The sequence below is a fragment of the Apium graveolens genome, chromosome 8, assembly GCF_009905375.1.
Source record: "Apium graveolens cultivar Ventura chromosome 8, ASM990537v1, whole genome shotgun sequence".
Classification (NCBI taxonomy): Eukaryota; Viridiplantae; Streptophyta; class Magnoliopsida; order Apiales; family Apiaceae; genus Apium; species Apium graveolens.
The window spans coordinates 9005360-9077448 of NC_133654.1; the positions used below are offsets into that span (position 1 = coordinate 9005360).

At 32.1% G+C, this 72089-nt stretch overlaps 1 protein-coding gene and 1 long non-coding RNA gene across 2 annotated transcripts; both read left to right on the forward strand.

Annotated features, from left to right (window-relative positions):
- Positions 1 to 15306: 15306 nt before the first annotated feature.
- On the forward strand, positions 15307 to 16636 carry LOC141676535 (uncharacterized). Its single transcript, XR_012557069.1, has 2 exons — positions 15307 to 15670; positions 16254 to 16636. It is a non-coding gene; the product is annotated as an uncharacterized LOC141676535 (long non-coding RNA).
- Positions 16637 to 42976: 26340 nt separating this feature from the next.
- LOC141678577 (F-box protein CPR1-like) lies at positions 42977 to 50145 on the forward strand. The gene is made up of 2 exons (XM_074484922.1): positions 42977 to 44280; positions 49863 to 50145. The coding sequence occupies exons 1-2, from the start codon at positions 43101 to 43103 to the stop codon at positions 49913 to 49915; spliced, it is 1233 nt and encodes a 410-aa protein (XP_074341023.1). The 5' UTR covers positions 42977 to 43100; the 3' UTR covers positions 49916 to 50145.
- The last annotated feature ends 21944 nt before the right edge of the window (positions 50146 to 72089 follow it).

Sequence of the window (72089 nt, forward strand, 5' to 3'; positions counted from 1 at the left end):
CTCTGATACCAACTTGTGACGCCCTCAATTTCGGGGTTAGGAAATGAGGACTCACACACCTCTAATCTAATAATTAAATAAGCATAAACCCTGATTAACTACTAACAAGATCAACAGGATAAAGTATGAGACAGGATTACAACTACCAATCACAAAATATAACTTACAAACCCAAAATATTAATAAATAATCAATATCGATTCCGGCTGGGAACCGACAGATAACCCATTATATCTTTAAACACCTCTTTCTAGGCGCGAGCTCACTCATAACAACCACTACCTGCTCTGGAAACCGGAAGCCCTCAACACGGTAGGGATCAGCAGGTACGCTCTTACGAGCAGTGCGCCTAAGCCTGGCCATCTTCTTGCTTAACTGCCATGGTTAGATTAAGACAAAATAAATAAGTATAAAACTCAGCAAGTAACTATATAGCAGTTCTACAATATTGAATCTCAATATACTTTGAACAAACTAGGGCATTCTACTTTAACTAATCTAGGTGGCAAGTTTCCTTTTTTTTTGGGATAAGGAAAGGTATCCGAAGAATAGTTGGGTTTTCAAGAAACAAGGCTCGAAACAGGACAAAAGCCGACATTCATCACAAATCATTATAGGATTAAAATAGCTCTTCCGATAGAGGAAAGCAACAGTATTTCAAGATATAGAATCAATCATATGATCAATAATTTTAAGGATCAGGGTTCTCGAGCTTTAAGCTCCACAATAACATAATCAACTCTTTTCAAAGCATTATAAACTATTTTCATTTCCAAACAAAATCAATTTACTGAATAAAAGTTTCAGTTCCGTTTAAATAATCATTTAGAACCCTTGATTGGATCACTTATCTTTCCATTTCATTATATACTGGTGATCAGCCCGTATCGACCTCCATTCCGGTCTTTAAGGTACCATTCGGCATAATTTCAGCCTTAAATTGGACTAGTCCCACTAGCCTCTTACCCTGACTGGACTAGTCCCACTAGCCTCTTACGTCTCAATCCAATCCATCAGGAATTTATTTGGAAAACCTTGAGTTGGAAAAACAAATAGGTTTTCTAAAATTCTTTTTTTTTATCATTACCAAGCATTTAAAATCATTCGGACTCTTTCAAATCGAAACTCATTCTTAATTTAGATTTTAAAGAAACAAGGTTCAGGGAGTGAATCAAAGGTATGCAAGGAACAATTCACAAGGATTCTGTATGAAGGACGATAAGGCACTAAATTTGAAGGATCAGTAATAACTTGGGGATCATTAGGGTGATCAAGAGAAACAGGGTAACATTAAACAGAGTTAACCAAGATAATTAAAGGTTCAATATGATTCATGGCATTATAAGGAACTTGAACAGAAAGGCAGATTATCAAAGGGTGAAATCAATAGGATTATCAATAACAAGTTATCAAGAACAAGGGTACTTCAAATCAATATCAGGGTTTCATAAAGCAAGGGTTTCATACTTTAACAGTTCAATACTCTACATGGTATGAACAACATTTCCTTTATAATCATTTACACAAGTAATCAGAGTTACTTGCCTGAAATTGCTTTCCTGAGGGTTGAACTACTGTCACCTAGTAAATCCTTTCCTTTCCTAGCCTGAATGCCCTCACGCTCCGAATCGAGAGAGATTGAAGAAAGCCGAGAGAGAGAGTGAGAGGGTTCTAGTGAGAGAATGAGAGAAAAGAGAGAAGAGAGAAATGATGTCACGGGAGCAAGAAGAAGAAACAAAAAGAAGGGAGTGAGGTTATATAGCACTCAAAAACAAGGGCACATTGGTAAACTTCTAATTCCTTTTTCATTCTTACTTGTCCATCTTTTTACTAAAATAAAACAAGGACTAAATATAAAATATATCTCTCTCGGGAAGTCAAGAATTATTGAAAATGATATTTTTAATGCGTAGGCCTCGAAATTAGCTTTTTATCCATTACCCATAATAAGAATTTGAGCGAACGGTTGATTTTATATGAATTTCGCAAACTTGCTTTAATAAATACATTTTCCTCATAAAATCGATTCAAAAATGCAAGGTCCAACAATTAAATTCACTTATTATTTTAAAAAGTCTCTAGGACCTTTACGAAGATAACAAAACAAATCCCATATTTTTATCCTTCTCGGATGATTTTATAAAAATGCGCGAAGGTTAATTAAACCTTTACTTAAATCACATAATTCCTTTAAAATTCATAAAATTGACACAGAACATATACTCATGCACACAGTCAAGCAATCACACGCATATAGTCACATAACGACTCAGGTCTGATCATAGAATATATCACTCTTTAATCTTTATCCTCTTTTACACGTACCGGGTCACGTTCATCATGACGGCCCGACGCTCAGCGTTTCGATTACGCTTCTCATTATCTTTGCCAATCAACACGTCTCTTAAGACGAAATACTTTATTCATTCACTTCACATATAATTCACATTTTATATTATTTAATTCCATATTAGGACGGGTTCCGTTCTACCTGTCGGCCCGACACCAAGCTTAACTTCTAAGCTGACTCTTTAAATTGGAATGTTTTTATCCACGATCCTTAACTCTAGTATACAGATAAGACAAATAATCACCACTTAATCTCATCACATAACACATACTTTACTTTCTTAATTACGAAGAAAAATTCTCGGTCGTTAAAGAGAGTCTTCTTCATCATGATAGTGGTATAACTAATGGGGGGAATCAACGAATTCCAGAGAAAAATGCAGTGGACGACGATAAAATTGAAGATAATGATGGTTAATCATTTTTTTTGTGAAATTTATATGTAAAGTTTTGTTGCTAGGATTTTGTTATAAATATATAGGAAAATTATCTAACGCCAACTTGGCTGCGATACACCGGCCGCAAAAAAATATTGCGGCAGGTGAGAGCCACCGTGATAAAAATTGTCGCTGGTGTATTCCATCCAACGATGACTGGGGATAAGTCTCTATATACAAATATATATATATATATATATATATAAATATATATATATGAAAATTTCTTAAAACCTTAGACCTTTTAAGTTACATAGTGTACACCTAAGTATCAATATATATTTACATAATACATATTATCTGTGATTAACACATCTCTTCTATCTCATCCTTTCCCTTCCCTCCAATTATAATTCAAATATATTATTATTTTGATAATAAGACACAATTATAAGTCATATTGTTGGAGTTCTTATGCAAAATCCACGTCTTAAATCATTAGGACAATATAGTGCAATATTGAGTTGAATATTTTATTTTCATAAATTATATAAAAGTAATGTAATATTTTAATCACACCCACATAATAAGTAAATACTTAACACACATTTATTTCAGAGGTAATCAGTCGGAATAAAGCTTCATCAACACCACGAAGAATCAGTAATTTCATTCTTCTTTATCTACTTTCTCCATCGTTATAACCCTCAATCTCAATATTTACATACACCAAGCAAATACATCCTTCTTGTCCACATACATGGTGATTACCCGAGCGGCACCATCCGTCCCTTCTAAGTCTTTAGTACATCCAACTATGCTCATATCCACGAACACACACACACTTACATAATTAATAATAGTTACAAAATCTTAATTACCCGTTTGATATACATACATTAACCGACAAATTGGTGGCTTCAAATAACCTCCTTTTTTAATTTGTCTTTAGATAGGGTCCAAATTGAACATTCAAACCTATAATTATATCAAATTGGTGACATTGGCCTTACTACTGAACTCATTGTGCTACTATTGACGACCAATTTCATATCCATTCACATGTGAAATTATTTCCTCCACATTGACTATGAACTCTAACAGAACAAAATCTGCATATGATACGTGTTGATTGTTGATATTTTGTTTATAGAACCAACTAAAATTATTAATAATGTATGATACTTTTTATATTTTTAATGTTTTAAAATATACTGCATTTAAAGAAGAAGAAATTATAAAGAAATTTGGGTTTTCTTTGGGAAAAGAAACTTGATTAAATAGGTTCAGTTATTTATTTGGAAAGAAAAATTTCGAAGTAAATGGCCTTCGCTATAATGTAAAATGAAATGTAAAGTATTTTCATTCTTAAAAACAATATTATAGAAATGATTAGATTTTTTATGCGTGCAATATAAGAGTTTAAGCTTTTTAAATTTCTCTAAATAAATATACACACCTATATTTTTGTTCCTCGTAGTAGTTTAGGAAGGATATTAATATTACAAGTTGTCATCCTTCTTAATTTATTGTGTCTGGTAGGAGCACCTCGTAACAAATTAGGGCAATATAAATCGTTGAAAAAGTGATCATATCAAGTCTTAAAGAAGATTGTATTTTATTTATTTTTTTCTAAAAGAGTTGTTATAACTATAGGTTTCCATCTGCACCCGTCAATTATTCTAACAACACAAACACATATATCTTTCAAAGGATATGAGTAAGTCACATGAATGACATATGCCTCTACCAGAACATGGAAAGACCTTTACCGGAACATTTGAAAGGTTAATTAACTCAAATACATAATCGTTTTAGAGATTTGTTAATAAAAAAAATAGTTTGGAGATGATCCAATTTATATTCCCTCTATATTATATTCTAGAAGAATGCAAAGTAATGTTTATAGTTGCTTTTGTCTCCTATACAAGTAATTCGCCTAATCTTCGTATTTCACGCACATTATGACATATGGCATTCTGGGTCAATTGTTTTCGTACTTTACTCATTGTAAATCTCATTTTATTCCATAGCATTAGTCAGTACTAGCCCTAGGGATCAGGGTGCCCTAGGAGAGATTCAAAAATGGTGCCCATGTTTTCTTACGTGTCTAAGATTTTTTACCCATCTATAATCCATAATTAAAAAAATATTGCAACTTGTATATTCAACAATATATTAGAAGTACCTGATGTTTTATCTTTTGAGTTCTAATTTTTCAGAACATCACAAATTCGATAAAATGCATCACGTAGGACGATCCGCTTAAGTCTATCTATTATTGTATATAATAGTTAATGCGCATGAAGTCTCATCTAGTACTTAATTTATCCTTCTATTTATCAATCAAGACATTCATACACGACTTAGTTGGTTCTAAATATATATAGATATATTTTATATATATCAAATTAATTATGTCTACTCATAGTTAATCGATTATATGTGGGAATCACAATGAAAGCATTCCATTACTATCAACCCAAAGAAATCAGTGGTAATAAAATACTTTGAATATTTTTCGGAACTATATTTGTATCAGGTTTCGTCCACTTTAATATTTGGTAGAACTTTCTCGAAATGAACTCAGAATATGTTTAGGCCATCCAAGATGAAATCTGTTTTACAGAGAATAATATTAATTCTTTAACTAAATAAGACAACTAATTAAGATGGATATGTTCCCCAACTCCAAGTTAATTTTTGAAATGCATCATATCATATTGTAATAATTGAATTACTATCTATAATTGGGCCTTATATATCTTAGTTCTCAAATAAATAAATTAATATTTTTAAATTAAACGGACGCCTCAAATATATTTATATATTGGTATATTTTGAATTGGTTTTGTATTCTTGATATAAAAATTTATACACAGACATACAAATACTTATATATATATATAGGGGCATGGTCAAATACAAACCAAATTTAAAATAAAAACTAGAAACTAATCTAAGCCATTAGATCAACCTAATCTAATGGCCCCCTAAGAGCAAGTCCAATAGTATGCTAACTCAATTCTTAAATATAATATAAAAAATAAGCTCTTAGTAAGTTAAGACATGAAAAAGTATATTTATCTCCAACAATACACCTTTAACTTGTTCCTTATAAAATATTTTACTATTAAAAGTATATTGAATTAATTAGAAAGAGATAGTGGTCCCCATAATATATTAGAAAATAATGGTTAGAGGATCCTTAAAAAAATGGTCCTAATTCTTAAAAATAAAGAGTGAATGGATTATTTTAGTGATTTAAGGAATCTCTAAAAGATTGTTGGAGCATACTTTTGGTCCTCATTCCTTAAATTCCTCTAAAAGCACATCACCCAACTACTCTGTACCCTCCCACACCCAATTTCAACTTTTCCCTTCCATTTTTTATTTGATTTTTCCCTTCAAACCGTAAGTTTTTTTTAAAATTCATTTTCCCAGTATTTCTCTACATCTCTCAACGATCGATTTGCATACCACATATGTTGTATTTCGTAGTAATTTGAAAAAAAAATTGGTTTTTAGTTTCAATTTTAAAATTGGTTTCTATTAGAGTAGCCCCATACATACATATATATATATATATATATATATATATATATATATATATATATATATATATATATATATATATATATATATATCGAGGAAACTTTTATGGTGACCACTTTTTCATTTGGGACCACGTATGTTCTGCAATCAAAACACTATAATATATATTATTTTATAACGTATATTTTACCAGCATCACTAACTCATTAAAATTGTTGAAGATCATTTAAGTTTAATAAGTAAAATGTGTATGTTATGCAAACTTAACGAATGTTCTACAAACTTAACATATTTTGTAGGATAAAATATTTTTGTAATGTTTTACATACAATACATATATGATATTCAAGATTTTGAATAAAATAATGATATTTGTAGAGCATGATTGACAAAATTAAAAGTTTTGCAATATTTTCATGCAATATTTTCTCCATAAAATTTAACTCTCTCTCCTTATACATACATATAGTACGAAAATTTTAGTGCCCTATTTGGGATGATCTTCGCCTCCAAAAGAGAAAAATGTTAACTCACAAGACAAAGATGATCAACGTAATATTCCTTGGTCTTATGCATTGGCGACCTTTACCGAGATGTGCATATGCACTATATACTGCGCCCAAAAGGATATATAGGTCACTATGTATGTATAGGTTGCAATCTATTTTTTTAATATATATATTTAAAAACCCAAAACCGAGCCCATAGGCCCATAACATAGCCCAAGTTCACATGTTTAATTAAGTTGATTTGAGGTACATGTGACTTTGAATATATATAATCAATTTATTTTATCATTCACTCATTCACTTATTGTTTTTCTCTCCTTTGTGTTGCTTTAGATTATACTATTACCATTTAATATTTTTAGTTTTTCTTGACCAATTTATTTATGATTAAGTAAATTATAAATATGTAATATAATGTATTGGTTTACACTGGTAATTTTTGAATAATCATTAGATATATAAGTTCTTATTTTAATTTTTAACAAACTTAAATTCATTGAAATAAAAGTAAAGCCGTGGGGATGCGCCCCTCCTAGATTAATACATGATTAGGTTCTAACTTCCAAACCTCTTAATATTTTTTTATATGTTTTGATTTCATATTTTTATTGGGTCCCAACATAATTTTTACACTAGGCCTAAAAAACCTCGTGACGGCCCATGAGTGTGAAATTCATTTGCAAAGTTATGTTTTCTTGGATTTTCTTATTAAATAAATAGCTATATATATTTCTTTATGGAAAAACAGGAACTAGAAAAAATTAATTTTATAGAAATTGCAGTGTGTTGCACGTGTTAAAATATCTAAATAATATAAGAGACATGTCTCTGTTCTTGACCTTGTTTCAGCTCTTGCAAAACCCTTCATTATAATGTTCTTCAAATATTTTCTAAGATGTTTAAATTTTATTTTAGCTGGGGTATTTTTTACTTAATAAGGTATTTACAAAATATGGCCATGTCCATTAGTTATTTATTAAAGACTAACTTTAAAATGTCTACATCAGTTTTATTATACCAGCTTATATCCATCCGTGTTATGCACCGATTTTTATTAATATTTTATTAGTATTTAAATTATATATATATATAAACAATTAATTTTAATTAATAATTTTTAACGAGCTGGCCTTCTTACTTATAGAATACATTAATTTGGTTTTTATATGATATAGGTCAATTACACTATTATTTTAATTTGATTTTAGTAATAATGTAAACATAAATAATAGAGTTAGGCCCATGTTTTAATTATAACAGGTTTGTAAATTAAAAATATAGTTAGGCATGTAATAATCTATACTATTATATAATAGACGAGATATTAAAAATTTGGTCGGTTTGGTCCTTCGTTAAATTACTTAACTACCCTCGCTTAATAATTGAAATACTTCACTTAATTAGCCTTATATTTTAAACATTTTCTAATTTTATTCTAATTTTAATTCATATTATTCTGATCAATTTATTAATTGAAGTCAATAAAGATGAAAAGAAGACGAGGTAATCAAATCACTCCTCTCATCTCTATGCTATGTTCACTTTTCATCGATTCTAAAAAATATCTTTCAATCTATGTTATATAATAATAACTGAAACATTAAAATTTTGGTCGATATAAAAATTCCGGTCAACAAATATTATATAAAAATTTGACCATCATGAAGATTTCAGATAACAAAATAATATATATTATTCGCTCGCGCTAAGAAAATTATACTATTGAATCACGTGAAAATAAAAATAAAAATACAAATGGTCATGCGGTAAAGAAAAATAATATGTACTATTCATCCCGGCTAAAATAAAATTATACTATTGATATGTACTCACGATAAAATAAAATAATATATATAATATTTATCTAGGATAAAATAAAATTATGCTATTGATCGGACTAAATAAGATTAAAAAACTAAATACAATTATTGGGATTTTGTCATATAATGGGTTTCAGGTTAAACTAAAATAATAAATACAAATGACGGGACTGAAAAACTTGTACTACTAAATCAACAGAACATACTGTATTTCAAAATTAAAAACAAAATATAAATTATTGATTGATATGATGACATCGGGTAAAATAAAATAATATAGGGTTAAATATCAAACTGGTGATTCATTACGTCCAAATAACTCGAGTAGGTCACTTACCACAAATTTGACATATAGTAATCATCAATTAAGCTTATTTTATCAGTCGGTCAGAGTCAAATAATTTACTTAACGGTCAAAGGTGTGACTCAGCTATGCAACCTGTGATTGGGTGAGTTGGAGCCTGTGGAGTACTTGTAACGGCTAAATACACAGATAGCATGTATGACAGAAAATTAGCATAACAACACAATCATCTTTCATTTCTCTAATTCTTCTAGATGTAGCTTCAATATGCGCCAGGTAGATCGATTTCACTGCCAACTGTTAGATTTAATCAAAACTTCTGTTATGTTTTAAGTCTTGTCCGAGTCCTCTAAATGTGATATACCAGTTTGTTATAGTTTATAAGTTCATGAGATTTTATAAGAGTGTTTTGAATACGTCTCAGCTAGGTGGTGTAGTGGAGTTTATTTAGGATTCATTTAATACTTGATTACTTAATTTTAGCTTAGATAGTTGGTGTTCTGTTTCAAAATATTATTTAGTTTGTCTTGTACTATTTTGGAAGAATAAGATCAACTTGAATACTTTGTTTTTCTCTCGTTTTACATTGTAAACAGACACACACACAAAGATATATATATATATATATATATATATATATATATATATATATGCCAAAGTATATGCTGAGGAAGGGAAGTATGGAGTCAAGCAAGAAGAAGACAATCAAAATAAAAGGAGGAGTTGGTCTAAGTTATCCGATGTTGGCATGAAGTAACTACACATCATGGGCAATAAAAAATCTAAGTTATCCCAAGAATTCAAAATTAAAGGTGGAAGGAGAATATATAAGATCGCATTGGTAGCTATTTATCAAGGAATACCCGAGGACATGCTTTTGTCTATAGCTGAAAAGACTACGGCGAAAGAAGCATGGGAAACCATTAAAACTATGTGCCTTGGTGCTGATCGGGTGAAGAAGGCAAAAGTACAGATATTGAAAGCTGATTTTGAGTCACTAAAGATGAAAGATACTAAGCATCTCGACGAGTTTTATATGAAACTAAACAGTTTGATGGCAAACATTCAAGCATTAGGTGAAGTGATTGAAGAAAGGTACATGGTAAAAAAGCTTTAGAGCAGTGCTAGAGGGGGGCAACTACTGTTTACTAAAGAGGATTGGTTGAGGAGATCAACCTCAAGGAATTGATATAATAGTGGTGACAATCGTGTGAGAGAAGTGCTAAGGAATGGACGAGATAAAAGCATGATAAGATATTTCAATTGTCTGGTGTATGGTCATTACGATGCGGACTGTCGAAAACCTAAACGTGAGAAGGAACAACGTTTGGAGGTAAACATGTCTCAGACAAAAGACGATGAGCCTGCACTCTTAATGATTGAGTGTGGAATGAAAAAGATATTTTTGAGTGAGGAGAAACTAAGACTAAGGTCGGTTTCTGGTGCTGAGAAGAAATATGGTTAATCAAAAGAGAGAGCAATCACATGACATGAGAAATATCAAAATTTAAAATTTTGGATAAGAAAGTAACCGGACAAGTTCGCTTTGGAGATGGATCAATAGTGAATATAAAGGGAAAAGGCTCAGTCATGTTTAAGTGCAAAAATGGTGAAGAAAGAATATTTCAAAGGGTATACTATATCCCAGACTTATGCGATAATATTTTGAGTCTTAGTCAGTATTCTGAAGAAGGAAATCTAGTGGTAATGCATTGTGAGTTCTTATGGGTATATGAAAAAATGGAAAATTATTTATAAAAGTTAAGAGAATGGGGAACAGATTGTATAAAGTGAACATTGAAAGCTGTGAACCAATATGCCTATTGTCCAGGACGGATGAAATAACATGGTTATGGCATTCACGCCTTCATCATGTTAATTTCCAAGCTATGAATGTAGGGTCAAGACTACATAGTTGAAGGATTGCCAAAAATATCCAACCTAGGGAGATATGCTCGGGATGTCTGAAGTCGAAGCAAACTAGGACAATCAAATTACAGAGCAGAACAAGTGTTGGATTTGATTCATGGAGATCTATGTGGGCCAATCTTGTGAGAGACTTCAAGTGGTAATAAATATTTTCTTCTACTTGTCGATGATTATAGCAGAGCTATGTAGGTGTATTTCTTGAAGACGAAGGACGAGGCTTTTAATGCATTTAAAAAATTTTGAACCCAGGTTGAGAGAGATCCAGATAAAAGGGTGAAAAATTTCCGCACAAATAGAGGAGGTGAGTTCTGCTCAAATAATTTTATTTCATATTGTGAAAATTTTGGCATATATCGACAGTTTAGAGCTTCATATACGCCAAAACAAAATGGCATAGTCGAGAGACGTAATCCTATAGTAATTGCTATAGAGATGAATTTCTTAAACAGTATGAATTTGCCTTCGTTTTTATGAGGAGAAGTACTTAGGCATTCAGTTTAAATATTGAATCGGCTGCCTATATGTGCTTTGTCAGATAAAACCCCTTACGAGGTCTGGACAGGGTTAAAGCCAAATCTGGAACACATCAAGGTGTTTGGGTGTGTGTGTCACATGAAAATGCATGTTTTTAGACAACTAGGTTGGAAGATCGTAGTAAAATTGTTGTTAACCTCGGGAATGATCCGGGAACAAAAGCTTATCGATTGTTTGATCCAATGTCCAGAAAAGTTTTTGTGAGTCACGATGTTTTCTTCTAAGAGACAAAGTCCCGGGAGTGGGAACATTTTGAAAAGCAAGGTACATATCAGTCAAATTAATTTACTGCTTCTGGTTTTGAATCTGGTGAAACTAACATAAGTGAAGAAGGAAAAAGTCAATTCACAATACAGAGTGATAAAACTAATTAAAGTTTTAGAGGCACAAGATCCAGTACGTTAAAGCTCATCAATTTCATCCCAAGACTAGAGTGTGAGGAGTTCTGCGGTTCTGGGCAAAGTAGTGAGCCAATAAACTTTAGATTAATCAGTGAAATATACGATGATACAGATGAAGTCGAAGCTGTAGATGAACTAATTCTTATGGGGGTGGATGAACCAATCAATTATAGTCAGAGTTGGAGGCAACTGAAAGAAATAGGACGTGAACATTGACACATTTACCACCAGAGATAAAGGTAATTGGTCTGAAATGGGTGTTTAAACTAAAAGAAGGATACTAAAGGAGAGATAGTGAAGCACAAAGCTTAAATTATAGCAAAAGGTTATGGTCAACAATATGGAGTTAATTTCAAACAGATTTTTGCACCAGTAACACGCTTAGAAACAGTGCGTCTTCTCCTGGCATTGTCATTAAAAAATGGGTGGCTGGTTCATTATCTAGACGTAAAGTCAACATTTCTAAACGCCGTCAACATTTCTAAACGGGAATTAGAGGAAGACGTCTAAGTGTCACAGCTCGAGGGTTTTGAAAAATCAAGGGAAGAGCATTTGGTTTAGAAGTTGTCAAAAGTATTGCACGGACTCTATCAAGCTCCTAGAGCTTCGTATTTGAAGCTAAGAAAGTGTCCGGAAAGCATGGGTTTGTCACGTTATCCTTATGAACATGCAGTTTACACGAAAAGACAGGGAGAAGAAGCATTGATAGTGGTAGTGTACGTCAATGATCTTCTGGTGATAGGTACAAGTGGAGATGTCATACATGACTTTAAGGAAAAAATGAACAAGCACTTTGAAATGAGTGATTTGGGAAAGATTTCTTATTATCTTGGCATAGAGGTTGATCAACAGAAAGGTTATGTTGAGCTCAAGTAAACATCGTATGCTAAGAAGGTTTTAGAAAAGGCTGGTACGAAAGATTGCAACCCAACAAATTTTCCAATGGAACCTAAGGTGTTGTGCACCAAGGATAAAAGTGGTGCGGCTATTGATTCTACTGAATATAAAAGCATTGTAGGAGGCCTCCATTATCTTGTTCATACACGATCGGATATAAATGCTGTGGGAATAATTACTGTGGGAATAATTAGTCGATCATAGAAAGGCCAACGGTGATGCACATGAATGCTGCTAGGAGAATAATGCGTTATATTAAAAGAACGTTAGGTTATGATTTGAGTTATTCAAAGGAAAGTGGAAAGAATATTTTAACAGGGTTCTCAGATGGGATATTATTCTACATGAATATGAGTGTGATAATTTGGGTCTCGCAGAAACAAAAGTGTGTTGCGCTATCGAGGTGAAGTTACTCATACTTATGTTGGACCAGTGGTGTTGTATCGACAACAAATCAGCTATTGACTTAGCTAAAATCCTGTTTTCCATGGGAGCTCTAAGCATATCAATATACATTATCACAGAAGCATTTTCAATTGTCAAGTTTGAGCGAATGCGTCAGTCTCCTGGTGTGAAGAACCTGAAGAAACGAGTTTAGATTAAGGGGGTATCTGTTGGATTTAATGAAAACTTGTGTTATGTTTTAAGTCTTGTCTGAGTCCTCTGAATGTGGTATACCAGTTTGTTAGGGTTTATAATCTTCATGAGATTTTGTAGGAGTGTTTTGAATAAGCTTAGGCTAGGTGGAGTACTAGAGTTTATTCAGGATTCATTCAGTACTTAATTCCTTATTTTTAGCTTAAATAAGTGGTGTTCTCTTTGGTAATATTATTTAATATGTGTTGTACTCTTTTGGAAGAATAAGATCAACTTGAATACTTTATTTTTATCTCGTTTTATATTGCAAACACATATCTACATATATTACTAAAACCACGGACTCCAGACGGTGTATAATTTCTTCACAAACACAACCACTAATGGTCGTGCTAAAGTTTAACGTTAATATTGACTAATTTTTAGTTTGACTCTAAAGGGCCTAATCAGTGATTATTATGAGTCAAATTTATAACCAGTGACCAACTTGAGTCATTTAACGGTAATGAGTCATCTAATTGATATTTAACAAATATAATAAATAATATTCATGCAGACTAAAATATAATATTTAATTGAGTTAATATGAAATTAAAGCTACTAAATCATAAAGACACTGTGCTTCCTTCTAAACTAGTAAATTTTAAAGAATGAATTATTATAAACATCTTTTAGTACTTCTAGTATAGTATATACATATCCTAGGGATGTCTTTTTTGTTTAGAACGGATAAAAAAACTCTTTATATTATGTAATATCTTACGTAAGTAGATAATTACTTTATTAACATTTTATATAAATATTTTATAAATATATAATTTTTCTATGAAATTATCTAAATATTTAATTCCAATATAGATATTGGCTCTTGTACTCAATTATCCCCCCGATATTTGAATGATTTTAAGATATAAAATAAGTGTGATTTGAAAAAGTATTTTTAATTTCACAAATCAATGAACAAAAAGAAACAATAAAAATATAGAAATTTTAAAAATGATCCTTACTATTATCGAAAAATATGACAAAATCACTTGCTTGTCACTTATTCGTAAAAGTAATATTTTCTCTGATTTTCAAGTCATTTGTTAATACTACACGCATTCACAATATATTTACCCTTATTAACATGGGTTTTTATGATTTTTTTTATTTCTTTAAAACTAATATTTTAATTTAAATAAAGTGTAATGTATAATTTTTTTCAAAAAAAAGTGTAATGTATAATTGTAGTTTTTAAAAATGTTTTTAAAATTTGATTTTTGAGTAATAGAAATGACCATATTTTGTGATATTTTTGGACTTTTTGGGTGATACTATGAACTATACCCAACAATAAAAAACACTAGTTGCAAACAGCCGTAAACATAATTTCTTTTTGTCCTTATTACCTAAAAACACTCATTTCTATCTCTACTGTTTTCACTCTTAATCTTCCCCATCTTCGTCCTTTTGAACCAAAATGTCCAGGGGGGCGTTATAATTCTTCTACTCGATTAATTGGTATGTGTAACGGTGTTGTTTTATTTTATGATCAATGTATTAAGGAAATCACATTTTGGAATCCAGCAATTCGCACATATATTGATGTGATTCTTCCTCGTGTTAGTATTCCTCAAGGTTCTTTTTATAATCATACATATAATAATCTGGGGTTTGGGTACGATCATATTAATGACGATTATAAAGTTGTAATGACTGTTCAGTGGTATCGTAGTACTCGATCTAATGGTGCGCAGAATGATAAGGAAGTTCATGTTTATAGTTTAAAATCAAATTCATGGAGAAGAATTGGGAATTTTCCTTATTCAGTAAATTGTGGACGATTACCTGCTACTTTTGCTAATGGTGCTTTGTTTTGGATGTGTTCTGAAGAAACTGTTGAGTCAAATCACGGAAAATATATTGCTGCCTTTGAGCTTGCAACCGAAGTATATAGAGTGGTACCAGCACTACCTGCGTATGATGATACAAGTTGCAATGTTGACAGTTATATTGGGTCCATGGAAGGTTTTCTTTGTGTTCAGTGTTATGTTTATCATCCAGAATGTGATGACGAGTTGGCGGAAATGGGAGACATATGGTTACTGCAAAGGGATGGAGAAGAGGATACTTGGACCAAGTTAGTTTCGTTTAATAGACCATCTACAGTTTACCAGCCATTGGCATTTTCGAAGAGCGGCAATCATTTACTTTTGGCAAGCCAAGAAAAGTTTTTGTGGTACGATCTTGTCAAGGAAGAAAGTACGAGAGGAATTCAGAATTAGGGGTCTGCCTCAATACTATGAGTCAGTTGCTTATATTGAGAGTCTTGTTCATCTTGACGGTGGTACAAGTGCTGAAGAGAATCAACTTATTCGAGAGAAAAAGGTGGCTGAAGATGACGAAAGTGATGAAGGTAATGCTGCTTAATCTTCTATGTGAAATTTAAATGCAAATTTATGTTGTTTGAATTTTGTTATTACATATATATGGTAAAATACAAGGAAAACAGTTTAAAAGACAATAATTAAATTTTAAGATGGGAAGTAATTCCCATATCAGAAGTTAGGCTTTGGCTCTCTCTGAAAGAAAAACAAGAAATACAATGTCTGAAATATAATATCAGAGTCATGCCTGTTCTTGAGCAAGTGTTTCAGCTAATGCCAAAACTTCCTAAACAAATATAATATAAGAGCCATGCCTGTTATTGAGAAATTGTTTCCGCTCTTGCCAAAACCTCCAAAACCTTCCTAATAATCTTCTTGACATATTTATAATCTGTTTGCATTTCTTTTTAACTGGGGGTATTTTACAAAATCATTGCATAAAAAGTATATTTAAGGCTGAGCTGTATAGTAGTCCTTTCATCATAGATATGTGTACTGTTTCCAGCTTCTGTTACATGTGGCTTAGGTTTTTCCTTGCATCTCCTGTTGGACAATGATATTTTGCATTAAATGGCAAGTATTAATTTAGAAATTTTCATGTTTTCGCCAAAGGTCTACGGCTGCTAAGTAGCATGGCTATGGAGATCCTTGAAGATGCAGTTTGAGTGGGCTAGTATGCTCCTGAAGGTTTTCTTTACAATTGTCAACTGTGTGCTAAGGCCTGTTTGTACTATGGATAATGATATGACTATGAGAGTTTGATGATTTTAATAATGTATTGTTTTGTAACAAATATCTGTATCATTGTTGTCCAGAATGTTTTGGTTTATGCCTGAGTTAGTCTAGATCATGTACATGGGTCTACAAATGTAGTATTGACCATAGAATCCATTAGGATGCTAAGTATATTTCTGTTTTGCAGAAACCTTAATAATCTAATACCCCCTCTATCATGGGTGAGAATATATTCAGGCAGTAATAAAATTAAATTTGCACGTCTTATCATCTTTTTATTATGACAAATATTAGAGCATATATAACTCAATTGTCTAAAATTTAATGATTTATATTTCATGCTATATTTCTTTACAAATTAATATACCTAATTAAGAAGAAACAATTTCTATATAAAATTAGTAATTGTAGATCATTTAGACCAAATTTCAAGCATTAATAGATCTACATTTCATGGTTAATTAGAGTAAATTTACCGAGTAAATTTAAGACGTATATGGGTGTATTTCTAGAGACCATTTTGCATATGGGTGGACTGGTAGGAATTTTATGCGGTGAACAGTTTACTTGAGATCAATTTCTCCCATTTGGTTTTCATTTGGCATGCTATACTTTACAAAAATTGTTTATACTTTAAACAATGTTCATAATGTTATTATTTATACTTAAAAAAAGAGTAATTGGCAGTTTGTAACCCACTTTTATTTTCATTTTTGCGATTTGGGTCTAGATTATTTTCTCTGTCAACATGCACCCCATAAAATTAATTTCGCTTCTATTTGCACCCCACTAACGACTTTCCATCCAAGATGACCGTTAACTTTAACGGAAGCGGGGGTATTTCAGTAAATTACTAATTAAAACATAAGAAAATAAGAGTAATTGGCACTTTGTAACCCATTTCTTTGGGCGTTTTTTCAATTCGGGTCTATATTATGTTTCCTTGCAAGTTGCACCTTAAACTTTGAATTTCGCTTTATTTTGCACCCCTTGAACGTTTTTAACTTTTATATCATGAGTAAAATCGGATATTTAGGGTCTCCAAGAACAAATCGCCGAATCCTTAGATTTCCCGGTCCAAACCAACAAATAAATACATGAATCGGTTGCAAATAACAAGCAAAAGATATCTGTAATATCGAATTTAATAAAAAATTCCCGGAAATTAAACTCCTAATTCGGAAAAAGAATCCTAGAATCGAGTTTAATTTTTATTTTAGCGGATACGGATCGGCATATTAAATATTCGATCCAGGATTCGATCCAATAAAAAAAATCCAATTATAAATGGAGCGAATATTTAATAGGCCGATCCATATTCGCTAAAATAAAAAATTAAACTCCATATATGATTCTTATTTCGAATTGGGGGTTTGATTTTCGGGCATTTTTCACGAAATTTGATATTACAGATAACTTTTGCTTGTTATTTGCAAATGGGGCTGAGCATTCGGTCGGTGCGGTCCAAAACCGGACCGAACCGAATAGACTGAAAAACCGAATTATCACTTTTTCTTGGACCAAACCGGACCGAAATTGTATTATGGACCGGACCGAACCGAAATAATTCGGTTTGGTCCGGTTTTGGACCGAACTAACTGAATTTTTTTTAAAAAATAAAATTGTAATAAAAATTTCAAACCTAAAAATATGAACTCTAAAATATAATTAAAGTAAAGTGATATGTAGAGTTCTACCGGTGTATAAACTGCCAATTACTCTAAAAAAAATTCAATTTCATGTTAAACGGTCCACTAACAACGGTGTCAATTGTTTGGATGGTTTTTGGTTCTTGTTTATCGAGGGTCATAATTGTTATATATATCCCATGTTACACACGTATTCAAAAAATAATGTCTATATCTATAATTTATAACATGTAACATAGGTAACAATTTTTATTGTCATATCTAAATGCAAAGTAATAAAAATTACTTTTACATCTCATCCAAGTGCAACATAACATGTACAGTAGCACGTGCTAAGGATTAAATATAGAGTATATAATATTCGGGGTACATAAAAAATATTATAAATGATAGCATAATTTTGTTGCGAAATAATTAGACACGCACACACGTGTAATCGAACTCCTGACCCAGGGTACTTGAAACAAAGAGAGTATGTTTATAAAAAAAATGTTTTGATGTACAATTTAAACAATGCAAGGAAAAAATATAATTGAGGATTAATTAATTATATAATAAACAATAATTTGATTGTTATTAAGTAATAATGTGCTACAAATATGTGTTTGTATCTCAATACATGAATAATTTTTTTAATTAGTTGAAACTTGAATTAAAGCCATAAGATGGTACAAGCAAGATGCTTTTCTTTAATTTCATAAATCTATACAAGAAAATCTGTTATTGAAAGATTAGATGACATAATTTGAAAATATCGTGATTTATAGCGAGGTGATACTAAGAGAGAGGAACAACCATTGCTCAATTTACAGATGGAATGAAGAAAAAACACTCACTTTGCAATATTTCTGGACTTACTAAGATGTTTTTAAGCGTTCTTTCAAGATGCACAAACAACACAAGACAAAGGTATGCAATTATGAGTTCTCAAACCAAGCTTTTGGTTCAAATTATTGAAGTGTCTCAAGAAAATCTCCTCTGGAGTAAAAGGTATTAGCTTATAAAATATCCAAAAAAAATAATACCTACATCTAGAGCTAGTCGAAGAAGTGTCACAGAAGCCTCAATAAAGTGTTTTAAATACCAAGGTTTTATTCACATAGCCTCTCATAGTCCCAACCATAAAGTCGTCATAGTTTTTGATAATGAAATAAAAGAAAAGAATACATGGAATAATAAAAATAACATATTCATTAACGTTAGTAATATTATCATTAGCATCAACTCACAGAAATTATAGATTTTCCCTCCCTTTATCTGAACTTGACTAGATTCTTGACGCCCAGAAGCATACGCATCTCTTCAAATTTTGCAGCAGTCAATGGCTTAGTTAATATATCGGCTCTTTGCTTCTCGTTCTTTACATACCTCACCACAATGTCTTCGCGTTCCACACAATCCCTTATGAAGTAAAACCTCATATCGATATAATTTCTCCTTCCATTGATGATTGGATTCTTGGTTAGGTCGATTACGGACTTGTTTTCCAAGAAGATTTCAATAGAATCTGGAACTACATTGACTACGTGTTTCAACAAGTTCTGCAGCCAAATACCTTGTGTAGCAGCCGTAACAGCCATAAACTCGTCCTCACACGAGGAGAGTGCTACGCACCTTTGTGAAAGGATATCTTTGATATATTATTTATTTTGGTATTTGTATGATTAAACATAAAATTAAGAACATAGATCCTCTCCATTAGGACATGAATTTAATTGATCCAAATCAAAGTCAAAAAGTCAAACTAGCAAAATCATATCTTTTAAATAGATAAAAGAGATATTCCAATTTTGTAAAATATCAAAACTATATCTTTATGGAATATATCTCTAAGGCAATATGATCAAAGAAGAAACATCAAGATATGATATTTCTTAGATCTGTGTTGCAACAGAGATATGACAACAAGCTCGAATAAGGAATATATCAGAAATATTCTTTAGAGATCTCGTGCTATATCAAAATTATTTAACTCTTCGCTCCAAAATATATCTCTACATATATCAAAAGAGTTTTTATTCAAAGTTTATAAATATTCATTGTTGGAATATCAATATCCAGTTCTGCAAATCAATTATGTATACTTACAGTATTTTTCTCCCGGTTCATAAAGTCAGCATTTTTCGGAGAAAGTTATTCAAGAAAACTAAAACACATTACCTATCATCCAAATATATTTTATATATTAGGAAATATATATTAAGTATTTATTCAAGTCAAAACCTTGGTCAAAAGATCCATCTCCTTCATTTCAAGACCAATGGTATTTTTACTCGGAAGAAAAGGCTGACAAAACCATTTTATTTTAGATAAAATACTTCCAGATGCTAGAATGACTTGAATTTGTTATAGATCATTTAAATGGTATTTTCTAAGTATGGAAAAAATTTCGTAGTATTCAGAGAATTTTTGTCCGGGCACAAAAATCGAGGTAGTTGGTCCCACAGTTGACCACATTTGACCTAGTTACCATTGAGTAAAGTTGACCAAAACTTGCAGAACATCATTTTATATTATTTAAGTATTTTTAATATTTTTTATGGTATTTATTTAGGAGTTTTTAAGGTGGTCATAATTAATGGTGTTTAATCCTTAAATTAAGTGATTAAATAATGATTAAAAGAAAAAGAAAAATATATATTTATTTAAATATATCCGCTGAAATTTTGAACCCATAAAGTTGTTTGTCTTATATGGCTATGTCAAAGAAACAAAACCTACTTTCCAAGTCATCAATCCATGTGACATACACCATCCACCATCCATTTTCCTCAAATCTCCACCATTCAATCCGCCCAACTTCTGCTATAAATAAACCCCCACCCCAACCCATTTTCTTCAAGCTAAAGAGCCACAAAGTTGCTGGGATTTTTTCAAGAAGTATTTCTCTTGATCTCTTTCAAATTCTATACACACACTTCTTCTCAAAAACCTTCTCTCTCTTCTATATACTTACATATATAAAAGGTTATTGAAACCCTAGTTTAGCTTCACCCAACCAAGCTTTATCCCACCAAGTGAGCTCATCCACTACCACTTTCCGGCCTCCCGAAGGGCTGCCCAAGTTTGACCAAAGTTCCAAAATCCGGCCGAACCTTCGGTGAATTTTTCCGGCGAACTTTTACGACCGTTCCTCAAAAGTGGTGACTTTTAGATTCTTATTTGAGTTACTTTTATTTGAGCTTTGTACTTAATTTCTCTACTTCATCTTAAGCTCTAATACAAGATCTCTTATAAAGAAAGTTCTCAAGGGTAAAGAGAACCAAGATACGAACTCGGAATTCGAATAAGTACTCGATCTTCAAAAAATCATTTCATCAAGAAGATCTATAACGATAAGTACTTAATATCCAAAAGTGAGATTTAAATTTGACACAAGTTCACGAGTTAGCCAATTACTTTCACACTTTTTAATTGGATCTTGGTTAACAAATATTCCTGCACATAAATAATTATGAAGCAAACTTTAAGCCCTTCTAACATCTTTAGTGTTCCGGGGGATTATAACTCGATCTATAAACTCTTCGTAATTTGTCAAATATCAAAACGGATTAAGTTCACGAGTTAGGCAATTACTTTCACACTCTTTAATTCGATATTGGCTAACAAATATCGTGCACATAAACTATTACGAAGCATAGTTTAATCCCTTCGAACGTCTTTAGTATTCCGGGCGATTATAACTCGATCTATAAATACTTCGTAATCATCTGTTATTTAAAGACGAATCAAATCCACGAGTTAGCCAATTAATTTCACGCTCTTTAATTGGATCTTGGATAACACATTTTGTGTATATAAACAATTACGAGACATATCATATAAGCCCCTTCTAACATCTTTTAGTGTTTCGTGGGGTTCTTATTCGATATATATAAACTACTCATAATTATTCATCTAAACTTCAAAAGCACGATCTTACGCCAATGACTTGCACTTCTTTTATTTGGATCTTGGCTAAGAATCATAAAACTTATACAAGTGCTTGAAGTTAAAAGTATACTTTGACCACATAAGTGTCAAAACATTAGTATACTAAAATCCTTAAGCCTACGAGCGTAAAGGATAAGTTACAATTCTGATATTGTAACTAAAGTATTTTTTCAGTTTATAAATACGTAATCGAAAGAAGAAGAATACTAAAGAAGTCATAAAGCTATAAGTGCTTTATATAAAAGACTTCTCATATTACTCCACAACTTTATTTTAAATCTATAAAGGAGTAATTATAAAAATACTTGGACTACCATTTATAATTTTACGTCAAGTATTCTTATTTAGTTTTAATATTCTTATTTAAATATTATACTATTTGTGGGCTAGTACGGTAACATACTAGTTCAAACCATATTTTCTATACTTGGTTTGTTTCGTAGATTGTCTTATTAGTTTTGTAGTGAGGTGAAGTGACGTGAGGTGATTTTCGTTCTAAGACCCGAGTCCTAGATGTACTAACGGGGAGTTAGTAGTCTTCGTACCGTGAAGAAGAGGAAAGACCCAAGACCGGATCACTTTGATCCAAGACCGACAAAAGCTAAGGATGCCAAGTCCACACAAAGGCTCTACAACAACTTTGAAGAAATAGCGGGCAGTTATTGTCTAAGATAAGTCATGTAGGTAATACAATTATTTTGAGGTGGTGACCCTTGTGTTATGCACCAAGACAAATATATGTAAAGGGTGTAAAGGCTTCTCTGCCTAATAAAGGAGCGAGTTTATTATAAGGGAAGAGTCCGGGAGAGGAGCTCGGGGACTGGAGTATGGGTGAGCGAATCTATTAGAGTTTGCGCCACCGCGAACCAGGATAAAATAACCATGTGGTATTTTCTTTCTTTGCACTTTATTCTTCCGCACATATAAACTGCATAACCACTCGGTAAACTTTTAAAAAGGGATCATTTATTTTAAAATGCCATAACAATTTTTAAATTGATAATTAAGCTATTCAACCCCCCTTCTAGCTTAAAATAGCCCTCTTACGGGACCTTACAATTGGTATCAGAGCAGTGCTTTTTAACGTGTTTGTTAAGTGATTTACAGATTTACAGGCACAACAAAAAGTGATCCGGAATGGCGTATATTAAACATGTTGGATGTCGTGAAGGTCTATCTAGCTCACGACCTCCTCTATTTGATGGCACCAACTTTGCAACATGGAAAACAAGTTTTCACATTTATGCTAGATTTTAAGGAGTCAAAGTTTGGATGGCTATCGAAGACGGTGTTCGCATTCCTACCAAAACTATAGATGACATCATCATTGAAAAGAAGGTTAGTGAATACAACTTAGATGAAGAAGCCACAATGAATATAGCCTCCAAGGCGGAAATGGTTCTCACAAGTGCACTTGCAGAAAAAGAATATAAAAGAGTAAATAATTGCAAGTCGGCACAAGAAATATAGAACAAACTAGTGGTAACCTATGAAGGAACCACTGATATAAAAGATTATCAAATGGATACATTGATCCAAGAAAATGAGAACTTTAAACTCCAAAAAGGAGAAAATATCATCGATATGGAAACAGGATTTACTCATATTATCGATGAGTTATCTGAACTTGGAAAGAATTATACTTAAAATGAAAATAATAGAAGAGTGCTCAAATCACTACCTCCTAGTTGGAAGGTTAAAGTCACTACTATAAAGGAGATGCACAACTTAAATGAGTATAAGATTGATAACCTATTCGGAAATCTTCGTGCTTACGAAGAAGATAATATTCCAGAAAAGGTTGCTCCATAAGTGGAGGATAAAAAGAAAAATATGGCCCTAAAGGCCATATTAATTGATCAAGATGAAAATGATCAAGAGTTAAATGAGGAACTCCAAAATCTCGATGAGAGTGAAATTGCTCTGCTAACGAGACAACTTTTTCGTGTGCTTCAAAGCAAAGCACAAAGATATGGAAAAGGCTTCATAAAATCAAATAATCAACAAAGAGTGTTTAACTCTAACGGACGGCCAAATTACTCACAAAATTATTCTTCCAACTATAAGAGTAATTATCCGTCAACGAGCTACAATAAAGCCAAAGGCAATCAAAATATAAATACCTATAGTAATGCCAATGCCTCTACAAACCATCCTGTTTACACTCCTCCAAAACTTAAAGATCCATCTCCGGAAGAAACACAAGATGTGTGTTTCGAGTGTAAATAACCCGATCATTATAAAAGAGAATGTCCCGAACTTTCAAAGGGACGAAGTCTCGTGGCCGAAAATGGTTGGGATCTAAGTGAAGATAAAGCAGCTCCGGAAGATAGTGAACAAGTGGTAAATCTATGCTTAATGGCTCTCAGAGATGAAACTACCTCAACATAAATCTCCTCTTCAAATCAAGAGGTTTGTCTTGCCGCGAAACAAGATATATGGTACCTTGATAGTAGATGTTCAAGACCTATGACCGGTAATAAGTCACTCTTGAACAACATTAAAAAGGTTACCGCGGAGAGCGTAACATTTGGTGATAGTAGTAAAGGAAACATTTTCGGCATCGGAGATATCAGAAATGGGAAAGTTAAAATTTCCGACATTTAATTGGTCATCGGTTAAAGTACAATTTTCTCTCCATTAGTCAATTATGCGAAAATGTTTACAAGGTAATTTTCTACACTACTCATTATTCTATATTAGATAAATTTGGAAAGTTGGTTCTTACTTGTCCCAGAATTAAAAATGTTTATACATGTGACATGAGCAAGCAAGTGAACGTGTGCCTAATCACTATAAATGATGATCCATGGCTATGGCATCGAGGATTACGACATGCCAACATGAAGTTGATAAAAAATATATCAACTAAAGACCATGTCCGAGGTATACCAAACTAAACTATCATAAAGATCATACTTCTGAAGCTTGCGAAATTGGTAAACAAATTCGAGCTTCTCAGAAAGCAAAGTTTATGGTATCTACCTCGAGACCTCTCGAGCTACTACATATGGATCTTATTGGTCCGGTTCCAATACAAAGTCTCGGAGGTTGCTCATATACGTTGGTAGTTGTGGATGATTATTTACGATTTACATGGACTGAATTTCTCAAAGCCAAAAGTGATGCTTTTAAATCATTCTCATCTTTATGTAAAAGGATTCGAAATCAACAAAATAAAACCATTGTCTATATAAGAACTGATCTTTGTAAAGAATTTGAGAATTCTAGTTTCACCAACTTTTGTGATGAACATGGCATCACACATAATTTTTCCGCTCCATACACTCCTCAATCCAACGTAGTAGTTGAACGGAAAAATAGAAAACTTCAAAAAATGGCTAGCACAATGCTAAATGAATATTGCTGACTTAAATATTTTTGGGACGAGGCTATGTCAACCACTTGCCATATTCTTAATCGGGTTTAGCTGCGACCTATAAAACAAAAGACTCTTTATGAGCTATATTTTGGCAAAACTCCGAAACTAAGCTACTTTCAAGTATTCGGAAGCAAATGCTTCATATTAAATTCAAAAGAGTACCTTACAAAGTTTGATCCTAAATCAAACAAAGGTATATTTCTTGGATACTCAAACTATAGTAAAGCTTACCGAGTGTTTAACCTTAAATCGCTTGTGGTTGAAGAATCTATGAATGTCGCTTTTGATGAAATTAAACCACCGGCGAAATATAAAGATCTTGCTGACCAAGAAAATGTTGAACAAGATGATATTGAAAAGGTCATTCGACAATTCGAAATTATGGATCTCGGGACTCCCGTACATAAAAATCCATTAGAATTGGACGAAGAGGAAGATGAACTTCCTCAAGAAATTCCCACTATAAAAAGTCATCCACTGGATAATGTGCTTGGAGACTTAAATAAGGGAGTTCCAATGCGGGCACAAGTTCAAAACATTGTGAATCATCTTAGCTTTCTATCTCAAATACAACCTAAGACCGCGAAAGAGGCTTTATTAGACGAGGATTGGATTTCTGCTATACAAGATGAATTGCTCCAATTTTCTTGTAGTAAAGTGTGGGAACTTGTCCCTAAGCCTCGTGACACTTCCGTAATTGGTACAAAGTGGGTATTTCGAAATAAATTAGACGAAAATGGAACGGTAGTTTGATATAAAGTAAGATTAGTCGCACAAGGATATACCCAAATTGAAGGCATTGACTTTGATGAAACAAATACACCGGTAGCAAGAATTGAATCAATTAATATGCTATTGGCTTATACTTATCATAAAAAATTTAAAGTCTATCAAATGGATATGAAATCTTCATTCTTAAACGGGATTTTGGAAGAGGAAGTTTATGTGAAACAACCTCCTGGATTTGAAGATGCAACACATCCCAACTATGTCTTTAAATTATATAAAGCTCTATATGGCTTAAAACAAGCCCCAAGAGCATGGTATGAAAGGTTGAGTAAGTTCCTTCTAGACAATAAATTTAAAATGGGAACGATAGATAAAACCTTATTTACGAGGAAAGAAAAGGATGATATATTGCTCGTAAAAATATACGTAGATGATATCATATTTGGTTCAACAAATGATGCACTATGTAAAGAATTCTCTAAAAATATGAGTAAAAACTTTGATGAGTATGATGGGAGAATTAAAATTCTTTTTGGGATTGCAAATAAGGCAATCTGATGAAGGCATCCATATCACTCAATCCATGTATTGTAAAGGGATGTTGAAAAAATTCGAAATGGATAATGTCAAACCCATCTCTACTCCTATGTCTACATCTGATAAATTAACGGAATATCCAGAAGGAATTCCCGCAGATACAAAGAAATATCGAGGAATGATCGGTAGCTTGCTCTATATAACTGCAAGTCGTCCCGATATTCAATATAGTGTTTGTAAGTGTGCTAGGTTTCAAGTAGCACCAAAAGAATCTCATTTATCTACGGTAAAAAGGATATTGAGATATCTTAAAGGAACCACTGATGTTGGTCTTTGGTATCCAAAGGGAATACCATTTGACTTAGTATGTTTTTCTAATTCAGACTATGTCGGGCATTTAGTTGACAGGAAAAGTACTAGTGGTACTTGTCAGTTTCTCGGTGGATGTTTAGTTTCTTGGTTTTCAAAGAAACAAAATTCCGTATCTATCTCAACAACCGAGGCTGAATATATAGCAGCTGCAAAGTGTTGTGCTCAAATACTGTGGATGAAGCAAACACTAGCTGACTATAATATAAAATTTGATGTGATCTCAATCTTATGTGATAATATGAGTGCTATTGACGTTAGCAAATATCCCGTATTACATTCAAGATCTAAACATATAAATGTGAGACATCATTTTTTACGTGATCATGTCAATAAAGGCGATATAAAAATGACTCATATTGATACTGAGATCAATCTCGCTGACATATTCACAAAACCATTAAATTCCGAAAGATTCACTAAATTCCGCTTTGATTAGGAATGTTGGAATCTGTGAAATAATGGTTTATAAAAAGAAAGTTATAAAGAAATCTCAACAATAAGGATATTTTCCCGATCAAGTTATTAAGTTTGTCTTAAACTCATATTCATCAATAAAGTAATTTATTGATCGGGTTAAGTTAACTTATATAGCCCAGATTAACCAAGAAAATAAACTTAATCGAGTGAATATTTATTATTTCATGAGATTTATAATCATTTAGAGGTCACTCTCATATAAATATTATAATTGTTTTAGTCATATACCTATTTTGATATTATATATATATATATATTTATTCACAGATATTAACTTACTGATATATATATATATATGTTATTTTTATCCTTCCAAAATAGATATTATATATATAAATAATTTCTGCAATATATGCAAAACAAATTTACAAAAAATATATATAAGGATAAAATAATCCGGCTATTTTTGAAAAATAGTTTTATAAAAGAATTACTTTTTATAAATTGGTTCTTTATTAACCATCCCAAATCTAATAAATATATGAGGCCCATATAGTTTTAATATATAAAAATATATCTATATCTTTTATATCAGCCCAGTAAAAAACCCAGCCCATATTTATTTTTTAGCCCAAATTACAAACCCTACAATCCTGGCCATTTATTCATAGATCAGATCAATCCTATCCGTTCAATTCCTAAAATATATATTCTAAACACTATTTCTATAGTACAGTTCCCTCAACTCAAACCCTAATCTATTTGTCTCTCTCTCACGCCGCTCTCATCGTCTCTCTCAGACTTGAAACCCTAGTTTCTTTTCCGATCAAAAACTCTTCTTTTCTGATAAAACTTAACTCAGTCGTACAAAGCAATGCTTATCTAATCATATATATTCATTGAATCTTTGATAGATTTTATGAATCAGTTTTGGGATTGGTTAAAATCAAATCAATTTTCGGTGATAAAAATCGACGATTTATATATAAATCGAACGAGAATCATCAAAACGAATATTAGATTAGATAATTTTAATACTTTTATGCTCATATTTTTGATTGATTCTAAAAACCCTAACATTTTTTTGAGTTTAATTACAGGAGAAGATAGAGAAAGATAAAATATGATGAAACGGATGGATAAAACAGGCTGCATGCGTCTTGGAGCTCACAAAACTCAGAGGTTGACTCAGTCCGCGACTGAGTCAACCAGGTAAGATCTGTCCACTTGGCTAAGTAACAGACATAGGTGAGAAATTGACCCTAATTTTATGTTTTGTACTGGTACTCAAAAACCCTAACTATTATACTGAGTTTCCTATGAACTTCTATGTTTGAATTAAAGTCTGAAGCTGTGTATACCCTATTTGGAGTTTAATCTATTTTGCTTAATCAAGAATAATCAAGTTATGAAAATTAATTGGTTTGAGCTATTGGTGAATTAGAGTACTCGATCAAAGTAAATTTGTTTTTTGACTAAGATTTATAATTATCTGTTGGATATAAAGTTCAGTCGAGAAGTTTTTGTTGATTGATCTGGATTGTATCTCTGTGATTGCTTAAAGTAATAATTTATGTATGATAATTACTTGGTTAATCTAGAATAATTAATCTCAGTACTTGAAGATTAATTTAAATTATGAATATAATCATTGATTGATCTTATGAGCTTGATAAGTTAATTTGTTAAAAACCTAATTATATAAGTATAAGTTGAAATCTGTTACTACTTATAAAATCAACTGAATATGCATGGTTGTATTTAAAATCTGTGATTGGAGTGAAGTATTGAGGTCTGTGTGAAATTGTTTGTTTAAATTAAAGTCTCTGTGAAATTGCTGGTTTAATTTATGGATTAAAAAAAAGGGAAATTTGGTATGAGCTTTACTGATAACAGCTGATTGTTAATGTGCTAAATAACCTTAGTCCAAAAGATTCAATGTCTTGGTTGATTTGATTTTAAATCCCTTGATGACTCTGTGTACTTCATGAATCCTTATTTTTTAATGATGAAATTACCTAGGTGTGTTAAAGAATGCTGTTGGATTGATATTTCAACACACCTATATGTGTTTGTGATCTGTGTGTTATTAAAAGTATACTACTTGATTTATTGATACAGCTAATGTGCATCATTTTTCTGTAGTACTTCAACTATGATCTGTCTTGGTTGATTTATCACATGTCTGTCTTAACAGTTCACTACTAGTACCTTCTTTTAAAAACAAATGGATATTCTTGTTCTCATTCTCTATCAAGTACAATATGCATAATCAAGATTACATTTGAACCTGGTCTGTCAATTCTTAAATGATAAAATCTGTGTGAACTGAACTTTGTATATGCTACAACTTGATTTTCTTATTTATTTGTTTGAACTAGACTATTTACATGTTAACTGTGATTGTCTTTGATAATCTCTTGACTGTTTGGCATGAGTCTGTTCAAAATCTACCTAATTAATCTAAGATTACTGAGATATTAATAAAGTAATAAGTCTGTATAAGTGTGTGCCCTAATTTATGTTAATAATAGCTCTTCTTATATTCAAAATTTATTAACATGTGTGCAAGTTGTCCTGATTGATGTCTTAAGCTGAATACATTGTATCTAGATAAGAAATATCTTGTTAATTCCAATCTCTACTTGTCTATTTGAAAGGTGTACTGAGTATGTGCATCATGCTTATATAATCTGTGAACTTGAGTGCAACACTGTTTACTATTCTATGCATTTATTTTTCTTGTGCAGTCATAAGAACTCAGATAAGGTATAATCAAGACTCATTTGTGTAATCTCATACAAATAAAAATAAAATAATACACTCACACGCAAGCCCTCACAATAAGGCCTGGTAGGGGATCCTTGAGCATCCATGTATCTGGATCACTGCTGTGATTAATGGCCACTTAGAAATCTTAGGTGGCATTTTATTCTAACTTACTGCATTTAAAGTGTTATATCTGATATAAATGATTTGAGTGTTGTATTGCCTTGAATGCTATTTGAATTAAATAAAAACTGATTGTGCATGGCCTGTTCTGTGTAATGTGCATGACATTCTCTTCGTTCCATCTCATTGATAACATAGTGTCTTAAAAAATAAATGTTACATTCTTTATTTACACTCAAATTTTTCAAAATATTAATTTTAGTTCAAAAAGTGACAATCTATCTGCATTAATCTTTTCTCAAAGCTGAACATTCTTAAATGCTTTGTTTGTCACTTGCTAAAGTTTATGTGGTAGAGTGAGCTGTTTTTCACCTTTATGTCACACATTCTCCCAAATCTGTATACTTTTTGTACTTCTAACAGTACTAAAACAATATTTTCTAGTACTATTTGCATATGTTAGCTCTCAAACTTCATACCTTAGCTGCATTATACACATATCTAGGATCTGGGATTATATGAACCATGCCTCTGCAAATCAACTCTTGGCCAACTGCATTTAATGAAAATCACTGTTCATGAACAGTAAAAGTTATTTTCCAGAAAATTATTTTTCTAACTAAAATTGAATTATGTGCCATGTGCATGCATATATACTTGTTTACACTTGTTGTATTCACACACAAACACAGTTTATTTGCATTACTCCACTTCACTTGCAACATGAACCCAAATGCCAATCCCTATTACCCCAAGCCCAGACCACTGATTGAAAATCCATATCTTCTTGAAGATTTGGAGAAAAATCAGTTTTACCATCACAAAACATCAGCCTTCAAAACTGTTCAATCTTCACATCCCAAACACTATCACAAAAGACATTTTCCACCTAGACAACTCATAAAGGGATACAAAAATCACACCATTCCTTTTTACCAAAGCAGAAAATTTCAGAATCCTCATTCCCCTAACCCTAGACCAACTAAGCCTTTCCAACCAAAAGTCTATATCAGGAAAACCAATCTCAGACAAGAACCAATCCCTAGCCCAAATATGAACAAACCAAAACCTCTACCTTCAAAACTAACTAACCCATCAAACTCCAAAAAGTTTCTTGAACTCATAAAAAATGTCCAACCTGGCACTTGTGTGGATGTTAAAGGTGAAGTAGAGTTCATCATTAGAAGGGCTAAATGGGATGGTTTAATGTATAATCTAGGAAAACAGTATTTCATTCATCTCATGGGGGAATTTTATTGCAACATGAACATAATTAAAGGGGTTGAGGGAATCTTGCATTTCACTACTACAGTGGATAGGAAAGTTATCTATGTATATAATAAGAATATCAATAGAGCACTGCATTTACCTCATCATCTTTGTGAGTTGCCATGTGAGGACATATTTTCTATGTTTGGGTTTAACAAGTCTGAATTTGAACTTATGGTAGGAATGTTTTGTAAGTCTGATATGCCTGATGGTCTCTGTGATGTCAACTGTGGTATTCACTTTAAAGACTTTACTAGCACTTTCCAACACCTTGCTCTCATCATTAGGTCTAATAATATGCCTAAACCTAATCAGAGAAAGTATTTTGACTTCTTTGATATGAAAATCATGCATATGCTTTTTAATAACAAAATCAATTTTAGTATCTCCTATATCATTCTCTTCAACATGATAAATGCTCATCTTGTTGATTATATGCCATATGGTATGTTAATTACTTGTTTCTTTGCAATCTGCAACATTCCAATGCCTGAAATCTTTGCAAATCTGGCTGATTCCCAAATCACCAATGACCAATTTAGGCCACAAGTGCCCCTGATGCACTGTGAACCTCAAGAAGTCACTCATGTTGTCATTCCTTAGTTCATCAGAGAGGAAGATGTCTTTCTCTCTAAATTTGAGTCTGTCAAGGCCATGTTTAATGAACTAAAACTGGAACTTAAGAGAGTAAAAACTGAAAATGATGGGGTTAAGTAAAAGGCAGGAGAACTAGAGGGTATCACTGCATCTTGCAAACATAGGATTGCATATTTAGAAAACCTAGATGCATCTACACTAGGAACAAATTGCATGTCTGACCAAGAAATTGCCATAATCCCCCGGAAAACTAAAGATGTTAGAAGGGATTAAACTATGCTTCGTAATAGTTTATGTGCATGATATTTGTTATCCAAGATCCAATTAAAGAGCGTGAAAGTAATTGACTAACTCGTGAACTTAATCTGTTTTGATATTTGACAAATTATGAAGAGTTTATAGATTGAGTTATAATTCCCCGGAACACTAAAGATGTTAGAAGGGATTAAACTTTGCTTTGTAATAATTTATATGCACAAATATTTGTTAGCCAAGATCCAATTAAAAAGAGTGAAAGTAATTGGCTAACTCATGAACTTGTGTCAAATTTAAATCTCACTTTTGGAGATTAAGTACTTATCTTTATATATCTTCTTGATGAAATAATTTTTTGAAGATCGAGTACTTATTCGAATTTCGAGTTCGAATCTTGGTTCTCTTTACCCTTGAGAACTTTCTTTATAAGAGATCTTGTATTAGAGCTTATGATAAAGTAGAGAAATTAAGTATAAAGCTCAAATAAAAGGAACTCAAATAAGAAGCTAAAAGTTACCACTTTTGAGGAACGGTCGGAAAAGTTCGCCTGAAAAATTCGCCGGAGGTTCGGCTGGATTTTGGTACTTGGGTCAAACTTGGGCAGCCCTTCGGGAGACCGGAAAGTGGTAGTGGATGAGCTCACTTAGTGGGATAAAGCTTGGTTAGGTGAATCTAAGCTTGGGTTTCAAAAACCTTGTATATATGTAAGTATATAGAAGAGAGAGAAGGTTTTTGAGAAGAAGTGAGTGTATACAATTTGAAAGAGATGAAGAGAAGTACTTCTTGAAAAAATTCGAGCAACTTTGTAGCTCTTTAGCCTAAAGAATATGGTTTGGGGTGAGGGTTTATTTATAGGAGAAGTTGGTGGATTGAATGGTGGAGATTTGAGGAAAATGGACGGTGGATGGTGTATGTCACATGGATTGATGACTTTGCAAGTAGGTTGTGTTTCTTTGACATAGCCATATAAGTCAAACAACTTTATGGGTTCAAAATCTCAGCTGATATATTTGAATAAATATATATCTTCCTTTTTCTTTTAATCATTGTTTAATCACTTAATTTTAAGATTAAACACCATTAATTACGACCACCGTAAAAATACTAAATAAATACCATAAAAATATGATAAATACTTAAATAATATAAAATGATGTCCAGCAAGTTTTGGTCAACTTTAGTCAATGGTAACTAGGTCAACTGTGGGACCAAATGCCTCGATTTTTGTGCCCAGACAAAAATTCTCTGAATGCTTAGAAAATACCATTTTAATGACCCAAACCAAATTTCAAGTCATTCTAGCATGTGGAAGTATTTTATCTAAAATAAAACTGTTCTGTCAGCCTTTTCTTCCGAGTAAAAATACCATTGGTCTTGAAATGAAGGAGATGGATCTTTTGACCAAAGTTTTGACTTGAATAAATACTTAAAATATATTTTCTAATATATAAAATATATTTGGATGATAGGAAATGTGTTTTAGTAGTTTTGAATAATTTTCTCCGAAAAATGCGAACTTCACGAACCGGGAGAAAATTACAATAAGTATACATAAATGATTTGCAGAACTGGATATTAATATTCCAACCATGAATATTAATAAACTTTGAATAAAAATTCTTTTGATATATGTAGAGATATTTTTTGGAGCGAAGAGTTAAATAATTTTGATATAGCATGAGATCTCTAAAGAATATTTGTGATATATTTCTTATTCGAGCTTGTTGCCATATCCCTGTTGCAACACAGTTTTAAAATATATCATATCTTGATGTTTATTTTTTGATCATATTGCCTTAGAGATATATTCCATAAAGCTATAGTTTTGATATTTTGCAAAAAATTGAATATCTTTTTTATCTATTTAAAAGACATGATTTTGCTAGTTTGACTTTGATTTGGATCAATTAAATTCATGTCCTAATGGAGAGGGTCTATGTGTTCTTAATTTTATGTTTAATCGTACAAATACGAAAATAAATAATATATCGAAGATATCCTTTCAATCTTCCCCTTTTTGATATTTGTTAAACAAACATAAAATTATCAGTATGTGCTTCCCCTTGGTGTATGCATGAATTTTTAAAAGGTATTTTCACATAAAATACTTAAAGCTCATTTCTTAAAAATACTGCAAAACACTTTGTTAGATATATCATAAAAATAGAAGCACAAATATAGATTGTTGTATATAAAAAAAGATATCAATATTCAAAAATCTTGAAAAATATTGAATATATATTGAACATTAGGGGTCTAATTTCTCTTCCCCTTTTGTTTGTTATATGCCAAAAAAAGTATATAAAGTTTTTTTTAAAAAAACTTTAACTTTAGAAAACTTGGCATTTTGATTAGAGATCTAGCAAGCCTAGGCTTATACTTTACTGTATTACCTTCTGTGTCCTTCTTAACTTTGTATACCCACTTCAAACTGACGGGTTTGCGTTCTGATGATAGTTTTATTAATCTCCAAGTTTTAGTCTTCTCAATAGCATCAATTTCAGCTATCATTTCTTTGTTCCATTCTTTGTTGTCTTTGGCTTCCTTGAATGTCTTTGGTTCTTCAACACCCAGCAGTAGCAGTTCATCCATGATCTCGATCTTCGGAGTCTCATCATAAATATCACTTATCAAATGAAATTTCCAGGGCTGGCTGGAATTACCAAATCACTTTAATATCCCGACTCGCTTGAATTTCCAGACGCTTGAAAGTCATATCCAGCATCCTCGTTTCCTTGGATCGAGCTCCTTGGTGTATGTGGCGACTCTGTTCACATATCTCTCTTCCCCAGTTCTTGCGTTTGAATTTACAAGAATAAATCTATGGACCATATTATCTTCTTGGACATCTTCATGGCCCCAGTCCCATCATTTTCCTTCTTCAAACACAATATCACGGCTTATATGTAACCTCCTGATAGTTGGGTTATAAAAACCTGTGAGCTTTTATTCTAGGTTCTTTTCTTATATAGACCATAGGCTCGCTTCTATCATCGAGTTTTCCTAGTCCCACCTTCTAAACCTTCATATGTGCCAAGCAACCATATACACGAATATGACCCAGTTTTGGCTTTAATCCTGTCCAGGCCTCATAAGGTGTCTTTCCCACCATAACTTTTTTTGGTAGTCTGTTTAATATGTATACTGAATGTCTCACGGGCTCTCCCCACATTGTTGCTGGAATACCTTTCTCTTCCAGTAAACTCCTGATCATTGTTACCACCGTCCTATTTCGCCTCTCTACAACTCAATTTTGTTATGGAGTATAAGGTGCGGTTAGATGCCTCTTTGTACCAGCGTTTGCACAGATTTCATTGAATTCTTTTGAGTTGAATTCTCTGCCTCTATCCGTCCTCAAGGTTTTAGTAGTGTTTTTTGCCTCCTTTTCTACAACTGCTTAAACATTTCGAGTGCCTGGTCCTTGTATTTTAACATATATACCCACATGGCACGACTATAATTATCGACTAACAGAAATATATATATGTTCCCAGCTGGAGTTGGCGGAGTAAACAGGCCACATAAATCGGCATTCATTAGTTCCATCTTTTCTTTTATCACGAACTCAGATTTGGATGGAAATAGCTTTCGTGCTTGTTTAGACAGTAGGATACCACTACAAGCTCCTTTAAGTTGCATCGATCTGGGAAAATCTTGGGCCATCTCTTTGCTAGACATCGTGTGCAATGCTTGAAAATTTACATATCCCAATCTCGAGTGCCAAAGCCAAGTTAGCTCCTCCGTTTTTTTCAACATACATACTGGATTATACTATTCAATTACTATCTTATATAATCTGTTTGCTGACCTCTGCACTTTCATTAAAATACTGCCACGACTATCATATACCTACAGGTTATCTCTATTTAGTACAACTTTATTTCCATTTTTAGACAATTGCCCAAGAGATATAATATTGTTATACAATGACGGAATGAAATAGACATACTTCAATTTTAGTTCATCTCCATTTTTTCACTTAAATACAATCGTACCTTTTCCTTCAATTTTAACGGTGGAGCCATCTCCAAAACGCACATTTCATGTCACGTTTTCATTTAACTCACTGAACTTCTCACGGTGTCCAGTCATATGATTACTGGAACCGTTATCCAGATACCACAAGTGGTTATCTGATTTTGTGCTTCTGTCTCGACTGATATCAGGAAAAACTTTTTCTTCATTCAATAGCACTGTTCCTCCTTCGTTCTGATCAGTTTCTAACAACAGAAGGGTGGGTTCATCATCTTCAAATTTTGTAAGGTTGGACTCCGGGGTCTGTTCTTTGTTCTTTTCTCTCTCCCTTCGTGGTTTCCTACATTCAGATGCGTAATGGCCATACACGTTACAGTTAAAATATATGACTGTACTTCTATCACTTAGTGCATTGATAACCTTGTTTGTCCATTCAATTCTGTTGAATTGTTCTTGACGACCTCTGCCATTTTTATTAAATCGAGGATTTCCTCTTCCTCTCCCACGGAAACCATATCCACCTCTCATCCTCTGAGTTTGAATATTTGTACCAATATACTTGGTTGTTCTCTTTGCCCAGTCTTCCTTTGTGAGCAGAAGCTGTCCTCAAATGCTTTTGCAACTTTATTTCATTCTTTCTTCGTGGGCATTGTGATGCCCAATTACTTCTTCAACTGTCATAGTCTTCATATCTCCAAATTACTCAAAGTTTGAGGCGATTTGAGGAAATTTGTCAGTGACTGCTCGCAAGATTTTCCTTACTACACTTATTTCTTCCACTTTTTCTCCAAGAACCCTTATGTTGGTCACAATTGCAATCAGTTTCATACAAAAATCATCCATCTGGTCAGTTTCTTTCATGACCCGAGATTCAAACTCTCCTTTCAATGTTTGCACTTTTGGCTTCATTACCCGCTCTTCACCCATACACAGTGTTTTGATCGCATCCCAGGCCTCTTTGGCCGTTTCCTTATTAGCAATGGTCAATAATATGTCCTCTGTCACGCCCTGATAAATCACAGCTAGGGCCATATGCACCGTTTTGTCCTCCACGGTTGTCTCGGAGCCAATCTGTTCAATCGCACCCCATACTCCTTGCGCCTTCATGAACACTTTCAGACCATGCTATATAGTTGTTTCGTATTACCATCGAATAGTATAGACCAACTACTCCTTCCTTCATTTTGGTCGTGTCAATTACGATCTTTGTGTTTTTGCGTTGAATTTTAGGCATAAAATTGCCTAAACTCCGTAGCTCTAATACCAGAATGTAGCGAATAAGATATATATATATATATATATATATATATATATATATATAAAACTAGTTTTGGAGAATATAAAGTCTGTATATTACAGCTCTCGGTCTTCTCCGAATGTTTACAAGCTTATATTGAAAAACGAGATTACATCATATGCTAGAAATCAGGAAAACAGATAACAATAAAATCAATCACAAAAATTACTTTCTACAATTTCTCCAATTTCTCCATGATAATTCAAGGCTTCCTAAATTATCTCCATTACTTGAGACTTATTCAACTTACCTATTTTATTTGTGTCGAGTTTAGATAAATACAAAAATAATTCCAACAGATTTTAGCATCAAAAGTCAGAACATGCACTACAAGAAAAAGGCTAAATTCGACAGAAAAAAATCGGTCGAATTTAGCTAAATTCAACCGCGCGCGGTTAAATTTACCTAATTTCGACCGATTTTGAATCGGTTGTAATAAAGGGAGTCGAATTTAGAAGTTCGGTCGTATTTAACTAAATTTGACCGTCTAATTATGACCGAATAATTACGACCGCTTAAATTCAACCGAATAAATTCGACCAAGGATGGTTAAATTTAAATTTTCGTCTAAAATTTGAAATTCCCACTCAAAAAATTGAATTTTCTGAAAAAATTGAAAGGTCCGCCCAAATCTTGAATTCAACCGTATATGACTGAAAATACAATTCTAAATTCAACCGTATTCGCTTGATTTCACAAACACCAATTTAAATAAAAATAAAAATTAAAATGATTATTAATCAGGAATCCAGTCTTCCGGTCTCGTGTTCCGGTACCCACAAACAAACGCCGACCAAGTTTGTTTTGGCCTCAAAATGAATTAGTTGCTTTGTTTTTCTGTCCATTTCTATACAACAATAACATACGCACAATCAAAACAATGACAAAAAACAGCCCAACAGTCAAAACAACAACAAACAACAGCCCAATCCCATACTTGAATCCAGCCAATTTCAAACGAAAACCGGCGACGACTTCGGCAAAACTCAATTTTTACTCGAATCTTAACTAAAAGTAATGATATCAAATTGTAATCAATAAAAATATAAGTGAGCCCACACTTTCCACAATAATGATATTAACTGTTAAATTCATAAGGAGCAAATTTGCCTAAATCAAGAGCTAAGTGGTGAGCTTGATGGAGAGAACACACGACACTTTATTACAAATTAAAATAGTCTATTTGTAGGTTACCCCTATGTTCTGTGACGGGGAATGATTAGTGAAGTGAGATAAAAACACACGGAAATATAAAGCTGGACCCTCTGTAGTCAGTTCTCACTGAAAGTCAGTGACTCAATAGCTAACCATTGAAGCCTGTAACATTAACAGGTAGAAAATGACCCCCATTAATGAGGCATCTTCGAGCTATTTTCCGGCGAAGATGAGGCGTTGCTGGTCCTGTGGGATGCCTTCTTTGTTTTGGATCTTCGCTTTTCCATTGTCGATTGTGTCGGCGGATTCGACCTTGAGTGTGATGGTTTTGCTGGTTAGGGTTTTTACAGAGATTTGCATTTTTGTGAGCGACGGTGAGAAATGAGAAACAGGGGAAACAAGAGGGTTTTGATTTATATGAGGGGAGGTGAGAGTTAGGGTTGGGCTTTTGTGTTTGGGCCCAAACAAAAAATGATCGGTTTAGTAATACAAGACTACCGAATATGATTATATCTTTAATGTTTTTTTTAATGTTTTTAATGTTTTTTGTCTTGGATCTTTAATGTTTTTTAAGGATTATATCTTGATTAATATGATATGAAATATTGTGTTAAGATTATTTTTAAGGTTTATAAATATTTTTTGACAAATCAAATTAAATTTATTATTTACGATTTAAAAAAAATATATATCTATATATATTAGTGATATAACCGTACAGATGTCAATATATATATATTAGTGATATAACCAAAATTTAAGAAAAAAAAAATTATTTGGTTTTCAATTTTAAAAGTCAAGCAAGAGTTTGACTAGTATAACTAACTAGTGTTTAGTCTTGAATTGATGTTTCGATTTTTTTAAAAATATTTTTCATCGATCTAACCGTATGGATGTCAAAAAATATATATTAGTGATACAATGAAAATTTGATATCAAAACAATTTTATTTGGTTCGCCAATTTTAAAAGTCAAGTATCAGTTTGACTAGTACAACTAATTAGTGTTTAGCCCTCAGTTGGAGTTTCGATTTTTTAAAAAATATTTTTCATCGATCCAACCATACGGATGTCAAAAGATATATATTAGTGATATAACCAAAGTTTCAAATTAAACCAATTTCATTTGGTTTACCATTTTAACAGTCAAACATCAGTTTAACTAGTACAACTAACTAGTGTTTGGTCCTGGATGGGTGTTTTCATTTTTTTAAAAATATTTTTCATCGATCCAACCATACATATGTCAATATATATATATATATATATATATATTAGTGATATAACCAAAGTTTCAGATCAAAATAATTTTATTTGGTTTTCCATTTTAAAAGTCAAACATTAGTTTGACTGGTACAACTAACAAGTGTTTAGTCCTGAATTGGTGTTTCAATTTTTTTAAAAACATTTTTCATCGATCCAAACGTACAAATGTCAATAGATATATATTAGTGATATAATAAAAGTTTCATATCAAAACATTTTTATTTGGTTTGCCAATTTTAAAAGTCAATTATGAGTTTGACTAGTACAACTAATTAGTGTTTAGTCCTGAGTTGGAGTTTTGATTTTTTTAAAAATATTTTTCATAGATCCAACCGTACGGATGTGAAAAGATATATATATATATATATATATATATATATATATATATACATATTAGTGATATAACCAAACTTTCAAGTTAAAATAATTTTATTTGGTTTGCCATTTTAACAATCAAACATCAGTTTAACTAGTACAGTTAACTAGTGTTTGGTCCTAGATGGGTGTTTTGATTTTTTAAAAATATTTTTCATCGATCCAACCGTACAGATGTCAATATATATATATATATGTATGTGTAAATATATTAGTGATATAACCAAAATTTCGGATCAAAACAATTTTATTTGGTTTTCCATTTTAAAAGTCAAACATTAGTTTGACAATTACAACTAACTAGTGTTTAGGCTTGAATTGGTGTTTCGATTTTTTTAAAAATATTTTTTATCGATCCTACCATATGGATGTCAATAGATATATAGTAGTGATATAACCAAACTTTCATATCAATATAATTTTATTTGGTTTGTCATTTTAACAGTCAAGTATGAGTTTGACTAGTACAACTATCCGGTGTTTAATTCTGAATTTGTGTTTCGATTTTTTAAAAAATATTTTTCATCGATGCAACTATGTGAATGTCAATATATATATATAAATAAATATATATATTAGTGATATAACCAAAGTTTCATATCGAATCTATAACCTGTAACTACATATTTAATCTATCTATCTATATTTTGTAGCGACTTAAGAAAATTTTCATTATCAGCTCACTAATATTTTTCTCAAAAAATTATAATGACTTTAATTTAAATTATAGACTTTATAATATAAAATTCAAAATACTATTATCACACACACATATACATATATATATATTATATATATATATATACTGTATCAAATATATTTGTACATGAAATAAATATTATAAATGCATAATTTTCCTAATAAAGATAAAATTAAAATAATTATTATAAGTTTTTAAGTTTTCAAAAATTATTATTTCAACTCAAAATGATCGCATTTATATTAACGGACAATGGTTATTTTATGTATTTCACTAAATTCAACCGAATATAGTGCAAATGAAATTTTCCCATTTTGCTCAAAATTTGAAAAAAGGAGGGAAATTTCCCGCCAAATCCAAAATTAATTTTTGATCGATTACGGTCGAATTTAGTCTACGAAAATAAATTTTATGAAGGGAAAATTCCCGCTCTTTTTTCCCATGTTATAAATTCGACCGAATTTTTTTTCGGTCGAATTTAACTCCTAATTACGACCGTTTTAATTTCGACCATTTTTTTTCAACCGCTGCAAGTTGAATTTATTTGTAAATACGACCGATTAAATACGACCATTTAAATTCGACCGAGGCCAGTCGAATTTAGCCGTGTCCAAAGGTTTCGACTGCAGGCGGTCGAATTAAGGCGCGGTCGAATTTAAATCAGTTGTATTTAACCCTGTTTTCTTGTAGTGATGGTAGTTAATAAGAGGAGAATTAAGCACTAGGGTTTGTAATTCAAATGTGATGATACCATAGCATCCAGCACTTACATTAAATTTTACCGCCTACATAAATATCAAAGTTACACCACTTCTAACAAATATAAAGAATGGGATTAATTACCCCTGCTCAAATTTTTTTTCCAATATTACTCTTAGAAAAATAGACATTAACATAACGTAGACCTTATCAAAATTGCAAGGAGAGGAAGAGTATGTATCAGAAGATTGTCCAACGTAATCTAGAATCCAAAACATTAACGAATACATAAGAAAAAGCTAGTTTAGAAACCTTAAATATATGGACAACAACAAATAAGATATTATGCAACTCTGAAAATACAAGTGATAACAATACACACACATTGATCAGTATTGAACAATACTAGCTCATAAAGGAAAAATTGTTTTGATACATGAAAAAATACATGTTTAATTAAAAAAAATATTGGTTAAAATGTATAGAAAAGAAATAAAATATGCACGATTTCAAAAGATCTATTTACCTCTCCAAACTGACCGATAACTTCTTATATGATCGAGTATGTTTACCTATGAAAAGAAATAAACTTCTAATTATATAAAATTTTAAAATATATTTAATAATATATATATAAATAAATTCCAGGTCAATTTTGCCCTAAATATGATAACTAAGTAGGGCCAGAGTATATTTTTACTATAAATTTTCCCCGATCAAACCTTATAAATGTCTTATTTCACCTCTACATTTCTATCTTCCCCACAATGCCATATTATTTTTTAAAAAATAATTTAGTTACAAAAATTTTATTATTATCATGATTTTTTTATTTTAGTCATATCAAACTTTACAAATAACGAAATATTTTAATATTATAAGTATCTATTTGATATGTTTTATTATTTCTTTTATATCAAATAATAATATAAATCTAATTTCTTCATTAAAAAATACAACAGTTATATAATTAAAAATTATTTTTAATTAATTTCAATAAATTCTCTTGAGCCACTGGTTTTTAATATAGTGCTATCTAATATCTAAATCATCCATAACTAATTTTTTTATCTAGTACGGTTTCTCTGTTTTCACAGTCAACCCTTTGTTTTCTCAAATTATATTTCTCAAGCTAGGTGTTTGACATATAATCCCTTCTTGTTCTAAACAGCGGCTAATAGACACATTTGTTTTCACTCAAGATCTTCCCCAATTAAACCCTAGAAATGTCTGATGAGATGTTTGCCCTCATTTTTGTCCATTTATCAGTGATCATTCTAATGGGGCTGCGCCCTGTTTGCAAAGCATTTCGTGATTTAATCGACAGTCAATATTTCACTTATATTCATCTTCGTCATTCCATGACAAATCGTTCAAATCGAATAATACTTTGCAGAAGTACGGATCCAGATCGCAGAAGTGTAGGCTTGTATTGTGTTGATATAGATACACTCCGTTGTTTTGTACCAAAATGTCCTCGGGGCCGTAATAATTCTTCTACTAAATTAATTGGTACGTGTAACGGTGTTGTTTTACTTTTTGATAGAGTTTTTGTTGAAATCACGTTTTGGAATCCAGCAATCCGGACATACATTGATGTCACTCTTCCTTGTGTTAGTCTTCCTCAAAGTTATTTTATTGATAATTATAGACCTACTCTCGGGTTTGGGTACGATCATGTCAATGCTGATTATAAAGTTGTAATGGTTGTGCACCCAGCTGGTGCTGGATCCAACAGTAAGAAGAATGATGAGGAAGTTCATATTTATAGTTTAAAATCAAATTCATGGAGAAGGATTGGGAATTTTCCTAGTTCTGTTAATTGTAGAGGAGATTCAGCTGTTTGTGTTAATGGGGCTTTGTATTGGAAATGTTTAGAAAAAACTGTTAATTCAAGAACTCGCCACATTATTGTTGCCTTTGATCTTGCAACCGAAGAGTATAGAGTGGTACCAACGCCGGTGTATGATCATCCGAGTTGGGATGTTGACATTTATATAGGATCCATAGAAGCTTCTCTTTGGGTGCAATGTTCTCTTTTTCATACTGATCCAGAAATTGTAGAAGATTTCGTGCAAATGGTTGACACATGGTTACTGGTGCCAAGGAATGGAGAAGAGGATACTTGGACCAAGTTAATATCGTTTAATCGACCATCTGAATTTTACCAGCCATTAGCATATTCTAAGAGTGGAAATCAATTACTGTTGGGAAGCGAAGAAATGTTTATGTGGTATGATCTGGTAAAGGAAGAAGTCCAAGAGGAATTCAAAATTAGGGGTCTGCCAGAAGAATATGTGTCAGAGGTTTTTGTTGAAAGTCTGGTTCATCTTCATGGTGGTGCAGGTGATGTAGAAAATCAACTTATACAGGAAAAGAAGGTGGAAGACGATGAAAGTGATCGAGGTATTATTGCTCAATCTTGTACTTCTTCTAAATTTATATGCAAAATCATATTTCTTAGATTTTGTTATATGACATATATGGATAGCAAAATATATAAGGGTAACTTAATCTTATGATTAGTTAATCAGAACTCATATATAATAATCACAACACATAGGTTGAGTATATATTGCAACTTTCATAAGCCAAACTCTTATATAATACTTGATTTGATATATGTTTTCCATTACATGTTTTATAAAATTTCTTAGTTTTGCTTTAGCAAGAAGGTTGTTATATGTACCTGTTACTGAATTACCATATAAACTTCATTATTAGTTATGCATACAGATTTTAATTAACGTTATTAAATAAATTAATGCGTTTAGCAAAAAAAAAATCAATCAACACATAATTGTTAAAAATAAATAATATATTTTTGACTATTAAAATAATAGAATTGTGTGGGAGTCTCTAGAATAATCTTGGTACATGTATTATTATTTTTCTATGTTCAATGTATCGGTGTAGGTACATGTAATCTCTAGATACATGTATCTTGGTCAAGTGTTGTCTATTGTAGCTAGTCTAAGAGTTATCTAGATCTTTCTATGGAGTCCTATATAAAGCCTTGTACCAAGTCATTTGTAATCAAGTAATTTTTCAAGTAATATATTTCTTCTCCTAAATTGTCTTGTGTGAGTTTGAGTGAGATCCTTTCTTCTAACAAAGTGGTATCAAGAGCCAAAGGTTCTACTTCTACTTGTCTTCAAAGAAGGCTTGTGTGGTGTAAAGAAGAAGGAGATCATGGCAAATGGAATGTCTCAATGGCAAATGCCAAAGTTCACCAAAGATAATAATGAGAATTGGTGCATTCGCATGAAGGCGATCCTTGGAGCAAATGATGTATCGGAAATTGTGGAGAAAGGATTGGAGGTGCCCGAAAATGAAGCAAATTTGAATCAAGTTCAAAAAGATCAACTTCAAGCCCAAAGAAAGAAGGATCAAAAGGCGATCATGATCATTCGTCAATGTTTGGATGATTCTATGTTACAAAAAGTGGCTTCCGCAACAACGTCAAAGAAAGTTTGGGATACTCTCAAATCTTCTTTTAGTGGTGATGCTAAATTAAAGAGAGTTCGGCTACAAACACTTTGTGGCGAGTTTGAGGCTTTGCGAATGAAGGAATCCGAATCAATCTCGGATTATTTTTCAAGGGTCTTGACCGTTGTCAATCAAATGAAAAGCAATGGAGAAGAGGTAAGTGATGTTCGTGTTATTGAAAAAGTTCTTCGTTCACTTGACTCTAAATTTGACTACAAAGTTGTGGCAATTGAGGAGGCTAAAGATATAGATGAAATGACTATTGATGAGCTTATGGGATCATTACAAGCCCATGAAGAAAAAATGTTAAAGAAGGAGCCAATTGAACAAGCCTTACAATCAAAGTTATCTTTTAAAGATAATAATGAAAGGTATATGAGGAGCCAAAGAGGTCTTGGACAAGGACGTGGAAGAGGATTTCTATATGGACAAGGAAGAGGTCGTGGCCAACAAAGGGAGGAAAGTCAAAAGTATGAAAGATTGTACGAGACAAGAAATTCAAGAGGCCGTGGAAGAGGAAGAGTTACACCAAGGTATGGCAAGTCAAATGTTAAATGCTATAATTGTCAAAAATTTGGTCATTATGCTTCCGAGTGTCACGCTTCAAAAAATCAAGTGGAGGAGAAAGCTAATTTTGTTGAAGATAAAGGCAATGTTGATGAGCCCACTTTGCTTCTACTGCATAAAGGAGAAGTAAATTGTGAAGATAATTTGTGGTATCTTGATAGCGGCGCAAGTTATCATATGTGTGGCAATAAAAATTTGTTCGTGGGTCTTGATGAGAAAGTGAATGGAAAAGTCACTTTTGGAGACTCTTCGGGAGTGCCCATCAAAGGCAAAGGTAACATCTTAATTCGCTTGAAAAATGGAAATCATAATTTTATTTCAAGTGTTTATTATGTGCCTAGCATGAAAAATAATATCTTGAGTTTGGGGCAACTAATGGAGAAAGGCTATACCATCACCATGAAAGATGGATTTCTCAATTTGAGAGATTCTAATGATAATTTAATTGCAAAGGTGTCTATGACCAAGAATCGTATGTTTATTCTCAAAATTCAAAATGATGTTGCAAAATGTCTTAAGGCTTGTATTGGAGATTCTTCTTGGCTTTGGCATCTTAGGTTTGGGTACTTGAACTTTGATGGACTAAATTCACTATCAAAGAAGCATATGGTGAATGGATTGCCTCACATCAACCTTCCAAACCAAATTTGTGAAAGATGTCTTTTCGGAAAACAATCAAGAAAGAGCTTTCCAAAGGAATCTATGTCAAGAGCAAATGAGCCACTTGAACTCATTCACTCCGATGTATGTGGGCCTTTTAATCCTCCATCTTTTAGTAAGAATCGCTATTTCTTGTTATTCATTGATGATTTTAGCCGCAAGACATGGGTGTACTTTCTTAAAGAGAAGTCTCAAGTTTTTGAATGCTTCAAAAAGTTCAAAGCCCAAGTTGAAAAAGAGACCAAGTATCAAATAAAAGCCATTCGTTCGGATCGAGGAGGTGAATTCAATTCAAAGGAGTTCTTGCAATTTTGTGAAGCTCATGGTATTAGACGACCCGCAACGGTTCCAAGATCACCGCAACAAAATGGAGTCGCCAAAAGAAAAAATAGGAGCATTCTTAACATGGCTCGAAGCATGCTAAAGAGCAAGAATATGCCTAAGGAATTTTGGGCCGAAGCGGTAGATTGTGCCGTCTACTTGTCAAATAGATGTCCCACGAGAAGTGTTAAAGACATAACTCCGCAACAAGCATGTAAAGGAAAGAGACCATCTATTGCTCACTTAAGAGTTTTTGGAAGCATAGCTTATGCACACGTCAATGATGAGCTAAGAACAAAGTTGGATTACAAGAGTGAAAAGTATTTGTTTGTTGGATATGATGCAAGAGCAAAGGGGTACAAACTTTACAACCCCATCAATGGAAAGATTGTTATTAGTCGAGATATTGTATTTGACGAAGAGGGCTCATGGGATTGGAGCAACACACAAGAAGATTATTATTTCTTCCCATTTGTTGATGAAGAAAGTGAAGAAAATATCACTCCTCCTACATCACCACGAGCAACAAGTGATGGACAAACTCCTTTATCTTTTTCAAGTGATGATGACGAGACACCACCAAGACATTATAGAAGTCTTGGAGAAATATACGATAAAACGGAAGAGGTTCCCGCTATTTCCGACTTAACACTTCTTTGTCTTCTAGCGGAAACTGAATCAACAAGCTTCAAAGAAGCCGTGCAAGATGAAAGGTGGAAGAAAGCAATGGACGACGAGATTGAGTCTATAAAGAAGAATGACACATGGGAGTTAGCAACACTTCCAAAAGGACAAAAAGCTATTGGTGTAAAGTGGATTTATAAGGTGAAGAAGAATGCCCAAGGTAAGGTGGAAAAATTTAAGGCAAGATTGGTGGCCAAAGGCTACAATCAAAGACATGGAGTTGATTATGATGAAGTTTTTGCCCTGGTTGCAAGAATGGAGACTATAAGGCTAATCATCTCATTAGCGGCTCAAAATGGATGGAAAAATTCATCAAATGGATGTGAAGTCCACTTTCTTGAATGGTGTTCTTGAAGAAACCGTGTATGTGGAGCAACCATTGGGATACATCATAAAAGGACAAGAAGGAAAAGTGTTAAAGTTAAAGAAGGCCTTGTACGGATTGAAACAAGGGCCGAGGGCTTGGAATAGTAGACTTGATAAATACTTTCAAGCTCAAGGATTTTACAAGTGTCCTCATGAACATGCTCTATATGCCAAGGTTGCTAAAAATGGAGAATTTCTTCTTGCGTGCTTGTATGTGGATGACTTAATATTCACGGGAAATAGTCCAAGAATGTTTGAGAAATTTAAACAAGACATGATAAGAGAATTTGAGATGACCGATATTGGGCTTATGTCATATTATCTTGGCATTGAAGTAAAGCAAATGGATGATGAAATACTAATATCACAAGGAAGCTATACAAGGGAGATTCTGAAGAAATTCAAGATGGAAAATTGTCAAGCCGTAAGCACCCCCATTGAATGTGGAACGAAGTTGTCAAAATTTGAAGAATGTCAGAAGGTGGATCCTACATATTTCAAAAGTCTTGTCGGAAGTTTGAGATATTTGACATGCACGAGGCCCGACATACTCTATAGTGTTGGACTTATTAGTCGCTATATGGAGGCTCCAACAACAACACACATGAAGGCGGCAAAGTGAATTCTTCGTTATCTCAAAGGCACAATGGATTATGGATTGTTGTATCATTACTCAAATGAGTTCAAACTTGTTGGTTATTGTGATAGTGATTGGGCCGGTGACATTGATGATCGAAAGAGTACCACCGGATATGTATTCTTTATTGGTGACACATCTTTTTCATGGAGTTCAAAGAAACAACTCTTTGTTACCCTGTCCACTTGTGAGGCGGAGTATATGGCGGCGTGTTCTTGTGTTTGTCAAGCTATATGGCTAAGGAGAGTTTTGGAAGAGCTCCACATGCCACAAAATGAGTCCACGGAAGTATTGGTTGATAACAAGTCGGCAATAGCTTTGGCCAAAAATCCGGTGTTTCATGAACGGAGCAAGCACATTGATACAAAATATCACTTTATTCGGGAATGCATCGAAAGGCGTGAAGTGGAGTTGAATTATGTGAAGTCCCAAGATCAAATTAGTGACATATTTACAAAGCCTCTCAAAAGTGACGCCTTCAACAAATTCCGAAGTCTACTTAGGATAGTCAAAATTAAGGGGGGATGTTAAAAATAAATAATATATTTTTGACTATTAAAATAATAGAATTGTGTGGGAGTCTCTAGAATAATCTTGGTACATGTATTAGTATTTTTCTATGTTCAATGTATTGGTGTATGTACATGTAATCTCTAGATACATGTATCTTGGTCAAGTGTTGTCTATTGGAGTCTAAGAGTTATCTAGATCTTTCTATGGAGTCCTATATAAAGCCTTGTACCAAGTCATTTGTAATCAAGTAATTTTTCAAGTAATACATTTCTTCTCCTAAATTGTCTTGTGTGAGTTTGAGTGAGATCCTTTCTTCCAACAATAATTTCCTACTAAAGTGTTCATGAATGTGTGCTTTTATATATGCATTCATTCATCAGATTTATGTTCCTTTTTGCATTCACTTAAATATTCAGTCTTTCTTCTATGCTTTTTCAGTTATTAAATTTTAATATTAAGGAGAATTAAAATCTTTATTCATTAGAGACAGTTCAAGAGTACAATTGATCATATGATTTTAATAAATCTTACTATAGAAAATTCACCTTAAAAATTTCCAATTCATTCACACTGTGTTCCTTTACTTTGAACCCAATGAAATAGCTAACAAGTTCATGTATTCGTTACTAAAGTTAAGCTTCTGGCCTTAGTTGTTTTTGCTGCAAGACTATTGTCATACAAGATTTACCTTATTAGAGGTTTTGCCATTTGTCAAGTATTAATTTACTAATTTTCATGTTATTTATCAAAGGTTTACAGCTGCTTAGTAGCATGGCTATGAAGATCCTTGAAGGTGCAGTTTGACCCTGCTAGCTATCCTCCTGAAGGTCTTTGTGCAAGTCAAGTACTGCACTATAATGCATGCCTGTTGTACTTTGGATTATGAAATGCTTTTTGATATTGGATAATTTTAGTTATTTGTGTTTGTTTGGAGTATTTGTAATTCCAGAATGTTTGGGGTCCTGGTTATTTAGTCAAAGATCATGTGCATGCTTCCAGAAAAGCTTGCTATACATTTCTGTTTTGCAGCCGACCTTAATAATCTGGTATTCTTCTTATTGGACAGAATATACTCAAATGTTAGTATATTCGAACTTGTACCTTAGAGCAGGTTTTCATTATTACAGGTTTAGAGCACACCACAAAGGTTAGAAATTTTAGATGTCTGGTACTTTATATTGTTTTAGGGTAACTATATATACATCATCCGGCAAAATTGATTTAACTCTCATCTATTATTGGAAAAATTTAAGAATAGTTCATATTTTTAAATATCTTTTGCATCTACTAATTAAATTAAAAACTGGTCATTCACAACTGTGGATACTCAAATTTGTAAATTTATCATTTTAGGTCTTAAATTTTTACTTTAATATATATATATCTTGCACAAATTTGAATATTTTTCTTACAATTTATTTAGTCCCACATCAATAATCTAAATTTTAGAAAATTTCTTTAGAATTATAAAATGTACCTCTACATGTAAAATATTTTTTTATAAGGATTAGTACACATGATCTCATAATAAATCATAATTTCTACTTGTAAATCATTTAATTTCACATTAAAAATACTAACAATCACATATATTTACATTTTTTTATTAAATTCTAGAGTTAATATTTTTCCACAAATTAAAATGTGTCACCCACGTGGGTAAGTTTTGGAAAGGAGTTTTGGTTATCTAGTATTACTCTAATTAATATACTAATACATATATATATATTTGAATTGATTAAGGTGAATCAAAATTTTTGGGAGTAAATTTTAATATAGAAAAAAGTTATCTAACGAGTTTAAAATTATTTTGGGATATAGATAAATTGTTAAAAAATTAAATATATTGATGATATTAGTATAAACATATAAAGGGTAAGATTCTTCATCAAAAATTATTTTTGGCATAGAAATATTTTTAACTTCTTGTTTTCTTTAACTTATTACGTGCAAGCCAGCATTTTTAGGGCTAGGTCAAGAGCCATTATATCTATTTGCTTATTTACAACATTTTTTCTATTTTAACTTGAAGCTTGTCCATAAATATTTTCTTTGATTCATTCCAACCAATTACCTAATTGATATATTTTGCTAAACTGGATTAAAAAAAATAATTTATGAAATTGTTGAGTTCTGAATTTGTTCAGCATGTTGCCTTAGTGAGTACAACTATGCATTGAAAATTAAGTAAAAGCAGCTTGTAAATTAAATTATTTGTCTCTAGCAGTTATACAGTAAAATTGACAGTAAGTAAATTTAAATGTTAAAATTGCATCAAGGAACTTTTTTTCACATTCACTTTCTTATATCACCATAAGAAAACACGACAAAACCGACCGTCAAAAACGGTCGGTTAAGAGGCAACACGGTCGGTTAAAATAGTCATAACCGACCACAGGGTATGGTCGGTTTTAGCCTGGTCGGTTATGACTTTTAGTCGGGTTTAACCCTCATAACCGACCAACATAGTGGTCGATTAAATGCCTGGGCATTTTATTCAAATATGGGGTCACTGTGTACACGTGGCAACACACGTGTTGCCACGTCACTGAGTCATAACCGACCGTAGGTGGTCAGTTATGTCTATTTTTAAAAAGTTGACTGGAACTCATAACCGACTGTGGTCAAAGTGTGCACATTGGTTGGTTTTATTTCAGAAGTTAACTTAAATGTTATAACCGACCACCCTTTAAAGGAGACGGTCGATTTTATGAAGAAGGTGGTCGGTTATGTCCCTTGATGGTCGGTTTTCTTGGTTTTGTAATGGTCAAAAGTGGTCGTAACCGACCGTAGGTGGTCGGTTATGTCTATTTTTAAAAAGTTGACTGGAACTCATAACCGACCGTGGTCAAAGTGTGCACATCGGTCGGTTTTATTTCAGAAGTTGACTTAAATGTCATAACCGACCGTCCTAAAATCGGCCACCCTCTAAAGGAGACGGTCGATTTTATGAAGAAGGTGGTCGGTTATGTCCCTTGATGGTCATTTTTCTGGGTTTTCTAATGGTCAAAAGTGGTCGGTTATGCCTTAAGTCGGTCGGTTTTAAGGGCTGATTTTAAAAAAAATTGCAGGTTTTCTGCAGTCCCTGTATACCAGACCAAATCAATACACAAATCCAATCCAATCACAACCAAACAACCAAACCAAACAACAATGATAATCATTAAACTATACTACTTAAAATCATTCGCAAGAACTAATAAATTTCATAATTAAACCATAGTAATTAAATCCAACGCAAACATTCATAAACTCCGATAACCGGAGGATTAAACCGTATCATTACATCATTATAAGCAATCTTAAATAACCGACAAAGTATCAAACCATCACAACATATTATATTACATCCCATAACCATCAAATTACAATAGTCTTAAAACCGATCAATGTAAACTAATCCGACAAATCAACATCGGACGATCCACCGCCATCACCGTCGCCATCACCGCCGCCATCATCAAAGTTGTCATCATCGGAGGCCTCATCCTCGGACGTGTAATCCTTATCGACTTCCATAGCACGCCGATTGTTTTCCTATATACACAAGTTTAATTAAACTAGTTAAAAATAAGAAACAAAATTTATATATGAATGAAAATAAATAAATAAACAAGAAGGTCAAAAATTATACCTCCGCAACACGAGCTTTCGTCTTTTGGACGGTATCTTCGATCAAAGAGCCCACGATATGAACGATCTCGACACCGATAAGGTTATTCCATTGCAACCTTTGGCTAGGATCGGAGGATGGATCCGAGGCCTCGAGAGCGGTACGTGCGAATGTAGCTTCTCCTCATCGGAAAGTTGGCGAGCAAACTGATTTGGATTAGCACGGATCTCCGTAAGCACATTCCTCACGATGGAAAGATATACATTATCGGGGATGGCTTCACGTTCTCTCGGAGCGGATGAGGATGAATCGGCTTCATTCCGTGTGGAATCTCGGTACCGGGTAGCAAGTATAGGCAAGAGATCGGTGGCCTGAGCATTGGGAAACCCCACCACATAATTCTTTATTCGGCTTTGTACCTTGGGGGACCTCTAAGGCTTCCATCCACCAATCTCACGGCTCATCCCGATCACCCGTTTGTGTAACCTCAATGGGCATGCGCTTGAGAATGGCGGTATATCGTTCCTACAAAATTTTTATGAGTTAGTTGGAACAATGATATAACTTTAAAAATAATTTATGATACATTTAAAATCAAATCAAAATACATATAAAATCACATATAAAAATGCATTTAAAATCACATAAATACATATAAAATCACATTTCAACGATGCATTTAAAATCATATAAAACTGCATATTAAATCATATACAAAAATGCATTTAAAATCACATAAATACATATAAAATCACATATTAACAATGCATTTAAAATCACCTAAAAATGCATATAATATCACATAAAAATGCATTTAAAATCACATTAAAATATATATAAAATCACATATTAAATATGCATTTAAAATCACACAAAAATGTAATTAAAATCACATGAAAATACATATAAATTCATTTATTAAAGATGCATTTAAAATCACATAAAATGGTCATAAAATTACATAAAAATGCATTTAAAATCACATGAAAATACATATAAATTCACTTATTAAAGATGCATTTAAAATCACATAAAATGGTCATAAAATCGCATAAAAATTACCGCAATACGCATGGCGGCCGGTGTAGTGTAGATGGGATTTTCCGGATCAGATCCAACTTTCCTATGACATTTATCCCACATCTCGAGTCTCGTTGCCTTTTTCTTGTTTTTGTTCGTCATTACCTTTCAAAATATTAAATAACTTATATTAGCACATCCTAATAATTAGTTGATTATATTAAATATGGTGAACGTGTATATGTGTGCGTGATGTAATATAATAATATTACCTCCCGAACTTTATTGAATGACCTTGCACCGGCACTATGTTATCTTTCAACTTGTTGTCGGTTGGTGGATCCAACCGATGACCGGTGCAAGTGTCCTTCGTTCTTCTCCCAATACTGCAAAGGTCCTTCCAAAAAGGAACGGACCAATAAGACGGCTTCAAAGACAACTTTGAAAGGCCTTACTCCCTTGCTTTTCGCTCCACCCTCTTCTTAAGCTCGTTCAAGGTCCTCTTTATCGTCATTTTAATGTGATCTTCCTCAATTTTTCGGGCCTCTGAACAGCTTTGCCCCTTCAGATGCCTATAATATTTCTAAAATTGCAAAAAAAATGAGGATAAATACATCATAAAATCAAGAAACAAATGAAAATTACAAAAAAAAATTGATTTTTAACTTACTTGAAACTCCACGACTCTTTTATTCAACCAACCCGGGTTATGTTCTTCGATATCGGTATAAGCGTAACGCCCAAGAGGCCACTTCTCCCGAATCATACTCAAAAGCATTTTCTTAGCTGTATCATCTTCAATACTATATTTAAATAAAAAAAAATAATAAACATTAACAATTCACATAACAATATTGAACAATGAACAAAAAAAATAAACATATAGGAATAATACAATTTAAAAACTTTTTAACTTACTGTCCATCAGAGATATCAATGCGATATGGCTTCAATAGCGGTTTCTCTCCATATATGCCACTCGAATGTGATCGAGGTCGCCTTCTTCGCCATTCTCGCTCCTCCGCATTTGTCATGTGCCGAGTCAGATCATTCGGGTCCGAATCCGTCGGCTCATCACGCAAATGCAAATTCCCTCCTTTTCCCTTTGCACCCTTACCCTTGCCCTTGGCCTTCTTACTCGCGACTTTGGCCTTTCCCTTGGCCTTTGCCTTCCCCTTATCTTTTTCCGGCTCCTTGTCTTTCCCCTTCCCTTTTCTCGCCATCGCCAACACCACAAGACTTATCATAACCAATGTCAACATCCAAGCAAAAAGATCCTAAAATAAACAATAAAAATATATTAGCCAATATGAAAAGAAACAAATCGATGAAACGACTTGCATTAGTAAATCACATGACATAAAAATGCATTTAAAATCAATTAGAAATATATATAAATTCACATGTTAACGATACATTGAAAATCACATAAAAAATGCATATAAAATCACATAAAATGCATATTAAATCACATTACATATAAAACATATGCTAGTAAATCACATTACATGAAAATGATTTTAAAATCACATAAAAAACATTTAATATCACATAAAATGCATATAAAATGCATATAAATGTATCCATTTAACAAATTAACAATAAAAATAAACACAACTTATTAGAGCATTGTTTAATTACGCAAATTAAACCATTAAATCAACTTAATCTATATATACAACAAATTAAAGTTCCAAACTCACATATAAAGTGCAATATTTATCCATTTCGAGTACGGATCATGTTTATAAGAGCAAACCCCTACAAATTAACCCTAAAAATACATTTATACTTCTACTTAAACGTAAACAAACCGACAAAAAACCTAAAATTTATACTTATATATATATTGAACAAATTGACAAAACCGACGAATCTTTTACATGCAAAATTTTATATGAAAACTGAAAAATCATATGAACTTCAATTGGAAGTGAAAAAAATAAATTAAAATGAGAATCATATATTAATAAACACAAAAAACAAATTACTAACTTCAAATCATATATAGACACACATAAAATACATACACATACACACTTATATAATCGAGTAAAAAAAGAAGATAATCGAGTGAAAATCTACATCGAGAGTGAAACCGGAGGCAAAGAGAGATGATTTGCGGGTATTTCGTGGATTAAACGCCATTGATTTGAGTTTGGGGATGATTTTACAGTATATTTGAGAGAGAGAGAGAATAGAGAGAATAGAGAGAATAGAGAAAAGAAAGAAGAAAGAAACTGAACGGGTTTTTTTTATTTATAACAGACTTAAAACTGACCGCCTAGTCGGTCGGTTTTGTCCTTGGACCATGTGCAACATGCAAAACGACGTCATTTTGTAAAAGGCGGAGTTTTTAATTTTTCACCAAAAAAACCCGCATTTTTTTAAGCGGTCAGTTTTAACATATAGTGGTCGGTTTTATGCAATTAAATTTTTTAATTTTAGGGTTTAGGGTTTAGGGGTTAAAAACCCCTAAATTTAAAAAATTCTTATAAAACATGATTATTATTATTTAAATAGCCTAATTTTTGGTATATTTGCTCATTTATACCGTGTCAATCCATCCATACGGTTCGATCGTGTGTATTTCATAATTTTTATTTTTATTAATTATTTCACTTTTTAATCAAAATTGCTAATTTTTTTATAAAAACGTATTTGTAATCATTCAAATGTGCTAATTTTTTGTGCATTAACATATTTTGACATTAAGTTAACATCCGTACGGTTCGATCGTTAAAAATAAATTTTAAAATTATACTTAAAGTATCGAATGGTAAGTTCAACTTATTCTGTCTACAGAATGTCAACCTACTTACTGAAATAATTACATTCCATATGATTATGATTATAATATTTTTAAATAGCCTAATTTTTGGTACATTTGTTCGTTTTAACCGCGTTAGTCCATCCATACGGTTCGATCATGTGTATTTTATATTTTTCATTTTTTTTTAATTTTTAATTAAATTTGTTAAATTACTTATAAAAATGTAATGGTACTCGTTAAAATATGCTAATTTTTTGTGCATAAGCATATTTTGACATGAATTTAACAGCTTTACGGTTCAATCATTAAAAATACCTTTTAAAATTATACTTTTCACATTGAATTCATTTTTTTTTAATTTTTAATTAAATTTGTTAATTTACTTATAAAAACGTAATGGTACTTGTTCAAAAGTGCTAATTTTTTGTGCATAAGCATATTTTGACATGAAGTTAACATCCGTATGGTTCGATCATTGAAAATAAGTATTAAAAATGTACTTTGACTAAGACTGCTAAAACCGACCGAGGTCAAATGTGCAAAGTGGTAGGTTTTATTTCAGAAGCCAATTTAATTCTTTTAAGCGACCACCTTAAAATCGACCACCCCTTTAAGGAGACGGTCGGTTTTATCAAGAAGATGGTCGGGTTTAGGCAAGGAGACGGTCGGTTTTCTGGGAAATATTATGGTCAAATATTATGATTTTTTGGCCCTAACCGGACGTAAACGCAGAAAAATTTAGCATTAAAACCAAAAATTCACAAACCCATTATAAATTTACTATAACATATAAATAAAGTATCCTAATCATTACAAAATTTACTAAACATCATCTTTAAAATTTAAATGACGTTATTCAAAATCGTCAAAACCATCACCATATTCGTCATCATCATCATTCTCATTGTCACCTTCACTTATCTCTTCTTCTCCTTCATTTTCATCTTCGTCATCCTTATCTTCTACATCATCTTCTTTGTCTTCTTCTTCTTCACGCCGAATAAATGGTATTTGTCCATATTGTGCAAAATCGACAAAGAGCAAAAATGAGGTCGATGCATTAAATCTATCTTCCTGAAAAGCGTCTTCTATATTATTTTGCGCAACGATAGATTCATCAATTGGGCGGCTTTTAGATTTGACCACCATATATATTTTCGCTTTTAGATCCAATACACTAGGAGCATAATATACTTGTGAGTGTTGAATAGCTAAGATAAAAATCTCATTTGACTTCAATCTTGAATTCATATCAATTATAATCACACGATTCTTATCAATCCTCACACCATTACCAACACTGTCAAACCATATACATTTGAACAAATATACATGATTGCATCTTTGATAAATGAGTCTAATAATTTTTTGTAGTTACCATAATAAGCAAGATTATTTCCGTGCAAATTTCCATTAGCAATAATACCAGAACCGGATGCAGATTTTGTTGAAAATTTATATCCATTAACTTGACAAGTCTCAAAAGTCATAACATTTAATACCGGCCCTTCAAGTAAGTCCCTAAAACGAGGTCCTTCCACCTCATCTTTATCAACCTAAAAATAATTCAAATTGATGAGATGTTGTAATTATAAGAATTTAAAAAAAATAAATCATGCAAATTAAAAATAGATAAATACCTTTTGTTTAAACCAAGTTTTAACTCGACTTTTGACAATACGATCTAAATCTTGAGGTGTTTTTTCCGGGCGTTGTCTCATAACACCATCTTGGTACTTCCTAATATATAAACAAAAATTAACAAAAATCATGCATGTGACATTAACAAAAATTATTAAGCATATTTTTTAAAGTAAGATTTTGGTACCTTAGATAAGGTTGAATTTCAGGAGAGTTTAAAAGAACATATTCTTCCGCTAACTTTTGTTCATCATCACTCATGTATCGAGTTCCTTCCTTTCCAAGAGATTGAATTAGATATTTGAACACTTATAAATTCTCGGAATTTTGCGCATCAAACAAATCCTCGTTACGACGTACCTTATTATGGATCGTGTCAGAGGAAAAATAAAAGGAACAAATATTAAGAAACTCCTCCTACATATATCGTTCGATAATTGACCCCTCAATCCTTGCTTCATTACGGAATTTTTATTTTAATTTGCCCAAAAGCAGGTCTAGTAAGTCTAATTTCTTCGGCTAAATGTACAACCAAGTGTTCCATCGAATCAAACCAACTTTGAGGAAAAATCATTTCCAACAAACGCAACGCTTTGATAACCGATTTTTCCATTATTTCCAAGTCGGTTTTTATACCCACGGATGAGCATAAACCTTGGAAAAAGTTAGAAATTGTCGTGATTGCATCGACAATATGCGCCGGTAGAAGTTCACGAATTGCAAGAGGCGATAATGTTTGAAGAAAAATGTGACAATCGTGCAATTTGAATCCATAAAATGTACACTCCTCAATATTGCAACAATGTGATATATTTGAGAAATAACCATCCGAAAGTTTTAGTGAACTAATTCATTCACACAAAAGTTTACATTGTTTTCTAGTAAGGGAATAAGGCGCTTAAGGTGACTTTCCTTTCTCATCGATCCACAAATGTGGTAACACCCCAAAATGCTTGCAATTCGCTCTTATTTTTTATGATCTTTTGACTTTGCCGTATTGACAATAGTAAAAAAAATATTTTCAAAAACATTTTTTTCGTATGCATGATGTCAATTGAATATCGTAAGGGAGTTCGTAAAAGATTGGGACATGAGTCCAATGATGCTCTTCCCCGTATCCGACACTCCTTGCCTTCGAATTAGTCTTTCTGGGTGGTGGAAAAACTAAAACATCAAGCAATTCCTTAACACCCTCACCGGATAAAAGACCACGAAACAATCTTCTTTCTTCGTTATCAAACAAATTACTTTTTTGACGGAGTGGATCATTTGATTCAAGAAATATTCGTTTTGTGCCATAGAAACTATATTTTCCATAATATTTTAATTGAAACCCTTGCAAGCTTCCAAGATACACTTGACATCCCATCTTTCCTTTGCCCGACCACCCACTTATCATATTCATAGCGGGATAGTCACTAATTGTCCACATAATAGTCGCTCTCATTGTAAAATTTTGTTTCAAAGATTGGTCGTTTGTCTTCACCCCGGTATTCCACAATATCTTCAATTCATCGATGAGAGGCCTTAGACAAACGTTAATATCTTTTTCAATACTATTTGGACCCGGAACTATATCGGTCATGAACATATAAGGCTTTTTCATACACATCGAAGGTGGAAGATTGTAGACAACTATCACCACGGGCCACACACTATATGTTTTTTTCCCGGTAGGGCCAAAAGGGTTGAAATCATCGGTCGTAAGACCGAGCCTTATGTTACGAATCTCTTGAGCAAATGAAGGATACCGACGGTCAAAATTTTTCCACTCTTCTCCATCCGCAAGATGACTTATTTCTCCATCTTTCACATCTCTATTTTTGTACCATCTCATGTGATCCGATGTATGTGCCGACATATATAAGCGTTGTAATCGAGGGATCAAAGGAAAGTGTCTTAACATTTTTTTTGCTATATTTTTACCATCTTTCCTAGAAACATCCCGATAAGGATCTTCACCACATATATCACACACAACTTTATCCTTGTCATCTCCATAAAATAACATACAATCATTCTCACATAAATCAATTTTTTCATATTCAACCCTCAAATCCTTCATAATTTTTTTCATTGCATAATAACTTTCAGGTAATGTATATTTCTTGGTAACACATCCGTAAGAAGTTTAAGCAAACTATCAAAAGTTTTATTACTACAATACGAGTTATTTTTGAATTCAAATAATTTGGTGGTAAAGCTTAATCGTGTGTACTTTGTATTTCCGGGATAAATAGGTGCTCCATTTTCAACAATAACCTCGTACAATTTTTTAGCACTATCATTTGGAGCTTCTTCTACATTCATAGTTCCCGTATCTGAAGTTTCATAAAATTGATAATTTTCACCGGCTAAATCATGTAACATCGCATTCAAATCTACCGGTTCTTCTACTTTCGAAGGTTCCCGAACACATTAACAGTGATTTGATGTTCGACTACGTTTTCTTCCTATTTTTTCACCGTGCGACGTCCACACGGTATAACCCTCAAGCATCCATTTAGCGAGCAAATGAAATCTAACATCATCAATCTTTAACCAATTCAAATTTTTACAACGTTTACACGGACACTTCATTGTACCATCTTTCATTTCATTTTCGCTAGCAAATTTTTTTAAAAAAAAATCTACACCAATTCTATATTCCGGGGTCAATGAAATTTTATCGCTTTGCAATTGATTACCAATCAAACTTCGATCAATGGTTTCCATCTACAATAATATTTTTTTAAATTAAAAAAAACATATTTAACAAATAATTAATCTCATAATTATTCATGTATTTCATAAAACACATACACACACTATAATTATAATAAATGAAACTAACTTACAAATTATCTACTACCAAACTTCAATTCTCACAACAAACATTATATAAAAAAATAAAAATATTAAATACATACAACAACATTTAATACATACACCAACATAAACACACACATTAATTACAAAATATGGAAAGAACTTACAATTTTCTAAAACTCCTCCACTTCAATCCTCAATCTTTTTAATTTTTTGCCCAAAATCAAAAAATGAGGGATATAACAAAAAAATTAAAAAAAAATAGGTTAAAACCGTCTGATGGTCGATTTTGTAGAATAATTAAAAATTAATTTAAAGTACAAAAAAAGTACCCGTCACAGAGAAAACGACCACATGTAGGTGGTCGGTGGATGGTCGGTTTTATGTGTGCCACGTCATGGATAGGTGTGGTTCAGTTGGCATATAACCGACCTCTGATGTTGGTCGGTTTTAAGATGACCAAATCGATGTTGGTCAGTTATGTCTGGTGGGTTTTACCCTGTTTTGTTATAGTGTATATACCAATGCATATGTGATATCAGCTGAATTCAATGAGATTTCTTCAATAAACAAAGGATTGCTTCCTACTAACAAAAGATATAGGCTGAATCCAATCTTTTAAGAATTATGTGTGTAGTAATGTGTCCTGGGTGCTAGTTAACTTGAAAAATCTATCTACTCCGGCAGCTTCAACATCCTATGCAGAGTTATCATATAAGTAAACATTTTCACTTCATGTCCAACTTCTAAATAAAATAATAATTTATGTATGAAACTAATTATTTTATTGGCTATTTAAAGAAAAATAAATCACTAGTTAGTGAAATCTTGAAATTGCTAATATACTGCACATATTCATTCATGTTTACATCTCACCAATATTCATGTTATTTTCTTAGGCTGGCTTATCTTATTTCAAGTTTACACTGCCCATGTTATGTTTCATAATTTAAAAAACAAAATAAAAAAGTGAAGTAGAGATACAAAACAAGTGGGGGAACATATCTTGATAAATTCAACTTATACTTTTTAAATTTACATATAGAAATTTAATTAAATATATGAATTTTCATTAAATTTATGTTTTTGTCTTTCAAGTTGGTCATAACTCCTAAGTTCAAGATAATTTATCTTATGAGCTTGTATTTTAATATTGTTCCTTGTACTACACATTATTTAAAAAAAACAAAACAAAACCAATCATCTTTTCGAGGAATAAAATCAGAGGACAAAAATTGAAAGTAAAAGGTAGTTAAACTACATTGTTTGTGAAAAAATGCTGCCCCTCTGTCGATTTTAAACATGACTTGGTAGACCAAAAGTGTAGGAAAATATTAAATAAGATAATATGTTATGACTCAAAAGATGGCTAGCAGTTGATTATAGGGATCAACAAACATAAATTACAGCAGATTTAAAATATTAAAAAAAAAAACTACGTCATTTTAGTGATGGGACGCAATTAACAGCAAATTTAAATAATCTCGGGTCGTACCATCAATGTATGGAATCGTGATGTAGCTTCAAGTTAGTACAGTTAAAAACGGCTTTTAATTTAGACTGGCAGTCGGTTAAGCCTCTTGTTATATCTTTAACTTGATTGTTTCTCTTTTATTTTATCAACAATAAAAAAACTCATTAAAAAATATATGCAGAAAGAAAAAAAAGAGAAAAAAAATACAAAATAGGAATACAAATTAACAAATTATTCAAGTCCTTGGTTATTTTTTTTGTTATGTCTCTTTGTAAATGCATGTTATGAATTAGTATTTTCTGGGAATTATTCGTCTTTTATTTGTTATAATGTACTTTTATAAAAGTTTATTATTAAATAATTATGTTATTGTACACATATTTTTTTTAAATGTGATTTTTGCTTACTTTTTGCATAATCGGTTCAGATAACATATTATATTTCGGATCATAATTTTTTAAAATTTTGGATGGGTTTAAATTGATTTTCGTATTATTATCGAATTTACATGATTTTGATCTCAAATTAAATCACCGTTGAATTCAGTTCGGTTACTCCGATCTATGTCTAGTTCAGAATGTACTTTGTGAGATTGATAATAATTTGTTCACTATTTGCTTTTGAATAGAGGAAAGTATTTCCTACCAACATTTTGAAAGCCGTAGGAAAAGCATTTAATGTGGTAGAAAATTAAAGATGCTAAAAATTAGGCAAAAATCGATAGGAATTACTAAACAATCTTTAAAAAAAATGTTTCTTGATATTAATGTATGACAAATTTTATAACAAAATTATTTAAAAAATCATAAACATCCGAAACCATAACCAACTATCAAACATTCATTATAAACCATAATAGTCAAATGTTAAACTAAAACCTCCAAAATATTTATTATTAATTTACAATCATAAATACAAGTCAAGAAATGATTTACAAGACTAAACTAATCACTGTCAAAATTTTCATCAATATTTAATTCTTCTATCTTCATTGTACATCTTTAAAATTCTTCACTTTTTTTCTTTTCCTTGTCCTCAACACCAATATGTTCATCTTTAAGTGACACTAATCTACATGAGAAATAGCAAAAAAAAAAATTAATATCAATTTTAACCCACACATAAATAATTAATCAAGAACAAAAAAAATTGAGAACATACACATAAACATAATTCACATATACTGAATTATATAACTCAAACTCATATTATAGGTAAATTAATTCTCACATTTATAGGAGGATTAGATAATTTTGTGTAGTAGATGGGAAGAGAGAGAAAGATGAATGAAACTTGAAGTTGAAAGTTAAATGAAACTGAAATTTGGTGGAGCACAATTTAAAAAAATTTGAATCCACTCAAAAATTTCAATTTTTTTTGGAACAAAATTTAAATTTGGCCAAATTTTGATTTTTTTAGATTGGAGCCACTTTTTCAAATTTTTTTGAAATCAAGCCTGATTTCCTACCGATACATGGTAGTTATGAGCATGGTTATCAAAATTATTGAAAAATCCGATATCGGTCCAAAAAATTTGTATTCGTATAAAAAAAGTGGATTTAATCAGTATCCAAACTAAAGCATATATCCGTGATCAAATCGAGAGATTGCAGATACGGATACGAATATAGACATATCTATATCTGGGCGTGTGTGTATATATATATATATATAAAAATTTCTTACAATTTATTAAAATATATAGTAAGCATATAAGTTTATTATATATTTATATTTTTACAATATAACATTTACTTCAAAAACATTATTCAATTTTTTGTATATACGTGGACGGTCGACCAAATTCTTAAACAATTAAACTAATCTAAAATTTCTATTGTTCGTGACCTAGCTCTTTCAATCGACCAATCCATTAAAACTCGCCGCAGCCACGCTCTTCTTCGTCTCAAACCTAAATCCTAAACCTAGATTTTACCATCGATTCAATTAGTTCATATAAGGTATATTCGTATATGATGTAATTTTTCCTAATATAATATTTATTTTGATTCTATTCTTGTTTTTTAATCTAACAATTGATGATTTGTTTCTTGTTTGGTTGGGTTATAGTTTTGCACATATAATTGTAGTCGAGTTTTTCAATTCAACCACCCTAGCTAAATAGTCGAATAATGGAATAAGGTATTTCTTATTCTACTTTTTCTATTTTAGGTTTTTATATTATTGTTATTCTACGAGTTTGAATGTTTGATTTATGAACTATAGTGTGTAATCAATTATGTATGTATATCTTTTGTTTTAGTTTGTGTATTAACCAAAATCTCAAAGCATGATGTTTATTCTCTATAATTATAGGAAATACTTCTGGTTCAGAATCATATAATTCAGTTGGCATGGTATCGAAGAAATGTGCTGCAAATGTTTGTAAGAGTGATCAAGATTGTACTATAACTTCAGAAGAAGTTAACGCTAGCCAAAAAAAAGGAAAAATCAGCGGCAAAGAAATCAAGAGTATTGACATTAGCTATTTGGGAGCACTTTCATCGTATTACAACTGAAACCAAAGAAAATTTGCAGAAAATTGATGATATTTGTAAATACTATCATGCTCCTTTTAATAGGGCAAGTAAAGACGGAACAACTCATTTTAAAAAGTCACGCGGAAAAATGTCAAATTAGAATAGTAAAAGTTCTTGTGTCTTAAAACCTTTTAGGAAAACAAGTTAGTAGTGACGATTCTCAACCCAAATTAGGACTTCATAAATTTGATCAAGCTACAAAAAGAGACTTGTATACTTAAATGGTTGTTAAACATGATCTGCCATTTTTAATGGCTAAATATGAGTACTTTCGCCATTTGGTTTTCTACGTAATGCCTTCTTACAAGCACATAGTTAAAAATATAATAAAACCTTATTTGGTAATTGTGTATACGGCTGAGAAAGAGAGTATATAAGGAAATTGAAAATCAGAATTCTAGAGTTAGCCTTACTACTGATGGGTGAAAAGCCGAGTATTAAGAGCGATCTTACTTTTGTGTCACTTGTCCCTATATTGATGATGATTGGGTTTTGCACAAAAGAATTATTGCCTTCCTTGTAGTTCCATACCCACATCATGGTGTTAATTTAAGTGAGTGGCTAAAAAGAGAATATTAAAGTGGAAGAATAACAATAAGTTATCTTCGATTGTTATTGATAATACTTCTAATAACTTGGGGATATTTTCGACAAATAAGACATGGTTAAATGGAAGAAAAGGCACTATTTCAAAATGGAGACATGATTCATATGTGGTGTGTGCCACACATTCTAAATTTGGTTGTGAAGAGTGGGTTAGAATTTCTAGATCAATTAATTGAAAATTTCAAAAAAATAACAAAATATATTGGATCTTCTACCCAAAGACATGAGAAGTTCACTATTTCCTTGTCTCAAACTAAACTCAACACTAGGAGACGTATCGCCTTAGATGTTGACACCCTTTGGAACTCAACTTATGAAATGCTTATTATTTCTCTAGAACTCTGTCCTGCTATTGACCGTCTAAAAGAATTAGACTCTGAATATAAATATTTTTCGAGTGAAATTAAGTGGGAAAATGGGAAGAAATTATGTGAGTGTTTAAAGATCTTTTCAGATAAAACAAAAAAGCATTCAGCCGTTAAATATCCAACTGTCAATTTGTATTTTATTGATATAATTCAAATTGTGGGCTGAACCTAGTGATGAGTAGATTTGTTTGATGGGTTCAAAAATGAAACTTAAATTTAAAAAGTATTCGGATGAATGCAATAAGTTGTTAACGGTTGCGGTTATTCTCCATCCTAGAAATAAGATGGCAATTGTCTCATATGCATACAAGGGTGTGTATGATTTCAGGGCTGATTTTTATATAGATCAGATAAATGAGTTTTTATCACAGATTTTTAATGAATATTCTGAGAAATTTGAATAAAGTAGTGGGCTTGTGGAAAGTACTCGTTGGGGAAGTGGGGGAATAACTGGAAGTTCACTAGGTTAGTGAGGAATGGTTGGGTGATTTCCAAGATTTGGTGGCAAGTAGTAATTTAGTGGAGAATACAAGAAGAAGTATGATGAATATTTGAAAGAAGGTTGGTTTTCGATGATATCGAATCTGAATATGACACTCTATAAGAAAACTTAATGGTGCTAAATTTCCAATACTTGCACAGATGGCGCAAGATATACTAGCTATAACGACTTCTTCAGTTGCATATGAGAATTCTTTTAGTAAATGTCGAAGAATGATCACGGACACTCGTTTCTCTATACATTGTGAATCGATTGAAACTTTATGTTTGTTAAATATTGGCTCCCGGATGTTAAAAATGGTATGTTATTGATCATTTATTTATACATTATGAATTGATTGAAAATTATTGTATCTTTTTTAAATTTGTTTTAGATCAATCAGACAAAGTTGTTGAGGATGGTTCAAGTTGCTACCATGACTGGAATTGAGACTTTTAATGAGAAGGTATGATCATTTTCTTTATTTTCTATATTCATTTTTTTGTATTTTGCATTCTACATCTATCAACTACATCAAATTCGGAATATGTAGCATATATCAGCTAGGTTACAATTTTGTATTCTGCATCTTTTATACTTGGAATTCTTAAGATAGTAGCATAATACCCAGACCTGACACTTGCATGGTCTCCTGCTAAATGAGGCAGTTAAAATTGTGGACACTTCTTGATCATTTATCTCTGCTTTAGATAAAACTGTTAAATCATTCATGTTAGCTGATACATTGGTTGGAAATGTCAGGTTCCTTTAGATGCTTCATAATTAAGAGGTAGCTCATGGAAGTAGATTTATCTCTTAATATATAATTAGCCAACACAAAAATTATAATTATGTTGAATCTCAAAGATCTTACCATTTCTCAAGGAACTGGATCTTTGAGTTGTTAGGCCAACTACTGAGTTTTTTGTTTTTGTATGTCAAGTGAAACCAGCTGAAAGCCTAACCTTGCATAGCATCATCATGAAACAAAATAAAAACATTTGTCAGGTCACAAGTGTATTATGAACACTAACATACTCTCAGCTTGGAAGATCTATTTAAGAGAATTAGATTCGCCAAACAATTGAGAATATGCACACTTCTACGAGAAACAATGTAGTTAAAATTAGAAAATTCTTGTCAGGCTTTTGAAAAAATATTTAACTTTATAAATAATTTTTTGGGTGCCTATTTAACTTAATTTAAAAATTAGTATTTTCCCATGTTCTTTGTAAACATTTTGCAGGTTCTACTTTTATTGGAATAATTGGAAAGACCTAAAGAGTGTGTTGATTGTGGGGTTGTATGTCAAAGAAGTGCTGCTATTGTTTCTTCTTAAAAAATTATTGCAGACATGAGGTTGTGTTTTTTTGATAGACTGATTGTTAGTACATAGTAGTGATATTTTATTTTTTGATATATATAGACTATATAATGAGATTAATGTGTAAATTTGGTAAGCACTTACATAATTATATATACTGAATATAATACTAGTTCATGTTAATATTGTGTCTAACCTACTTAGTCCACTCTTATTTTCAAGAATATTTTAAAAAATATATTATCTACCTCTATTGATAACTAAACAAATAAATATATATATATATATATATATATATCTGTTGATTTATCTTTTATCCAAACATACCTTTTTCCCACGTATCTTAAACTAGTTTATTAAACTACCTTTTGTAGTGGCCTTATAAATGTGGTTTTAAATAAAATAAAAAAAGTTTAAAATAATATATTATAAATTTATTTTGAATTCCCGGTTTGTGGTGGTCATTCAAAATATTATAAATTCTGAATGATATAAAATTCTAAAAAACACCCTTAATTCAAAATATTTCACAATGAGCCACTCTTGTTCACAATTTTTCTAAACTCTTCTGCAATTACTTTTCATTGGAACTCTTGATTCTCACCAAGTGTATAGTAAACTGGGCTCGTATCAGTCTTATAAACCTCGGGTGTTGGTGGCTACTCCTTGTTGGGTTTCGGGGTATAACAACACAGCGGAAAAAATAATTTAAAATCGTAAAAACAGAATAAAACTGAAACCCGCCACAGGATCCATGCGAAAAATAATATTTAATTCATGGATGAGATGTTTACCTTAAATAGATTTACGATTGTGGTTGTCAAAAGGAGATCGTAGATTTAACCGAACACCACGTATCCCGCCTCAATGATCTAGGCCGGAGAGGTATCCACGCGAAAGCCGGCATGGAGGAGGCGTGTACTAGCACCAAAAACGGATCTATTTTCTCCTCTCTCTCATCTTTGGCTGCTAGGGTTTTAGGTTTTTATCTAATAAAAATGTAATCCTAATTTTAGCCTTAAGGATATTTATATAGAGAGGCCAAAAAGAGTCCTAACCCTAATCCAAGTTGGAGTTTATTATAATCTGAAATTCTATATATTTAATAATTAAGTCTAACTCAATTATCAAATAACAGTTGAATTTCAGATTGATTAATATACAAATTGGATATTTATTTATCCCATTAATTAAGTCTAACTTAATTAATAATAAATAATTTGAATTTTCTATTTAATTCAAATCTAAATTTGAATTAAATATTCCTCTAAGCTTTTTTTGAGCGACCCTATAGGTTATTATTATGTTGGCAATTATTTAAATAGCTCACATTTAAATTATAAACAATAAACGGCATTTAGTAATATTTCATTTTTACCCAAGTAATTATAATTAAATCGTGATCGATTAAATCTGTCGAGAATAATGTACAATGTAATATAATCCTTTTAACCAAATATTATAGATTAAACTCGAGGCATGTTATGTGTCATCATCTTCATGATTTAATCCAAGTTTACTTGATCAATAAGTAGACTATCATTTCAAACCAACATCTGAGTGCAGCGCCACGCATTTCATTGTCTAGCTCACACAAGAGACCAATAATATCTCTCCAAAATTAGGAGCGTTAAATCATTTCTAGATCATTCATATTTCTCACATGATTCCTAATATACCTGAAGTCCATTTTTATCATTATCCGGTCAAAGAAAACTATTGATATAATCAAAGTATATTAATTATCATATAGAAATATAATGATTTCAAGTCGAAGGACCATTACATCATTATCATTGTGGGAATTATTTATGACACAATAGACATGTAGAATCTCACATTGGGTCTATCCAGCACCATGTATATTTACACATGCCTGTGTTGTCGACTTTAGTATCACTATACTTATGATCGATAAAACTTGATCATCAGACAACAAACACACTAGTCTTAATGCATTATTATTGTCCCTTAATAATAATACTCGACTAGGGATATTTGGGTATATCGATACTATTCACATAATCTCATTTCTAAGTCATGTACTTAGAGATATAGAATTCATATCATATTCTAATGACATTTATTAATCTAATATATCGCAGTAAATTAAGACTTAATAAATTATTAAAAGAATAATCGATAGAATATAAACATTAATAACCAAAATATCATAAACAAAACATAATAGTGTTGTCTCTAGGAGATAAACACTAACAATCTCCCACTTGCACTAGAGTCAATCACCCATGTATCTAATACCTATGGAACTAGTATGACCTTTGTGTTTCTGTTGTGACAAAACCTTAGTCATTGGGTCTATAATATTATCATCAGTATGCACTTTAATCTCTCGAAGAAGGTGATATCTTCTAAGTATATACTTTGTTTTGGAATGGTATCATGGTTCTTTAGCCTACGCAATGGCTCCATTGTTATCGCAATAGAGATCAACTGGATCTGCGATCGATGGAACCACACAAAGTCCTATTATAAATTTTCGCATCCAAACAGCCTCCTTGGTTGCTTCACTGGAAGCAATATAAGAATCAGCTACTGTCTCTTTCTTTGAACTCTTTTAGCTTACAGCACCTCCATTAAAGAAAAACACAAAACCAGACTGAAAATTGAATCGTCTTTATCTGTCTGGAAGCTAGCATCAGTGTAACCCTTTATAACTAGTTTTTCATCTCCTCCGCCAAGAATGAATCTTTAGTCCTTTTTAAGTACATAAGAATATTCTTGACACTTGTCCATTGACCCTCACCTGGATTATACTGGTATATGCTCGTCATGCTCAAGGCATACGAAAGATCAAGACGATTATATATCACATATATTATAGATCCAATTGCAGAAGCATATGGAACTTTGCTCATACGGCCCTTATCATCTAATAATTTATGGCAATTATCTTTTGAGATCAATATCCCATAAGACATTGGGACATATCCTCTTTTTGCCTCTTGCATCCCAAAATGATGCAATATTTTTTTAATATATGTACTGTGACTTAAGCCGATTAATCTCCTTGATCTATCTCTATAGATCTTGATACCTAATATATAGGTAACATTGCCTAAGTCCTTCATCGAGAAACTATTTCTCAACCAAGTCTTAACAGCTCGTAGAGAAGGTATGGCATTCCCTATTAGTAATATGACATCTACATATAGTACTAGGAATGCAACATGGCTCCCACTAACCTTCTTGTAAACACATGGTTCATCTTCGATTTGAATAAAGCCAAACTCTTTGACTGTTTCATGAAAATGACGATTCCATCTTCTTGAGGCTTGATTTAATTCATAAATTAATCGAAGTAACTTATAAGACCATCTTAGCAAACTTTGGATTGACAAAACTCTTAGGTTGTATCATGTATACAACCTCTTTAAGGCTTCCATTTAAGAAGCGGCTTTGACATCCATTTGCCAATTCTCATAATCGTAGTAAGCAGCTATTGCTAGCAAAATCCTGATGGACTTGACCATAGCAACTGGGTGAAAAAGCCTCATCATAGTCTATACAATAAATTTATTTCAAACATTTTTCCACTATTCGTGCTTTATAGGTCTGTAATTTACCATCCATGTCAGTTTTCTTCTTGAAAAGCCACTTGCACCCTATTGGTTTTACCCATTCAGGTGGATCAACTAAAGTTCATACTTTATTTTCATACATGGATTCCATATCGGATTATATAGCCTCTAGCCATCTCTCGGAGTCTGGATTATTCATAGCTTATTGGTAGGTAAGAGGCTCATTATTGTATAAGAGCATCACATCATCATCTTGAGTCAAGAGGAATCCTTAATATCTCTCTGTCATGACGAGCCCTACTAGATCTTCGAATAACCCGTGTTTCCGGAGCAGAAAATCTTGATTTATATCCTGCCCACTTTCCAACTCTGGTTCAATAATATTTTGTACATCTCGATCTTCATCGAGATCTATAGTCCTCCTACTATTTTTCTTGGGAAGTAACTCTCTTTCAAGAAATATAGCGGTCCGAGCAACAAAAACTTTGTTCTCAGTAGGATTATAGAATTTATACCCTTTTGTTTCTTCAGAATATCTCACAAAAAAACATTTATCCAAGTAAATGTAATAAATTACTAAAAGCCACCTCTTTCCATCTTACACATTGGACCACATATATCACTATGTATAAGTCCTAATCGTTCGGTGGCCCTTTCACCTTGCCAGTAAAAGGAGCTTTAGCCATTTTGCCTAGAAGATAAGATTTTCATTCTTCGTATGATTCAAAATTAAACTTATCCAAGTAGCTATCTTGATGTAACTTGGAAATACGTTTCTCATTTATGTG

Coding starts and splice junctions, on each gene's coding strand:
- LOC141678577 (XM_074484922.1), top strand. CDS start 43,101: ATGTCTGATGAGATGTTTGCCCTCATTTTTGTCCATTTATCAGTGATC. Junction 44,281..49,862: donor AGACGATGAAAGTGATCGAG/GTATTATTGCTC, acceptor TATTTATCAAAG/GTTTACAGCTGCTTAGTAGC.